Raw genomic sequence first — 72,089 nt, forward strand, 5'->3', positions numbered from 1 at the left:
CCTACGCGGCCAGCTATTAATTTGTTCATATAACAATCATGTTTGCAGCTTCTTTCTTCTTTATCGCACGATGATGATCTGAATATAAAACTATATGATGTCTCTTAACCCTTTGCATGCTGGGAAATTTGTCGTCTGCTAAAATGTCGTCTGCTAAATTTGTAAAATAAGCATTTTCTTATTTATTTTTTTCAAAGAATACTATCAGAATATCAAACAGTTTGGATCCAGATGAGACGCCACGTTCTGTGGCGTCTCATCTGGATCCACACTGTTTGCAAAGGCCTTTAAAATTCGGTTCCCGCTCTGAAAGGTTTAAGCGTTTTTATCAAAGACTACTAAATGTAGTTAATTGTTACTTTGGTTTATGTCATCGTGTCTTAGAATGTTACAATTCTGTGACTCTGGTTTGTATCCAAAAATTGAGTAGTGAAATTGTAATTACACCCAAAAAGATTCTCCTTTATTTCTTTTTGATTTGGTTTGTGATGCTACGAGGTTTTTTGACACTTACCTGTTTTGTTAATTATTCTGGACAAAGAGTTATGTGTGGACCTACTTAAACCCGGTTTCAAACCCCCAATCGTATTGACTGTCCCAATGCCGTTAACCCAGTTTTGTTCCCTTTTAGTATGTGAGTTGTCTCTTGTCTTGTACATTTGTTTTGCGTCTCATTATTTAGCAATCAGTCCCTTGCCATATATGAGCATTGTTCTGAGAAAACTGGGCATAATGTATGTGTGTAAAGTGTCGTCCTAGATTAGCATGTGCAGTCCGCACAGGCTAATCAGGGACGACACTTTTCGCCTAAACTTGATTTTCGGTAAGGAGGGACTTTCTTAAAACTAAAAATACCATAAAAGCGGATAGTGTCGTCCCTGATTAGCCTGTGCGGACTGCACATGCTAATCTAGGACGACACTTTACACACATGCATTAAGCCCAGTTTTCTCAGTCCCTTGCCATATATGTATACTAAGGTTTCCCTCCTGCTGGTGCAACCCTTATATGTTAAACTTTTACAGTTACTGTTCGGTAATGGGAATTTAATGGTTATGTATATTATTTACAGTTTGAAGTATAGTCCAGAAAAGTGTTAAAGACTGTACATAATAAAGACTGTACATAATTATACTACAAATCAACGCGTTGTTTCTCAAATCTTTGTGTTTGTATCTTCCAGTCAAACTTGCACGGAACGTTCCTGCCTATTTTGCGGAGCGCCTGCACAATTGCATGAAGGGGGCAGGGACCAAAGAAAGCACCTTGAATAGAGTTATCGTAACTAGAAGCGAGGTAGATTTTCATATGCATGTTATATAATGTACATTTGTTTTATTGTGTCACTGAACATTGTTTAGTTGTTTGCTGCATAGATTGTTCAAAGTTTGAAAATTCGGTAAAAGGGGAAATTGTTGCCACGCCTTTTAAGTACAATGCCCATTTAAACGTTTATGTCCCATACATGTATATAATAATTATATCTCTTCTCTAAAGTGGTGCTTTACAAATAACCTAGTGTACGAACAACTGGGTCCAGATGTGCCATTCGCAACGTGTTACATAGTTAACAAGTTAATAGACTGTTATAGCGAAACGACTTCGAATGCCTATCTGTCCTGAAACTCCAAAGTCCTGCGTATACTCTTGTGTTCTGAATAAAATTGCAAAGGTTTACTGAATGTAAAATATGTATGAAATGCTATCAACTGAGCATCATGAAACGCTTAAAACAATTCTTGTATTTATTTTCCATTTGTCGAGAGATACATTCTCAAAGTAACAGCCGGAATACACATTCACGCAACATGTAAGTGCATCCTGTAGTGAATATGGAGTCAATCCAGGAATGCGACTACTTGGTACAAAGTATAGATTTATTTATGGTAATAAGAAAGCCACATATTTACAAATCTAGTATTCATAAATGCTGCAATTAATTTCAGATTGATATGGTGCAGATTAAGTCGGAGTTTCAGCGAATGTATGGAAAATCTCTGGCCAGCTTCATCAAGGGAGACACGGGCGGAGACTATGAGAGGTTGCTGCTGGCTCTCATTAAGGAGAAATAGAGAAGAGGTGGCTTTAGAAGTTGCTCCTAACTCTAATTTAGGGTGCATAGCCTAAGGAATATAGCATTGGCTACTTGAGCCCAGGCTTTATTTTGGTTTGGGTTAAAGTGTTTCTATTCTTTATAATGTTTATAATATAGTGCAATTAACAATTGAACTGTAGTAGTGTTAGTCAATGTTATGCGATGCTAATCAATTGGTAGTAATGTAAATAAATATTTAATTAATACAATACAACTTTTTACATGGATAATGTGTCCATTAAAAATGACGTAACAAGAAAAATTGGAACATTATCATGATTGTGACCATAACTTAAATGAACGATTATGTTAACATGATATTATACATTATGAAACAAACAACTATAACTTCAAAGAATTATCGGAGTTTATTTGGTTCTTCAAATTATTATTGTCATTTTTTATACATGTCCTTCTGCATTTATGTTTTTTCATACTCGTTTTAGTTTATATTTTTACTGTTGTTATAATTGTTACATTTGAATATTAATGTGAGTTATGTAAAAAGAATACAAATCATTATGATGGTTTGTTAAAACAAATAATATCGGCGTTGAAATAAAAAAAAACGTAAATCAAATAATCCTTTACATAGTTGATCGCACATAAGTTAGATTCTGCCAGTTATATAGAACGCTTTAGAAAATCTGCTTTGCTATGTTATCATATTATCATGCTGACTTTTCTGTAACTGGTTTCGCATTATAAATAAACTTCTTTCCTAATGAAGGCATGTTGTTAGTAAATTTAATGGTTTTTGGTTATTTGCCAATTAAGTTCCACTAATTAACATCATCTATCACAATATTAGCTTGCAAAGACAAGCTAATACATATAGCAAGACAGCATGACCAAGGCACTTGTCATCTCAGTTACCATAATTTATACGTTTGGATTGTTTCGTGAAATTGCATTCGTTGTGTTCATACACGTTCTGAACTAGTTAAATGGGCAACACCATTATACATTGTTCTTATTGAGGAACATTTCAATCAACTTAAATCACGTCGAGAACGGACACAAATGTATTTATCGTGACGGTATTTTAAAATAATCATGCGCGAAGGTCAGTGATATTTTAATATTGGCGATCTCTAAATACACACAAATCTTGTTCATTCAATAACAAGTTTAATTTATCAATTCCTGCGTGCGCACGCTCTAGCTATTGGGTGCGCACGTCATCACTATGAAAAGCGAACTTCATAGCTATCGCGTGCGCATGGAAAAGCTATCGAAATAAAGATGCCCTCTTTATGCCACCATATATTTATGATCGATCGAATATTATTTTATAAGCTGTTGTTTTAACAACGCTATTTACAAATACGCAAACACACACGGGTTTTTGTTATCTTTCAGCCACACGGTGCTTACGATATCAGTTTCTAGTGATCGCATGCACATTCAAACCGCAGTACGTATAGACGTTATGAATAGACCCATTTACCAGAGTGCTTTTATCAGTTCAAATAGCACCGCGGCAGAATTTATGTGTAAACAGTTAAAGGCTGTTTTGACGTAACAATGAACATTTAATGGCTACATACACACAGCTACTTGGAATGCTTATACTTTGAACTTGACTTCGAAACGATATCTAGGTCCACACATAAGGCAGTGGCGAATGCGCTGAGAGAACATGAAAATAAACTCTAACTTACACACATATAAAACGATATCAGAGATCGCAACAGTAGTGGTATGTGAATGTTTTATTCGTACGTGCGCTGTTCAGTCCATTATATTCCGGGGGCAGTTATGAAACAGCTGGGGTCGTATTCCAGAAGCATCTTAATTTAAATTTTAATCTTATCTTTAAATTGGGAAATTTTCTTAAGTGCTTCATTTCCTAATGCAATAGTTTGGCATCAAGAATTAAATCAAATTAACATCATTACGTCAATGTTATTTTAAGAATACCAAAAACATGTGATTCCTTATCTAGTAGAGAAATACAAAACATTGTAATTTTGAACTTAAGTGAAATTAATTAAGAAATGACTTAAGATGTTTCTGGAATACCATCCCTGGGTCTTCTGCAGAGCCTTCGCATGCACGTACAAATCGTGTCATGGGGGCTCACAGGTTCCGGCCATACAATATCTGTCAGTGGTTGTTCCTTGCACTCCGGAAGGATGTGTTGTTAAATGACCTCAGTTTCAATCATAATTTTGTGTTGAATGTCGTATTACCCGTCGGACTGCGGACGATAATCCATTACCATGCACTTCATCTACATAAGGTGATCTCGAGGGTTGTTTAAACCATGGCCTCTGCCTAATTAACATGTGGGCCGATGGCTTGTTGATTGTAAGTCCCAGACAACTGAAGCTATTTGATTTACAACACACACGAATGTTCATTTTCCTAAACATGTAACATGTTTTGCGGTAATCAATACTTCGAGTGCTCGACTCGCTTGTTTATAATTTGAATATGACCATATGATTATCTCGCGAAAACAAGATTCGCGTCAAGGAGTCGGTTCACAATTAGCAATATGCGAATAGGCGGAAATGGTATCGCGTTAGCGTATGTTCCATAGACACATTTTGTCCGCAAAAATAAGACCAAACACATAACCACCCTATTAACGTAAGTCTCAATATTCCGAAATCACGTTTGCTGATAACACATCAGCCACATGAACAAATTGATTATAATTCGTCTAAGACTTAATGTCCATGGTTTGGTAACCGAACTACCGGTACACAAACAGTCTGTAAACAAATAACAAAAAACGCATTGGTAATCATAAAACATATATAGTTTTAGTGCACACAATAGTTATGCGATACCTATGGAATACATTAAGTGAAAATATACAGTTCATAGTTGTTGAGCTTTGATACATTGTATTCCTTTCGCACCGAGTGCTTTTGACCATTGGCCTTAACATAATTTAAATGTATTTCATATGAAAAAACGAAATAGTTTTTTTTTGTAAAATAAATAAATAACTGATGTATTTTGAAAAAACATTAAATTATTTTATCATTTCGAAACACGACGCATCATACTCTGCATAAAACGAAGTCATCGCTATGTTGCCTAAAGGAAGTAAAATATTGTGCGCTATTTTTCGTTCCACTTGTAGAAGAAAATGTTATTTATTATTCTCACCCCGGCACCAGCTTCGCGGGCTGAGCTAAGTGAATGTTTTTTGGTTAGCTAGCTTCTTCGGAACAGCTAGAGAGATTTCATACAAACGTATAACACGTTTTATACTCAATATTGATATGACCCCATAGGCAAATGTTTTGCAATTCTAGCTAGAAAAAAAATTCAATTATGAGTTTTTGTTCATAGGCATTTTACATATACGCTTAATAGTACCTATTACAGCCATCGAAAATAAGAAATTTATATCAAACTTTATTTTTATATACCGTGTATCCCAATCAACGAGAACCATACAAACCATCGGACAGCTACAGTCATTAACTATTCCATTTATTATATACCTCATTGAGATAACAAACGTTAGTAAAACGTCCGTGGATTCCAGCCGTTTTTTACGGGAACGGATTTCTTAAGTATGTGATACAAAAAAGTCGCCAGTGTTTCAGTCAGAATATAGAATTGTATCAGGCGCCTTTGTATCATTTCGATATCAACCTCATCAGGGTCTGCGCTGCTTGCTTAAAGGAATTTCTGTAAGAAATATACTAAATATAGAAATAAATACACTAGACATCCCTAATTTTGGAAATAAATTGATCCAATTTAGAAGGATGGGAGAGTCCACTACGCATGTTAAGTGAAATTAGTATTAAATTAGTATATGAATACTATTGATTGATAACACAAACCATTTCGAGCACACTCATATACTGAGCGGCGAGTTAATTGATGACCGGCATATTCGATATATTGAACTGTCAAGCAGTTGACGTGATCTATCCGTTATCGGGTTAATGGATGTTGTGTGTTTTTTTACATGATATTGCTATGGTTACCACAACGATTGACGGAGAGCTCACATCAATATGCATTTAAAGATATACCTGTGAACGCCTGGCCCCGTGTTCTCAAAACATTTTTTGCAATCGAAAATCGATTTTGCTTGTCATTGAAAATGGATGTCCATTGTAGTTGATAGTGAAAAATGAAAATCGATTTCAGTTATAATCGATTTTCGATTGCAAAATCGTTTTGTGAACACGGGGCCTGCTTTTATTTATTTCAGTCAAAGGCCCTTTTTTAGACAGTAGCGCCACTGCATCATTTTCTGGCATACGGAAAGGATACACATTATTTGCCAATTTAATATATCCGTAGGTTAAGTGACTTCCGGAAAATTGTATAAAGACCTGCAACTTCTTTTCTTTAGTCAAATTAGGAATAGTGTGTGCAATATTCGGTGACAACCATTGCCTAATGTTAAAATGTTCCTCGAATTCCAAGAAAATTGATCATAATGCATGCACTAATTCGCATTTTTATTAAAGTACGAAACAAGATAAGTATTGATGCAAAGCATCAAAGGGCGTCGGGAATTTCAGTGTAAAAGTCACTAAATGAAGTTACATGGAACGATTTTTTTTCTTCTGTAAATATGAATATATTGGCCGATTATTTTAAACAAAATAGAAAAAGATACTGGTATAACCATTATCTATAATTTTGTGTAATAACCCCCAAATAACCATTATTTATGATATTGTGTTATAACCCCCAAATAACCATTATCTATGATTTTGTGTTGTAACCCCCAAATATTTCATAGTTCATTTTATTTACATTGGTTTCCTTTTTAGCTCATCTATTTTTTGAAAAAATAAATATTATGAGCTATTGTCATCACCTTGGCGTCGGCGTCTGCGTCGGCGTCGGCGTCCGGTTAAGTTTTGCGTTTAGGTCCACTTTTCTCAGAAAGTATCAATGCTATTGCATTCAAACTTGGTACACTTACTTACTATCATGAGGGGACTGGGCAGGCAAAGTTAGATAACTCTGGCGTGCATTTTGACAGAATTATGTGCCCTTTTTATACTTAGAAAATTGAAAAGTTTGGTTAAGTTTTGTGTTTAGGTCCATTTTATTCCTTAAGTATCAAAGCTATTGCATTCATACTTGCAACACTTACTAACTATCATAAGGAGAATATGCAGGCAAAGTTATGTAACTCTGACTGGCATTTTGACAGAATTATGTGCCCTTTTTATACTTAGAAAATTGAAAATTTTGGTTAGGATTTGTGTTTAGGTTTTTTATTCCTAAAGTATCAATTTACTATTGCTTTCATACTTGCAGCACTTACTAACTATCATAAGGAGACTGTGCAGGCAAAGTTATGTAACTCTGACTGGCATTTTGACGGAATTATGGGCCCTTTATATTTAGAAAATTGAAAATTTGGTTAAGTTTTGTGTTTTGGTCCACTTTACCCCTAAAGTATCATAGATATTGCTTTCATACTTGGAACACTCACAAACTATCTTAAGGGGACAGTAAAGGACAAGTTGCATAACTCTGGTTGTCATTTTTACAGAATAATGGCCCTTTTTTGACTTAGTTACTTTGAATATATGGTTAAATTTTGTGTTTCGATCCACTTTACTTCTAAAGTATCAAGGCTATTGCTTTCAAACTTCAAATACTTTCATGCTATAATGAGAGTACTGTACCTGGCAAGTTGAATTTTACCTTGACCCTTAAATGACCTTGACTCTCAAGGTCAAATTATTAAATTTTGCTAAAATTGCCATAACTTCTTTATTTATGATTAGATTTGATTGATACTTTGACGAAACAACTCTTACCTGACATACCACAATAGACTCCACCCAAACCATCCCCCATGCCCCCCCGAATCCCCCCCCCCCAAAAAAAAGATTTTTGTTTTAAAGATCATCTAATAAATGACCACCAAACCGTCACACTATACTACCCCGCCCCCACCCCCCCCCCCCCAATTTTTATTTTTTATTTTTATTTTTTTAAAACGTTTAAAAAACACAAATATTTATTTTTGTTATTTTATTTTTGAAATACCGTCAAGAATCCCCCCCCCCCAAAAAAAAATAAAATATTTTTGTTTAGCATTTTTTTCCCATTTTTGGAAGATAATGTAATAAATGACCACACCCCCACACTATACACCCTCTCCACTCCACCCCTCCCTCATTTGTGATTGAAATTGAGATAGGTCCCTTCACCTTTAAAAAGAAAAATAGATGAGCGGTCTGCACCCGCAAGGCGGTGCTCTTGTTTTTACTGGCATCCGTGTGCAGTTTTCATAAATGGAACAGAACTGTGTAGGTTTTAAAAAATCTGCTTCATCTTGTAAGCGTAATTTCATATTTTTCTCAACATCAAGGGGAAATGATTCTGAACTTATTCTTACGTTGCTCATTTACGATAGGGGTTGAGTACTCATTGATATGAAAACACTGTAAATGTTTGAAAAAAATATGAAAACTGTAAATTGCATAAAGAAGCTGCATAGAACAATACTCTGAATATCATAATAGATTTATTGTTCCGATATTCATCATTTTCAATAGGGTTCGAGTAATACTGATATAAAAACACTTAACACGTTTGGAAAGATTCAGACGAAAGTTGTGAAATCTTTTAAACAAGTGGAAATTGTTTATTTTGTCAAATTTAATAGAAAAAAAATTCTGGACTTATTGTCCCGATGTTTCTCATTTTAAATGAGGTTAAAATGCTCATTGATATGAATACACTGTAAGTTTGGAAAGAATCTTTCACTTTTATTTTTAAATTCAAAGAGACATAATTCTGGACTTATGGTCCGATATTGCTCATATAGCGTTTGGGTTAGGTCCTCTTTGATAAAAAAAACCTGTGCAAGTTTCGGAACAATCGGATGAAAATTTTGGACTTCGAACAACGATTTCAAAATTTCTCAAATTCTAAGGAAGATAACTATGGACGTAATGGTCGGATAATGCTAAAGGGCCCATACCACCTGGATAGTAATACGTGTCGCGCTTCGCGCTCTATATGTGGTTCTAAAAAAAACTCTGAGGAGTGCTTGACTCTAGGGAAACGGGTTGCTGGGACACAGCTCCTCCTTGATAAGCGGCTGCTTCCTTTATCGCAACTCATTGATACAATCAATAATACGTGTCGCGCTTTGCGCTCTCTATGTGGTAGGGATAGTACTTAGGGCCTATGATTGACAACCATAAAAATACATGGATAATAGATGTGTTGTTTGCATTTATTTGTTAATATAAAAACACGCGTATTTTTTATAAGATATTTAAGTGATGTAAGAAATTTTAATTAACGTTGTCACCACGCGGCATCCATTTATTTAAATAAAAATGTCCAATTGTAGTAAAATGGATTTTAAACTGTCTACATTAAATAAAGCTTTATTATATTTATTGACCTGACTGAAAAAAATTGTCAGCCGCCGAACTGCTCCGTTCGTGCCGGAACCCGGGATTGAACCGGGGGCCTTTAGATGATTGTTGCGTAAACAACTTCAGTCTAACGCTCTCCCAACTGAGCTATACCGGCTGACATCATTTATGCACTGCTATTTGGTTATGTTGTGTATAGCGATCGTTATTATATGTCTATTAATAAACTAATACATTGTACGTTTTCGTACCACTACGCCTTCCAATAAACTTGCTTGCGCGATAGGTCGTCAAATATCGTACTACTTTGATTCTCCACTAAAAAAGCAAATTAGAAAAACCACAAAATAAATATATTTATATATTATTTATATATTATGTTTTGTTTTTATACAAAACCAGAAAGTTTCGCGTATTTGCCCAGTCCCTGTGATCTTTCCCCTGTGATCAGTTGTGGATCAGTTATTAATTAAAACAATTAGCTTTGCATTATTGGCAATAAATGTTGTAATAAATGTGATAGGCACAAATGCAGTACTTATTTATACTAATTTACACAAAAAATCACCACTATGCAAGATATTCTTAAAACAAAAATATATACATTGATCCGTAAAATAACTTCTCCTCCCATAAGCGTAAAAAATGCATTACATACTAGTCGCCGCTCTCCAGAGCGACGCCAATAAATGCATGTATTAATATGTTTAAAATCGGTGCATAATTTCATCTGTGTTAATAACAATTTAGGTGTTTTTCGTGTTAATATTTTTCGTGTTAAATATTCTATCAATTAATTGACTTCGCGCATGCATGCATACATATGTTTTACTATACTGTAGCCAATGCCCATGCCAACAAATCAGTGCGCATGTGCGGAAAATTGTCAACACTAACAATCATCTGGCCTAAAGTAGACTATGATGGAATCACCATCACAGCAGATTTGATATCATTCTAGTTCTTTAGAGAAGCTTAAGTAGTGAAAAGAGACGAATGATCTTTCCGTATACATCTAGCAATATTACATAACGTCCCCGTTCATTCTGCAATAAATACAACAAATAATTTTACATCATAGCAACACCAAGTCACTCAGTTTCATGTATGCATTGGGAAATATGACAAAATGATTCCGAATGCGTACATGGGCTTCTTCGATTTGGTGAGAACTTAATAAAAGGCCGCAAAGTTCCATAGCGACATCACTTAAAGTTTCGACACCAAAGCTCTTTTTTTATTTACGATGTTGCTTACCAAAATACATTATTGTTTTGAATCGTATCCCCGCCTGCTATTTTCAGTCACACTTTAAAATGTTCTACAACGAATTCTTACTGATAACATGTCATTGCAAGGCTTTTTAAAAAATATCATATTTCTGATTTTAGCATTAAATACGTTTTAACTCACCATTATTCACCGTCTTAAGCATTGTGTTTTCTTTTAAGCGCTATAGTATTTAAATTTATACAAATTTGCTTATGAAGGTAAAACGAAAATGAAAACATAATTTACTATGCTATGTAACGGAATTTGTGTTGGATGAAATATTATTGCATAAACTCTATCTATAATGCCCTCTGGCGGGGTGCAGAAACTTGGCAAAAGGAGGGCTTGAACGGGAGAAATCGTGTATTAACAATGCGATTTACGTGCCGTTCAAGCCCTGTTATGTGTTTTTCATAACCATAATCTGGTTCACGCGCAGTTACTTCCCTTCTCAAGCCTTCGACGACTTTCCAAGCATAAATGGGGAACTGAATAAGCACCAGTTTCCTCATGCATGCTGGGATAATGACTATTTCAATCCACTTTTCAAGTTATACCATCTGCACTCTCTTGACAACAGCTTTATTTTATTGGCAACGTCAATGAAATTAAGGTTATTTACTCAACACTTTCAAAAGACTATGCTGTAAATGTAAGTGTTTATGTAGCTTCAACGTCCCTGCTGTAAATTCCAAAATAATTCCTCATTTCTTACTTTGCGCGGATGCATTCTAACTTTGCATTAATCCACTGTTTAAACACATTTAAATCGAAAACTGCCTATCCGAAGGTAAAGCCTCGTCATTTCGGATGATGACCGAGTGAGGCATATGTAAAACACAACATTGAACTGTATTGAATAATCGAAATATTTTGTCGATGTCGAAGAACAAAACATATTGTTTTCAATGTTATTTAAAATTATTTTGGTATGTGTGATTTGTTTATGCAATAATAGCGAAAATACACATTTTCTCGGACATGATCATCTGCGGGCGCTCTCAAAATCCGTTCCTGCCCTCGTGCTGCGCACTCGGGCAGGAACGGATTTTTCGAGCGCCCGCAGATGATCATGCCCTCGAAACCGTGTATTATCCCTATAATGTTTATATTGTTATTTTATTTAGCGACTACGTTTAGAAAATATTCGATGGCGAAGTTTGTGCATCCAAATTTAAAATAAACGATTTCGAAAAGTATGTCAACTACATTACTAAATTACATTTAGAATAAGTAAATTATTTGTACATAGAAATATACTAATAGTGTAAGATGTTTAAAAGGAGGATTAAAGCCAGGTGTTAAAGTAAATACACTTGAATCTTTAAAAGAGCAGAAACTCTACTCTTCCACTGCTATCCCTTTCCTTCTCCACTTATTAGCTCTTATGCTATCTACATTACTCTTTTATACTTTTTGTATTATAAGTTATAGTATTTTTACATTTCTAACCAGTATGCAATTATATATCACTGTAATATATTGTTCGTAATTTTGACATGTCTTTAAATAGTTGTTATACGTTTGGTTGTTTACGCCATTACAGCAGCGCTTCTAACTGACAGAAGAGAGACATAGTATAAGCCTCGAGCTTCCTTCTCAATTCTGTCCAATTGTATTTTACAGCCTTTATGTAGAGCAATACTGCAATTCTATCTGCCTAGCATATTGCTCAAATATAATATGTATGTTTGTATTGTATTGCTTATATGTACTTTCAATGAACTAAATAAATATTGTTTAAACCAAAAGAGCAGAATCAAAATATGGATATCAAATTAGGACAATTATAAGTGTCCTAAACAGGCTATTGTTGTTTGATAGGAGTATATTGAATTGTATTGGGGTGATTAATGTCATGGCCATGAGATAATTGCTGAATAAGTACGCATAATATTTGAACAATGACAAATGATAGGGGTGTTTAAATTATATTACCCTAACCTGTCTTAATAATCAAAATGGATTTCGCATTACTTCCCCAAACGTGTCATACTTTTACCCCAAGGTTCTTCTTTGTCGAATATAACTATATAGTGTTATAGAGCATATATGATACACCTGAGCCTTGCAGTTTTATAACAAAACTTGGATTCAGTGATCAATGATTTTAATGTCGTAGGTGTTTCTTACAGCAATTGTATGGCATTTTAGTAACAGCGAATGAGTCTATGAAATTTGCACGAAACAGATTTACGACACATTTCGGGACAGAGAAATGCTACATTAGTAATACACGTACATTGACTTTTGGAATCCAGGTGAAGTTGATAAATAGCACAGTGGTGCCAAACAGCCTATTTGCAGCGGATATTCGGCCCAGAAGCTACATGTACATAAGGCTTTGAAGGGCTTATATATGATGCGATTGCTAGACCATGCTATTGAATGGATGTATTAGATACTCGCCAATTATATATAGCATTAATTCAGCTTATACACATGAGCTTAAGACATTGGTTACCATAATGACTATTTAGTTTAGGTGGGTATGAACTTGTTTGATACCCGAATGTGATACTGAAGACGAATATACTTTTAGTTCTGGAATTAATTATATCTTAATGACTAATCAGGATTTTAGGATAGCAACACTTATATTAAAAATGAAGTTAGATGAGTGTTTTATTTTATTAGAGTTATGATGCCGTGGTTGATCGTTCGATTTTTTTCCAACTTTGAGACCAGAACTAGTGTGCAATAAGATCACCCGATAACAGATCTTTATATTTGTTCAAGGCCTTTTTAACTGACAAGACAAGCCAATTACATTCTTAATACACCCCGTTGATGTTAAAATCTGCGTTTTTTAACAGGAACAAATGAGAAGGTAATCATTGACGTCATTGCGTTCCTTAGCAATAAGCAGCGTCAGGAAATTGCGTTCTCATTGAAAAAGCTGTATGACAATGTAAGCGTTTGAATACAATATATGGGAAAACTTGAAAAATAAGTTTCCCAGTAATCTCTGTTGCTTCCACTAACACATATATATGCCTCGTAATTTTTATAGTATATATACTAATACAAGTTCACCCAAATGTTTGATACATGTAATGTTTTGTTGAACACTAAATTAATCCGCTTCAGTACTAAATATGATATCACAGATATACTGAATATTTGCAACTGTAGATTTATACGAAACATTGATTCCGTCCATTTTCACAAAACAATCTGCAGCACCTGTATATTCCTGTCGAAACTATTGCAAAAATTATGTTCATTTTAAGGACTGGCATTACAAAAGTATATGGTTATGAAAATTTAGGTCGATAACTTATTTTAAGAATATTCGTCGAATTTATATTTTGAGCATTTAAGAACGACCTTGATATGGACGTAATAAATAAAAAAACGTTGCTTTTTTAATATGCCGATGTGCTTTTGATTATTTAAAACAAGCATTTGACTCGTTGTTGAACTTTTCATTCACTTCCAGTTTTTAAGAGAAGCATTTGAAAAAATATTATTAGTTACTCTAGCGTTACTTTGATCGTTTTGATGACGTGCTTGACTCGGTCCTTTTGCCGATGCAAAGGTATAAACATTTGGAACCAATTTACACAAATGAAAACAAAAACTGAAAACAATATAGAGAGACAGACAGACAGACATATAGTTTATTCAGACTTATACAAACGTACATCGTCTTCATGCTTACAATATTCTCTGTCACGTAACTATGCATAACAATATAACATTAAATAATAAATTTAAGTATACAAATTCAAATAAATACAAGCAATGATAATAACACGTAGGTTCTATCAATGCGGTACTGAAGTTTATTGAACACCATTATTAAAAATTGCATTTTATTTAACAAACGCTTTTATGATAAGTGTACGCACATTATGATTTATTGATTTATTGATTTGTCACATGAAATGAAAGACATATTTATGTGTTCTTGATATTTTGTACATTTAATCAATCCTGTATTCATCGTCTTAAGGGCTTTATCAACCAAATGTTACTGGTTTAATTTAAAATTTCCGTTTTAATTCAACACCATCATAAATAGTTACAGTTATCAACCACTTCAATAACAGTACCATTAAATGTCCATTTTTTTCTTTGAAAATACCATTATTTTAGTGTTTGTTTTGCAGTTTTAGCATTAAGCCCAAAATAATTGAAAAATAATAAATATAAGTTATCTAAATGTGATTGAACTTCAGCTGGTGATTTGCCTAAAATAGCCATGTCATTAGCAAATAATACTACAATCAACATTATATAATCTATATTTAAACAAGAGCTACTGTTATCACGATGGTTATATATAGCGACCATAACAATATATAAAACTTAATAATTGTGTAAGCTACGAGTTCATGTGCTTTCATGCGATTGAGTACATGATTTCATTGAGTAAAACGTTAGAATCAAATTTATGAACAACAATCAAACGATAAAATAAATATAGAGTACACACGCAAACATTTTCTACAAAACACCACTTGTTATGACAGACATTATGCAAACAATTAACGCAACATATACCAGCCGTTGCAACTGTTGATCAATATACATACAACTTGTTTCCTAGTTGTAACACCAATTCATCTTGATATGAGTATAAATGTACTAATTTGTGAAATCCCATAATACATAAATAAGTATTGTCCCCAACACAAACACCTCCTTTTTGTTTAAATATTTTTTTTTTCGAAATTACATGCTACGAAAGAGAGTAATCTTGTCACGTACTTTCACATTATTCATATAAGTAATACACATACAATAGAATTGTCAAATATGACATTGAGCTGTACGTAAGCGAATATGTCGCCATTCTTTTGCTTCAATGTTGTTAAAAATACTTGACCATTTATTTATGCAGACTGGCTTAGACTCATTTTTGGTAATTATTTCAAACATAGGGTGTGTATACTTTGTGTTAGCTAAGATGGCATGTAGGCTAGTGGGAATAAAAGGCTTCAAAAAGCAAGTGTCAGAGGAGTTCTGCGTTTCATGTATATATTAACTGCGTTGATTATTCTTATGAAAAAATAGGTAATTTGGAATTAAGTTAAATCATTTGCAATAATCATCATAACTGTAAAAGGTTAAAAGTTCAGCGTTTGTTTAAAAATACTTTTGTTACCGATTGTTATGTCTGGGTTATCGAGTAATTGATTTCGAAGCAAAAACTGGGTTTTAAATGGTTATTTTTTTACTGTGTTTAACAAAAGAGTTCAATGTATCTTTCCAGAATTCATTTTGCATCTTGTTAAATAAGTTTTCAGAATAGTGACTCCCATAATTTATAATTATGTTTAATTTTTTGAAGATCGATCATTGTATTCACAATATTTATCCATTTTCTATTCCCAGTAGCAACTGGTGGATTTGGCAAGGAAACAAAAAGATTTAGAATCGGTAATGCTATTGTTTTGATAATTTGGATCCTCTCCATCAAGTTAAAATCCTTCTTGACCAACTTTTTAATAAGGCGTTTTATTTTAGCTATTTTTTCAACATAATTTAGTTTTATCAGTTTGTTAATTATATCATTGTGTTAAGGTTAATGTGAAATTTAAGACCTAGCATGTCAAATGTTTGTTGATTCCAATTTAGTTTCCATCTTGTTGTAATACTTTAGGAACTAAATTTATTTTTGCCTATCCATACTACTTTTGTTTTGTCAAAATTAATTTTTAAACCTGAGTAGTGTGTGAAGTGTGACATAACATCTAAAGTTTCATTGAGAGATTCTGCAGAACCATCAAGGAGTATAAAAGTGTTGTCAGCAAATTGTGACAATATGTATTCTAAGTCATTAATTTTGATTCCCTTTATTTTCGGTTTTGACCTTAGTTTAATAGATAATATTTCAGTGCACATTATGAATATGTAGCAACTGAGCGGATCCCCTTGTTTGCAACAACGTTGTATAGGAAAAAAATCTTATAAAAACCCACATTGCGTTACCGCCGATACTCCGTTTTTGTACAATACATTAAACCATTTTATTATATCAGGACCGAGGATTATAGAGTACAATTTACAAATGCCCATGACAAAGAATCAAAAGCCTTACCAAAATCTATTAGAAGCACCAGACCAGGGATAGTATTTTCATCGGTGTAATTTAGTTAATCGTAAATGAGTCTGGTTTTCTCTCCTATGAACCTATCCTTAATGAATCATGTTTGGTCAGTGCTTATTAATTTATCCAAAAATAGCTTTAATCTGTTCGCAATGCATCCCAGACCAATTGTGTATAAAGTATTTAATAATGTTATAGGCCGCCAGTTTTGCAAATATTGTCTAGGCTTATCGCCCTTTGGAATGCAGGTAATAATACCTCGTGTTTGGGTAACAGACAAATGTCCACTCATAAAAGCATGATTTAGAGCTCTGCAGACAAAAGTGCCCAATTTCGGCCAAAATGCCTTAAAAAATCAGTTGTAAGACCGAATGAACATGTATTCCACTGTTTTTTTTAAACAGTGGAAGCCTCTATTAATGTAATTGGCATTTTAAAACTATGTTGAAACTTGAAAGTTTGGTTATTTCTATGTCATTAACGTAACTATTAAAATCTTTATTATCAACGTTTATATTTTGAAACTGGTATAGTTTTTTTTATAGAATAAGGCAATTTCTTTTAAAATATCAGATTGTTTATCTAGTACTTTACCATTTTCATCAGTTAGATTTGTCACAGTTTATGACGTTAAATTGTATTTTTCAAGTTCACAAAATAGTTTCCAGGTTTTTTTTACCATGCTGTATCCATTCAGCTCTTAACCTTATAACGCACCCCTTAAATTTTTCGTCAGATATGCTTTTTAACTCTGCTTTTAAAATATTTAGGCTTTGAACATTTTCATATGTGAGATTTTCTTCAAGTTTTTAATTTCAGGTTTTACTTGCTGTTCACGATTGTTAGTTGATTTCTTTTTAAAAGAACTGTACGATAAAGCTTTGCCCCTTATCTCCATAAGTAAAGTATCGAGGAATAGTTGATCGTAAATCGAAAACTGAATGTCTTGATCTTTAATATAAGAAACATTATCAAAAGTATAAACGGGGACCATATATTGTTGCTTTATTTCGCATTTTTTTCTATTTACAGTGTAAATATGTAGTCGATATCACCTAAGAGACTAGTGTTATGCTTCAAAAGACCTTTGCCATGGTTAAAGTTAGTAAATTGTAATGGCATTATCACAATGGAGTGATCAGATTGGAAACTTGGTAAAATATTTACATCGAAGAAGGCTGGTGATAAAGGCGGTGATATAAGGAAAAAATCGAGCATAGCCTGTTGTATGGGGCCAGTTCGCCTCCATGTGTAGCGTTTAAAAAGAGGATATTTGACTCTGAAAGGGTCTAAAAGATTACGTTCTTCGATATGCTTTAAAAGCGACTGTCTTGCATTTTTGTTTTTCACAGTTTTCACAGTTATCATTATCCAGTATTGGATCATGTACTAAATTAAAGTCCCCACAAATAAAAAAAGAATAATTACCGATCGTATTGATTTTCGTAAAAATATTGTCAAACAAATCAGGTTTATCAGTGTTCGGCCCATAGACAGTTACAATGCTTAATCTAGCTTCCCCGAGAGTTAAATCAAGCAGGATAAAATTTCATTGATCATCATGATACACGTTATGAACCTTGTGCTGAAGTTTCTCTGTAAGAAAAATTGCGACACCGCGGGAATTGGAGGAGCTATAACATATAAAACATTCCGCACCCCATTCTGAGTAGATAGTTTGATATTGATTGCAAACAAAATGTGTCATGAATACAGAAAATGTCACAATATGTATGTTTTAAATATTGAAACACTTGTACTCGTTTGTTTAACCCTGGATGCCTCTGCAGTTTAAAAATAATATTTTCAGTGAACACATTTACAAGAGGTATGAAAAAGTCGACTATATCGATATGTAAAAGCAAATGCGTCGATTCTAACGCAATACGAAATATGACTATATAGTGAACGGAAGCATCATTAGAGAATAAACAATAAACAAAAACATATAAGAAAAATTAACTACAATGTACGTAGCGGTAACTTGGCTAAACATTACAAATATAAACGAAACATATGAAAATCAGTAGCGAGTTAATTTACGAATTGTTTGTTCGAAAAGATGAGTTTACATCATACATATATATTGGTTGAGGTTTTAAATGCAGATATATGATAGTATTACTTAAGTAAGAATTAACTAAAATGTGTTTTTTAATTAAATGTATATCACTTAGAGTTTATATGAGATATCAATGATGATGTTATATAATCAAAACGCTTACATAGAAATGGCGTCAATTATTTAACATACTTATCATTGATACATGCAAAATGTTACTGCTATTTAGAAAAATCGCTATCACTGATAATGCAACTGTTGCAACGGTGGTTTACAAGAAGCCATTATAAAAGACAACTTCTATTAAAGATTGGTATATGCATTAGAAGTATTTAGACAGTTTGGGGTATGTTGCATAATCTGTCATGTAATTAGAACACAGTTATAAGTTGGATAATTCAGTCATAAAAAACAATTATGGTTATATTACATAAACTCAGATTAATTTAACACATATATTTAAGTAGGATAAGTCCGTCATAAAATATCTGATAGCCAGAGCTAATATATAGGCTAAAAAGTCATAGATTCTGATAAACAGTAATATACAGAGTTTTAAGATCAATAACTATATCGCAGAAATAACAGCTGCTATTAATGTTTGATTAATGTAATACAATTATATGCTATATACTTATTGAGGTGATTCAATGCATGTACGTTAAAAATTTGTACAGAAAGAGTTAATGCAGGAGCATAACATGTACATAATATTTTCTTTTTGCTTAAATTTGATCATAAGAGAATATGTGTTTGCCTTAATTTGGAGAATAAACCATATACATGTACTTTAAAAATACAAGATAATAAACAATAAATTGGCAATCATGAACATTTTGTGGCAATAGTAAAATTATGTTAACACTTGTATTTGGTTTGATTTGGTAATATCAATATACTTATATATACTGACAAGCATATTTTTGTAGCAAACGTACAATTATATAAACACTTTGATTTTGTTTGATTGTGTAGTATCAATATAATTATATACACAGGCAGCCGAAATATTTAATTTGACAAGCATATTACTTTTCCTAAAAAAGGCGTAACTAATCTACCTAGAACAAGAAAGACTATAGTATTGAAAATGACAGTGTAATTGTATTTAACATATTAATTTCACTAACACTTGTTAATAAAGCTTCATATGAACGCGAAAAATGAAGCAATAGTTTGTTAATATACATTCATATAAAAGGCTAGCTCAAAATTGTTAATGAAGACAGATAGTTGATCCTAAGCTCAGCACTGCTTCTAATACCTTCAAAAACATAATTTATTTGACTTTCACAGATTAGAAGGAAAAAGCTCGCAATGAAGGTATCTTAGTGCTTAAAGGGGCCTTTTCACAGATTTTGGCATTTTTTAACTTATTCATTAAATGCTTTATATCGATAAATGTAAACATTGGATCGTAAAAGCTCCAGTAAAAAATCAAGAATAAAATTAAAAAAGGAAAAGAACATTGCCCGGACCAGGTTTTGAACCAGTGACCCCTGGAGTCCTGCCAGAGTCCTGAAGTAAAAACGCTTTAGCCTACTGAGCTATTCCGCCGGGTACATATACTTGAAGTATTTTAGAATTTATTTAAGCAATCTTCGTAGTTTCACAAAATTTAACGACAAAAACAGAACTCTCCAAATTATTCAATCGTTTCGCGTTGCAACGCTTTATAATTTTTAGGTTTTAAAATCGTCAAAAGATGCATATAATGGCTATATTAGACCATGGTAAATGTTCAGTATTACTGTTTCCTCACAAATATCATAACTAAAACGAAAATTTGCGAATCTGAAACAACTTTTTTCAATTTTGTCAATTTACCAAAGCGTGAAAAGATCCCTTTAAATTATTTATGAATTGACCAGGTATTGATTTAAAATCAACACTAAACAGATGTGTTTATATTTTAAAGTATGTATTAAGAGCCATTTTTTTGCTATTAAAGATTCTTAATCCTGAATAACATAGTTGTGTGAATGTGATCTTTCATAGATGATAGGTTGCTTTATCTTAGTTAAGCAGTTTGGCTGAGTTCGTGTTACATACATACGTTGATGTATGAATATAAAATCATACCGCTACCATACATATAAAACAAGTACATATTGGATTAAATGCACTGAAAATTATAACTTAATATTCAGCATTATAACTAAATATTTAACACATGCATAAGTTGGTGTATCAATATATATTATTACCATTATCCTGCATATAAAGTAAGTACATGTTGGATTATATGCACACAAAGAAGTACACATTACTATTAAAAAAGTATTTGACACACACAAAAAGAAAAAAAATAGATGAAGAAAAACAAGTATAATGTCGGAGCGGAATTAATGTTTATATGCGTTTTTTAAGGTATCAAAAAAAACTACTAACTGCTACAATGCCAACATATCAATTAATTTAATTACCTAAGTACATCACTGGCAAACACATAGAACATTTGTAAGAAGGGACATTTTATCTGAGAAAAAATAATTAATTACTTGTTTAATTAAGCTATAAAAAGTATCTCTAAATTCTTTGCGCGCCTTATAAATAAGACTAGAACACTAGCATACACAAGAATTTACAAAAACAGAAGGTAAGCAGATAGATAATAGTAATAATTACTTTATGGAAAAAAAGAGTATAAGCACTAAAGTTGTATTTCATGCTTTGTAGAAAATACAAACTTGAGCATACTGACATGAAAATCTGACATAAGTCTTATGTGCATATTCATATTCAAACAACACACAAAATAACTAATGCATATAAAGTATAAATAAACACTTACCAAGCACAATTATATCATGTGCACAAAGGATTTTTAAGTGTATTCAGAAACGTTTAGCATATAGTTATAAACAAACATGCCATTTAAACAAGAACATATAAACTATTAATCACATGCCATACCCTGTTTCCACTGTTATATAACCATTACTAATATTTTTATCTTACACATGTGTAATATTCTTTTTAAGCGTTTTCATTGGCTCAGTTTTCGTTCGATTGACCAATCGCATTTTGTTATTTTGCTGAAATGACGTTGCAACGTCAAATGACATCACGTAATGTTAACAATATTCGGGATTTATCATTATGCTTGCGTAAATATTTATTCAATTTGCTCATTTAAAAGCATGTGATATTAAAGATCTGACACTCGTTTTCAATTCATATCAAATTTTATTTAACTCCTCCAGGAAATTCGTTATTAAGCTCGCAAAAGGATCGCTTACTAACACAATGTATGAACTCGTTTAATAAAAATATGGTATCATATGACAACTCGTCCTTTATATACAGTCTGGAAGCCATTTTGTGTTATTCCTAATAATTGACAGTTAACCAATTTGGAGCTTTGTTAAGACACTGTTTCATATTGTACTTGCATAACTCAGTATTCTAGTAATCACGGCTAATCAATTTCTTTTGGTACAGCATATCTTTTACACATATTGTATGATACATTTCACCGTTGATGAAGTAAAGTTATAGCTTTTTATAGCTGTAACATTGTTAATTGGGGAATGAAAAAAATATGGTTAATATTTCTGTTGAGCTAACTTGAAAAGTTCAAAATCAACATAACGAACATGAAAAAGATGGCCACATCATAGTTTTAAACAAACCTCTGTATGGAGAAACCATTCACATAAAACGCTATAATTAATTTTGCATACTACATGCAGTCGCGTTTACGTTCTGAATCATGCTACTTTTGATCAAAGGGACGTAACCGTGTTAAAAAAAACCCATCTCAAATCCATGCGTTTAGCCGGAAAATTAACGTTAATTGATATGAAGAGGCGGTGTTTGATTGATATCTTAAACGCACCATTCTATTTATAGATATATATATATTTATGTTTTCTCAGTATATATTAGTATTACTATAATAGATATTAATTATGGTAGCTGTAATTTAGGAATAGCTGAGCGACAGCATGTGAGCCAATCCATACAGTGACCATTAACAGAGATTACTACCGCAGTTAGTACAGAAGTGTAATGAAAATATATGTTCTTATATACACAGTTTTAAAAGTTATGTTTTACTTGTTTTATGTTACTCTGGTTCTTGCAGGAGCAGGGTTTTCTACTGTCTCGGAGTAGGACTTTTTGGGCCACGGCTTTGCCATCAATCTTTTGTATTCAGAGTGTTTTATCTGCGTAGCATGTTCGTTACCTTTAAACATCGAGAAAATTTTCACCTCGAAAGACCAAGCTCTTTCGACGGCACTAGGCTGCTTTAGACGGACGGATGCCAACACCTCTGCGTTTAGTTTGGTAAGGTCATCATTCGCGAAGATGCCAGACCCTTTAAATAATTAAGTTTTACGAAGAATGTCTATCTTGGTTTGACGTCTGACAAATCTAACAATAACTGGCCGATTTGTATCTGGTTAAAATTTTCACAGCCTATGGGCTATATCGATATCAGTGGGCTGGATGGAGATACCCAGATGAGTATTCACCAGTGAAACTTACCGGCATTCATTTTTACAGACTTGAGCGTGTTTTAAGGTGTAAATTGAGGCTAATACTTATTGCACTTTTAAGTTCACAGTTATAACCTCGTATTTCAAGCGTGACGACTTTCTGTCACGTAGAGCGTGACGGATGAGCGGTACTTGATAACCCGTCCAAAACCTGTACTAACCGGCTCAAAATAGTATGCTTTGAAACAAAACAGCAAGCCCACCCTGCGTATTTAGCCTTGAAAACATACAGTCTATTAAAATACTTATTTTGTTTCACATTATTTCATACGTAATTTTTTTTATAGAGTTTGAAGTCCTTTATAATGACACAAATTGAAAATTTTCCACACTTCAAATCGCACTGACTGCATACGTCATTTTAAAACTAAGTTCTACCTTTTGTTTGTACTATTTGCACCGGAACCGGAAACTCTTTCATACAATATTATCTCCCCTTGTTTACATTGCATGATATCCAGCTGATCGACATAAGGGCATTGTTTTCGAGGACGTCGACTTGGATGTTGACTGTTATGCACCGTCTTTAACCAGTTGGTGAACGCACGACTCACAATCCGTCCAGACAAACGAGGAGGAAAAAAAGACACTTTTCCATGTATGTAAACGTCATGTAAGTTTTCACACAAAGACAAATCAAGACCATCGCAGCTGATTTGGTTCAACTCAAGATATTCCAAGTTTGACAACCCACGGAGAGCACTAGGTACCAAAGACACATTCCCACTTATTATTACAAATCCAAACATTTTACACGAAGATAAGTCCAGACTATCACAGCTTTCGTCTTTTATATCAATAGAGTTAAGCATGAACAGCCCGTGGAAAGTACCTGGTACCAGTGACACATTCCCGCTTATTTCTACACTTTTCAACTGTTTACACAAAGACAAGTCCAGACCATAACAAATGATGTCTTTTAAAGAAATATATTTAAGCTTAAAAAAGGCAATGAAAGGCCTCCGGGTTTAATGATACATGTGCGCTTATATCTATATGCACTAATTCTTTACACAAAGACAAGTCCACAACATCGCAGCTGATGTCTTTTAAAGTAAAACTTTCAAGCTTCAACAGGTAGTTGAAAGTATCCGGTTTCAATGATATTCGTCCGCTCAAATCTATCTCCTCTAAATCTTTACACAAAGACAAGTCCAGACCATCACAGCTGATGTCTTTTACATTCATATATTTTAGCTTCAACAGCTCATGAAAAGCACCTGGTACCAAAGACATCTTTCCACTTATTTCTATAAATGATAACATTTTACATAAAGACATATCCAGGCCATCACAACTGATGTCTTTTAAAGTGATAGATTTTAGCTTCAACAGCTTGTTTCAAGTACCTGGTTTGAATGATACGTGTCCGCGACGTAAATCTATCTTCACTAATTCTTTACACGTAGACAAGTCTACATCAGCGCAGCTGATGCCATTTAATGTAAGACGTGTCAAGTTTACCAGTCCACGAAATGTATCTGATACTAAACAGACGTGGCCATGAATATCTACATCCTCTATTTGCTGACATGTAGCTAAGTTCAAACCATCACATTTAATCCACTTCAGTGTAACACGTTTCAGGTTGATCAGTGAACACAGTGCATCTGGTGCCAAACTGAACGATGATCCAAAAAATATAGACCTGATGTGAATGTCTTCTAAGACTTTACATTGAGACATATCTATCACATTTCTACCATCGCTATAATCAGGTTGATCGATTTGAATGTTGATCTTCTTAAGGCCGACATGAGCACGTTTAAACAACTCTATAACGATGTGTGAACATATAATCTTTATATTATTAAACTTGATAAAATTCATTATGCAGTGTTTGCCTGATTCAACACAATCGGAATCGTCAACATGTATATGAAATGATCTGACATATGATAGCATATTTGTCCGTTTAAGAAAATATAATGTGCCAAGGTCTTATCTATCTAACACCTCTAGGTTACTGAGGTTCAGCCGTATATCGTCATCCTTGTGGTTGTTGGCTCTGCCTTCTGTATAACCCTTTGTCATAAGATCCTGTATTCTCGAATAACGACAACTAGGCAATACATTAATATCCGTCATATCGGTGTGCTGATCGATTACTCGTGACAAGTCATTTGCTGCCTTGATATTAAGTCCGCATAAAAATATGAATACTTGAGATAGATCCAGATAGGCATCTGGGAATGTGTCAAAATACTTTTCTATCACGGCCTCAATAACAAAGTTATGTCTGGCGATATGAAAAGCGGCCAAAAGTTCCTGTACACTTTTATGAATGAACGACAAAGTCGATATTCCGGTTAAAGTTGAACTTTTTCTTTCTGATAATATGCCTGTCTTCAACGCCAATGTCTTTTGTTCTGGCTTTAAAATTGCTTCTTCTTTTTCGGTAAAAACGAGCAAATTTTCCTTTTTGAACGTAAACAGCTGGGTGAAAGCTATTTCAGACAAAGCATGCACAAGTTCGATATTATGACATACATACCTTGTTTCAGAGAAACAATATGCAGGAGGAGACACGAAACAGTCCGAACTGATGCTTGACTTTTTAAGGAGACAGTCCAACAGTGAGATGTATACTTCACATCTTGATCCCCTTATATGCATTCCATTCAACCATGAAACAACAAGCGAAGCTAACAACACTGGTGTAAAGTAGAACTCATTGAGATTATTAGTTTTCACATATTCTACAAATTCGTGATGGTTGCTCTCAAGTTCTTCTTTAATGATACAACTGAGTATCTGCTTACTAAACTGGTGTGGATCATTAACTCCTTCAAGTTCCAGCAAGCAGTCAATTTGAGAGTCTTTCATGCGTTCATCAGTCATTTTCCAATGTCTTGTGGTCGTTAAAACAGTGCATTTGCTGTAACATGGCAACAGCACTGGCAAAACAGTTTTCTTAAGTGGATCAGCCCACTCATCGAGGCCGTCCATAACTAGCAAACATTTAAATTCTTTCATTACACGTTTAAGAAGTCCATAGGCTTTCTAACGTTCATGATCCTCATAGATCGTATCAATAATTTGATCTTTAAGCATCTTTGTTACTTCACTTTGTTTGGTTGAATCTCTTAATATTATGAGAAAAACAAACTTATATGCATCCAATGTATCAAAATCGTAAAACTCCGGCGATGTCGGAAAGTCACGACACCAGTCAAGTACCAACTTTGCGGTAAATGTCGACTTCCCTTTACCAGCCTTACCTTGGATAAATATTCGTTTGTTTGAAATATTATCTGCGTAAAATATGTCCCTGTATGTATGTATTTGTGTTTCCTGTACTTGTGCATCTGAACTTTTTGTTTTTTTAGAATCTTTTGCACGGAAAAGAAATGTTTTAGATGTTTATCATGTGCCAAATTCATCGGATTTATAGGCAAATGGCAATATTGCTCGCAGTAGTAATTCCTCAAGCGCAAGACAAATTCTGAAAACATAAAAAGTTTATCAAATTACTATTTCCAAATAATCCTGCTAGTCGATAAAAAAGAATACAATTGATCAATTGTACAAATTTAGCTTTAGCAATATAAAACATGGATATAATTACTACAAGTTTTAAATTTGTAAGTGCATATGCAATCTAGTACCATATACAAACACAATTATTGTCAAGCAACATGGTCCCCTAACGGTGTAACTCCACCTTTATTTCTAGTCTATTTGTTGCCATAGCAACTAGAATTCTTGACGTAGGAAAGAAATGAAATGACGTGCATAATTTCAATAATGCCATCTATCCATGTTTCAACTTTCATGAAAAAATATTTTGAACTTTAAAAATTATCACAGGATCCACCATTTTCAGCAATATTTCTAGTCTATTTGTTGCCATAGCAAACATAATTCTTGACGTAGGAACAAAATGAAATGACATGCATTATCTTCATATTGCCATCTGTCCATGTTTCAAGTTTAATTTAAAAAAATACCAAGAACTTTTTAAGTTATCGCAGGATCCAGAAAAGTGTGACAGACAGACTCACAGACAGACACACAGAGCGCAAACCATAGGTCCCTCCGATTTCACCGGAAGGGGACAATACAGATCGCATTATATGACATACGCACCCCATCACACAAGCCTACTGTAAACTGAGCAGGGACATATTTAAATTAATGAATAAGAAACTTAACAAGAATCCTAAAATCTGAAGGTCTTTTCAGTTGCACGTCACAAATCGTCTCGTAATGGGAAGTATTAGAAATATGATTAACACATTCCGAGAAATCCTCAAACTCAACTGAGAGACATGGGACTTGTGCAAAACACATTTTGGGGAATAATAATCCACAGTAATTTTAAAGAGCGGAAACGGGCATGTATTACGTCCGGCCTTGAATCAGTATTAGCCTTTAACCGAGTCGCATGTGGGATGCGCGCGACAAATGGGGAATATTAACCTAAAGTATCAGAAATGAAACATCCTCCCAGGCACCAACATTTAACAGCGCAAAATAGAAATTCATGACAGTTACACCTTAAAAATTACTCTAAGAATAGGGGGAGTAAAGTCTAGTCATGGGGAAGATAAACCAAACGTATTACTGAAATCCTTCAAGTCATTAACATGTTACAGAGCGAAAACAAAACTATGACCGTTGACCTAAAATGGACCTTGTAACGTTTATGTTAATTGACAAATTTGAATTATTTTTTCAGATTTGCACATTTTAGTTGTTGTTATGATATATGCGAGGAAACAGTAATACTGAACATTTACTATGCTCGAAACTATCGATTATAGGCATCTTTTGCGTTACAAACGCGAAACGATTTAATAATTTGAAGACTTCTGTTGTTATCGTTATATTTTGTGACATAAAGAGGATTTCCTATATAAAGTATAAAACACACCAAGTACTTTGGGAGCATGGATGGCAGAGTGATCTAAGCGCTAGAAAATTACTCAAAGAGTTAGTGGTTCGAGCCCAGTTGGGGATAACTTGTGTTTCTTATTTTAATTTACTTTTTTTTCTGGAGTTATTTAGTTCCATTGTTTACATTTCTCAATTAAAAGCATTTAATGACAAACTTCAATACTTGCCAAAATCTTTGAAAAAGGTACCTTTAATTTCTGACTTGCCTTAAATAGAAGAGCTCGGATATAGTACAAGACACTTTACTGGGAAGACAAACGCTTAGTTATTAAAAATCTTCCCATGGATTCAAACGTTACTGTGTCGAAACAAACTCTCAATTGAGGAAGACCAGAGGAGGAAACGGACTTAATATTTCATTTTTAGGGGCATTTTAATGTATACAGTAGTAATTTAATTAACATTTGAGCCTTTTTTGTGTATTATATAGTGAGTTAGAAAGCGATGTGTCAAAAATCTTTTGATTTTGAGAAGATTCTTTATAGATAACGTATAACAATACAAGAGGGCATGCGTGTTACACTTTTTGAAAAACAAATTGATATGCAAGCTTTTTTGTGTTATTTTTCAACCAAACCTCAATTTTGCAAACTCAAATGTACCACTGTTGGTATGCTGATTACACTTGAATCAATGCATATATCAATATTTTGTCAATACGGACTAATACTAGTGGCGTAATGAAATCTCTTTTTAAAGATAACAAACAAATTTTAAATTAGTATGGAAGTATACGACTTATAAATGTATGCGCTGTTTTGGTATTATGTAATGAATTTACACTTTCATTTTTTCTAAGTAAGAAATAATGGTAAGATATATCGAATGGTAGACTAATGTACTTGTGATCGAAAAGCCTCTCTTCAACTCTTCAATACATTTTAATATTCAAAACAAATCTTACTAATGTTTATTCGCTTCAGAATAAACCATTTTATCCAACGCAAGCTATTTCTCTCTCTCTCTCTCTCTCTCTCTCTCTCTCTCTCTCTCTCTCTCTCTCTCTATATATATATATATATATATATATATATATATATATATATATATATATATATATAAATATATATATATATATATATATATCTTTCATGAAAAGTTTTCCCCCGCGTAATAGCGCTGAACCATAGTATATAGTAGGCTCCAATTCCACGTGCGTCCTTTTACCATGTTGTCTCACAGCTGAGTAAGTTGCATTTCATTGTTTATTTCGAAATATATTTAAAAAAAATTGTCGCATGATTGTAAATTTTAGTATTTAAAATGGTTGTGTAATTTTTATTTAGCTCTTTTAAAATTAGCACCTTTTAAATTGTTTTTGTCGCATTTTTAGTATATAAAATGGTTGTGTAATTTGTATTTAGCTCTTTTCAAATGAGCACCTCTTAAATTGTTGTTGTCGCATGTACATTTTAGTATATCAAAATAAGTTTACATATTTATATATATTTATGAGTTCTTATGAGTTCAAGATAGGCCGACCACGCGTTTGGTCTTCAACAATTTGTCTGAAGTATTATTTTAAATGCATTTCGATGTTTATGTAAAATTTCAAAATGTTTTCGTACTGTAATTTATTATATAAACATTTAGTACTTATAGTTTCGGGGAAATATTATTATATTTTAGATTTTAGATATAAGATTTAATATAAGATTAGATATAACATAGATCGATAACGTGTCTGTATGATTATTATTGCATAAACTCTATCTATAATGCCCTCTGGCGGGGTGCAGAAACTTGGCAAAAGGAGGGCTTGAACGGGAGAAATCGTGTATTAACAAGGCGATTCACGTGCCGTTCAAGCAATGTTATGTGTTTTTCATATCCATAATCTGGTCCACGCGCAGTTACTTCCCTTCTCCAAACGTCGACGACTTTCCAAGCATAAATGGGGAACTGAATAAGCACCAGTTTCCTCATGCATGCAGGGATAATGACTATTTCAATCCACTTTTCAAATTATACCATCCGCACTCTCTTGACAAGAGCTTTATTTTATTGGAAACGTCAATGAAGTTAAGGTTATTTACTCAACACATTCAAAAGACTATGCTGTAAATGTAAGTGTTTATGTACCTTTAACGTTCCTGCTGTAAATTCCAAAGTAATTCCCCATTTCTTACTTTGCGCGGCTGCATTTCAACTTTGCATTAATCCACTGTTTAAACACATTTTTTAAAGTGAAAACTGCCTGTCCGAAGGTAAAGCCTCGTCATTTCGGATGATGACCGAGTGAGGCATATGTAAAACACAACACTGAACTGTATTGAAATAATCGAATTATTTTGTCGATGTCGAATGAACAAAACATATTTTTTTCAATGTTTTTTTAATTTATTTTGGTATGTGTGATTTGTTTATGCAATAATAGCGAAAATACACATTTTCTCGGACATGATCATCTGCGGGCGCTCTCAAAAATCGTATTTTTCGAGTGCCCGCAAATGATCATGCCCTCGAAAACGTGTTTTATCCCTATATCGAAATTTGAATCTATAATAAACAGCTAAAGTCTACTTCAATGATTTGTGGTGTGGTGCAGTTTTGTGACATTTTGAAAGCGGCTTACATTTTGAAAGCTGTTCGCATATCACTGGTGATCTGTTTATCTTGTCAGCGGTTTGTTTATTTAACTTTCGTAATTTGTGTATCTGGTATTAATCATAAAAACATTTTCCCCTGAAAAAAGCCTGACTCTGAGATAACAGCGACAATATTGTGGCAACTTAGCGAACATGTGTTTTAGTGAATAATTTTGTCTTACATGTTGGTTAATTGTTAACATGATTTCATGAATTTCAATTCAATATTTAATTTAAAATCATTGTTTATATTATTGTTCGCTTTCTGTTTTTATTAACAAGATTATTTTTTTTATGGTTTAATACATTTTTTAAAATTCACACATAATTAAAACTTCTTTGTGCTCTTATCATTTTCGGACGTAATTAAAGCAGTGAAGTTGATGACGTCATCATGATATTTATTCATTGAGCTGTTATATTGGTTCAGTGCTTGAAATTTATCGGCTTAATAATATAAATTGCCACGCCATATATTCATTTTTATTTGGAAACACTTGTATATTTCCATTCTAATTCAATCATGTTTGTATATCTGTCTAGGCTATCGTGTTATAATAGCCGAATTTTGGCGGAAGATTCTCTTACTCAACGAGTTTCTTTTGAGAATCTTCTTGGCATGATCCTATTATAACACATTCTTCCGGGGTCGGGGGATATAAGCTATCATAATTGTATTGTATAATTTTTATGCCCCCATTCGAAGAAGAGGGGGTATATTGTTTTGCACACGTCGGTCCGTCCGTCCGTCCGTCCACCAGATGGTTTTCGGATGATAACTCAAGAACGCTTAGGCCTAGAATCATAAACTTCATAGGTACATTGATAATGACTTGTAGATGACCCCTATTGATTTTGAGATCACTAGGTCAAAGGTCAAGGTCACAGTGATCCGAAGTAGTAAAATGGTTTTCGGATGATAACTCAAGAACGCTTACGCCTAGGATTTTGAAACTTCATAGGTACATTGATCATGACTCGCAGATGACCCCTATTGATTTTCAGGTCACTAGGTCTAAGGTTAAGGTCACAGTGACTTGAAATAGAAAAATGGTTTCCGGATGATAAGTAAAAAACGCTTACGCCTAGGATCATGAAACTTAAAATGTACATTGATCATGACTGGCAGATGACCCCTATTGATTTTCAGGTCACTAGGTCAAAGGTAAAGGTCACAGTGACCCGAAATAGTAAAATGGTTTCCGGATGATAACTCAAGAATGCTTACGCCTAGGATCATGAAACTTCATAGGTACATTGATCATGACTGGCAGATGACCCCTATTAATTTTCAGGTCACTAGGTCAAAGGTCAAGATCACAGTGATTCGAAACAGTAAAATGGTTTCCTGATGATAACTCAAGAATAATTCACCTAGGATCATGAAACTTAATAGGTACATGAATCATGACTGGAAGATGACCCCTATTGACTTTCAGGTCACTAGGTCAAAGGTCAAGGTCACAGTGACAAAAAACGTTTTCACACAATGGCTGCCACTACAGCTGACAGCCCATATGGGGGGGGGGGCATGCATGTTTTACAAAGAGCCTGTTAATGTTTTATTTCTTACACAAGATAACTATGCATTTGTTGTTTAAACTCAGCCTTGACAGATAACTTGCCAAATTTAAATAATAAATTAATTCCAAACTTATTGTACTTGTCGTTGGATAATAGTAAAACATTGCACAACACTTCGAGTCATAACGCAACAGAGCGTGGTAAACTCAAATGTCATACAGGTGGAGGCTTTAGTATTTCATGTTTTAAACGCTTGTTTTATATATCCCCTTCTCAAATTACATTCTCCAATAGAAGCAATGTCTACATTTCTTTTCTGATACGTAAATATGAAGACTATTAGTTTCACACATTTTATTTATTAAGAAGTTTAAGTGACATACGATGCTACATGTTAAGTATAAAATTGAAGTAATCCCATGCCAAAAGCCGGTTAAGAATTTTTTTAAATAGCGGTATAAAGGTAGTTATGATAAACAGGAAAATGGAGATGATAACAAGTGCTTCCCATACCATTTTATGAGGTATAATATATGTTGGCTATAAGTCAAACACAGTTGTTCAGTAGACCAGAATGCGCCTTGTTTGTAATTAAATGCATAAAGCACATTAACATATGTAACATCTAATCACTATAACATGTTTTATACAGCTTTTAGGAATAATGCATTTTGGTGTGTATTTGTAAAAGTGGTATTTTGTAGAAATTATTCATGTTTACTGTTTATAAATAAAACATTATTTAATAGACAAGACAAACTTGGTAGAGCTTAAATAGCGCTAAGAGAGGGTTTGGCATTTGGGGTCTGAAGTTCTTAGTATCTTGCAAATAGGGTTGTGGAAAATCAATCCTCCTGAACACTGCACAAGACAGCTTATAGGTTTATGCGTTTGAGACCCGTTTTTACTGTGCTCTTTATATAATTCTGAGACTTACGGGCACATAAAACCATTTGCCATCTAAATTATGAAAAATTAATCCGACATATATGTGTTGCCAAAAAAAAAAGAAATAGCATAATTGCAATATGTAAATGATATGTATTCTACATTATCACGTCACTCTTTATTACATGTGCTTTGTAAATTGTTGTAATTTTCAAAATTATCAAATTGCTATGTTTTACGTTTGGTGAAAACGCTTCTTTGAATAGACGGTTGCGATTCTGAATTTATACTAGTAAATATTGTTTAAAAGTCGTTATTTCTCAAAGTGGTGAGAACAAAATCAAAAACCCACCTCAGACCGCTGCATGCCCATTATGTGTAAATCAGTGAAGCCACTCGCAATAAAGTAAACCACGATTGCAGATTTGAATGATATTAAGTTTGCCAGCTTTGATAAAATATTTAAATGTTCTATGTTCTAAGAAAGATATTGAATAATTATTTTAACAAGTTTAAAAAACGTTGATAACATAATTATTGTATAGGGGTTAAATATTTTGATGGTTGGGAGGGTCCTGGTGTTAAAAAGGATGATTCTAATAAATAACTCTAGTTTCAATTGACTTGAACCTTGATGAAACTTCGTATATGTCAAGCTCGCAATAATACCTTGATTGGATCTGCATTTTTTGCCAGTCAAATAAAGGTCAATTTTTGTTCTTCAACAAGTTGGTATGTAGGTATTGCATTAATCTTTTGTTCGTAAGTAGCTAACCATTACACTACTATTTGGGTAACTTATTATTTAGGAGCAGTCAGCAGGTGAAGGTCAAAGTCAAAGTTACTGTTATTAGTAAATGATACTACTAATGTCAGCTACAAGTGTAACTTTAAATGCATATATTGTGATGAAACTTCAGTGTAAGTAGCATATATATCCTAGTTTATGGATCGTTATGTAAAGAAAAATGGATATATGTATATATATATATATATATATATATATATATATATATATATATATATATATATATATATATATATATATATATATATATATATTGTGAATACAGGTTTTGTTAAAAGGCTGCACAAGCATTTGCTTGCAAAATTGTAAAAGCCGTGTTTCGGTTTTTGAAAGCTCTTTTCATCACTTGCTGAATGTTTGAAAGTAAAACAGTTAACTGAAAGGATTCGTATTTATTTTCTAATAGCATGGTTCTAAAGCTGTTTATTTACTTAAAGTGACATTTTCACGTTTTTGAAAATTGAGAAATTAAAAAATCAATGTTTTAGAATCGCAAATGAGGAAACAGTAATAGTGAACATTTACCATGCTCTAAAATATCCACAATGTGCATCTTTTGACCATTTAAAAAAATGAAAACTATAAAGCGAAGCAATGCGAAACGATTGAATAAATTGGAGATTCTGTTGTTGTCGCTATATTTTGTGATACTACGAGGATTGCTTATATAAAGTATAAAATACATCACTAATATGAGCACTGATGGCCGAGTGATCTAAGCGTTAGACTTTTACTCTATGGGTAAATGGTTTGAGTCCAGTTACGGGTTGCTTTGTTTTCTTTCTTTAATTATATTTTTGTTTTTTACTGGAGCTTTTTATATCCAATTTTTACATTTATAAATATAAAGCATTTAATGCCAAGCTTCAATACATGCCAAAATCTGTGAAAAGGTCCCATTTAAATGTTTATTATAATAAAGTATCAAATGCCTAGGTTTTCATCAAATTCTGTCTTCATCATGTTAACGATCCTTTAAATATGTAATACGATGCAGTACATTTTCTCCCATGACATCCTTTACACTATTTCTTAAGGTTTATATAATCAAGTTATACAGGTTTGCATTCTGTTGCAAAATTTTACGAATTTGAGAGCCATATTTTTCAATGTTCATTTGAGTTTAACATCGAGTGTATATGATTTGCATTTATGTGATATATTGATGTCAACTTTTTGTTTAATCACCCAGTTTTGTCGTCTCATGTTCACTTTTTGAAAACGGGTTAATATGCTTTAGATGAGATATATGAAAAGCAGTTGCAATTTAAACTGGCCAGCAATAAAGCATTTTTATCAATTTACTTTTTATTATTATATTTACTATTTATGTTAGAAATTTACTATCATATAGGATTTGTTGTCTATTAAAATAACGTGAATAAATGAACTGTTTGAATTGGATTACGAATCATCCCTGACCCGCAAATAACATACTGGTTTTTATATCAGCCTAAATGCCCATATCATTAACAAGATGTTTACAATATTTATATAAAACAAATGTTATGATGATGATAACTATGATGATAATGATAACGACGGTGATGATTATAGTGATGAGGATACTGATGATGATGATGATAATGATGATGATGATGATGCTGATGATGCTGATAATGGTGGTGGTGATGATGATGATGATGATGATGATTATATTATGATAATGATGATGATGGTGAAAATTTTGAGGAGAATGATGATGATGAAAATGATAATAGTGATGATGGTGGTGGTGGTGATGATGATAATGATGATGAATATAATCATGATGATCATGATCATTATGATCATGATGATGAGGAGGACGGGGAGGATGATGATGATGAGGAGGAGGATGAGGATGATGATTATAAAATAACCGCTCAAAGATAAAGCTTACAGTTGCCACTGTAAAGTATAGCATTACAAAGCATGTGCGTTTTCTTGGTGGATAAAGGGTTTTAAAGTAAATTTGCACAATCAGTCATATTATTTACCTATATTTTATTTCGTCCTCATGATTTTTAGAGAAAACCATCTAAATATTTTATCAAGGCGATTTGACCTCGATCCATTTACAAAAGGTTATCAGAACACCGCTTACCTTTGCAATCTTTTACGAAACAGTCTTCTTCTTTTTCCTTCATTTGACCCTCTATGCGTGAACAGAGAATCAGCTCGGTGACACAACGGTTTTTAGTTTCTTCGAGTTCACGTTTGGCACACATTGTTTCGTCCCAAATTGTATCTTGGGCGTTAATTGAAGCCAATTCGTGTTCACGCCTACAACCACTGGCTTCGACAGATGTTGACCTAGGGCTGTTCCTTTCAGCATTATGTCTGCCCGTGTTTTGGGTTCTTAATAAACTATAAAAATAGTTGCCCATTTGTAGGCAGTCGTATGTGTACAGAATTATAGTTCCATTAAGTCATTTACAATTATTCACATATAAAGTAACAAAAACATGCAACACAGCATAGATTTGGGTAAAACTGCAATAATAAAAAATTGAGTGTAACAAACGGTGTTTAAAAACAGTAAGCTCAATTTATCAATGGTTTCCCTCACCATGTTCTCTTTGATAAGCTATTAGCACAAACGATATACATTTTCAAAGTTTATCGGAAGCTGACATTTGAATAACATGTAATTCATATGTGTAGTTCACACAATACACAGCCGGACAAATGCTAATTCATTTCTTTTTATCGCGAAACGTTAAACTATAAACACTTCCAAGCATATCGGGTTTCCGGGGGAGAAGCTGTTTTTTATTTATGGAACAGAATAGTTTACCTTGGCGTAAGCATATATACAGCTCATCGTCATAAACATTCATATGCAAAACAGCATGCGTTTCAATTAAATGCAAAACGTTGATCTCTGACACTATTCTGGTGTCTACCCGTTTCAATTAATAATTTGTGAGACGACAAACGTAATTTAGCAACAATGTTATTATGTTTTTTATGTTCAACAATATCAAGATACGCAGATCTTTCGAATATTGGTTTCAATTCTTGGTTATGAGTCTTGGTATTCTTTGCTTCTGTTGTTTGCTACACATATTAAGGCTACAATGTCAGCGCTGCAGTTTTTGAAGTTGGTTAAGCTGTTTGGGTACTGCACACACGTTTCAGACAATTCTCTCCTCTCTTGAATGCCCCTTTTGCTGACACATCTGTATAACTTATTCATGCTTTATACGGGAACAGTTAAAAGTGTGTTTATAATACGTACAAAACCGTTTAAACTTTGATATTTTCATCCTCTTTTATACGTAGATACCGTGTAGCCCAATTAACGAGTGCCATATAATACATCGCAAAACTAAATATATGAGCTATTCCATTTATCCTAACGATTATAAACAATAGTGTACTGTCCGTGATTTTTAGACGTTTTATACGGAAACGGGTTGCACGTTGCACGGATTTCTGGTGTTGTTTTATGTGTTGGTACAATATATTCACTAGTTTTACAGTCACAACATCTATATTAAATTATATCAGGCGCCTTTGTTCACGCCCTTATGGTATGTTTAGTGAATTAGTTATCCATTAGTATTTCTGAGTAATAGATAACAGAAACCATTTCGAGCACATTCATATATTGAACGACGAGTAAATTGACAACAAGCATATTTGAGCTGTAGAACTGTCAACTCTTCTTGTTGTGTAGAAATTAATTGCTTTCTTTGTTTACTTAATTGCTTTGACCTGGAATGGTTGTACAACTTTATACACGGCCGTTAATCACGGGCGCCACCTCTTTTTTGATATGCATTAATAAATGAGCCAATACAACTTCAGAGCTGGCGCTCAGGCCCGGAAGTTTTGAAATTCCATGGATAATTTTACAGAGTGATTAGGTTTTATTTGGGTTTTTTTCAGCGTATATCGCATTATAATTAAAATCGGACAATGTAATGCGATTCAGCGAAGATTAATTCATCCAAAAATGTACAGAACCATACATTCTCAACCCATTTAAAAACGTGAGAACCTTTATAAATTGTGGCATGTCGGAGTTTTAAAAAGCATTTCGATGCCTGTTTTGTGTGACGAGCAACTTTCCACCCAATTAGATCGCGAACGACATCTAACGATTGCGTACAACATATATAAGATGCTGCATGCACAAAAATACTGGCAACTTTCCGACGTAAAGATAATGATACTCGGTGGCGCCAATGCAGGATGTATATCAATTAACGGTCGTATCGCAATGACAACATCACATGACGTACAATTGATATGTAATGGTATTTGTTATATTTATTTTATTTTTCAACGTATATATACGAAGGCCCAAATCTTTACAGAACATAAACACATTCTATCATAAATACGATGTAGTTTTTTTTTAATATACAAGTTATCAACACAATTAAGAAGTCACCAAAATGAATAAAACATAATGAACGATATATACCAAATATTTCTAATTCTCAATAAAACCAAAAACTAAAGTCTTAACATTCAAACGCTTAATTTAATACTTAATTAGACTCATATATGTTGTTTTTCCCACTATTAATTCCAAAACATGAAGATAGCTCGGTTTTCCGGTAACTTTTGTATTATACATGTTAAATGTTCTTATCTTACAAGGACAAACGTTTAAATACATCAAGACATTATTAGGAAACGACTTTTTATGCCCCCGAAGGAGGGCATAAAGTGATCGCACTGTTCGTCCGTCCGTACATCTGTCCGTCACACTTTACGTTTAGGGTTCGAAAAATGCTCATAACTTCTATGTCGCTTCAGATGTAACCTTCATATTTGGTATGCATTGGTATATGGACAAGGCCTTTCCATACGCACGCAAATTTTGACCCCTTTGACATTGACCTTGAACTTAGGGTCCGCGTTTAGGTTTCGAAATCTGCGCTCAGGTTTCGAAAAATATTCATTACTTCTATCAAAGAGTTTTTCGGGGGCATATGTCACCCTATTGAGACAGCTCTTGTTTTCTAATTTAAAACGTACGCGACTTAAATGTGCAGAAGCAGTCAACTTTCAAAAATAACTGTAAATCTTGAAACCATAATAAAAACCATTTAATAAAATATGTTACTTTAAAATGGCTATAAATGTGCTTTGGCGCCATATCTTATTTAGTCCCCTACCGGTTTCACCGGAGGGGACTTATGCTTTTGTATCCGTCCGTCCGTCAGTCCGTCAGTCCGTCACACTTTTCGTGATCCTGCGATAACTCTAAAAGTTCTTAATATTTTTTCATGAAACTTGGAATATGGCTAGATGGCAATATGAACATTATGCACGTTATTTCATTTTGTTCCTACGTCAAAAATTGTGGTTGCTATGGCAACAAATAGACTAGAAAAACTGCTGAAAATGGTGTTTTTTTTTCTGGATCCTGCGATAACTCTTAAAGTTCTTAATATTTTTTCATGAAACTTGGAATATGGATAGATGGCAATATGGACATTATGCACGTCATTTCATTTTGTTCCTACGTCAAAAATTGTGGTCGCTATGGCAACAAATAGACTAGAAATACTGCTGAAAATGGTGTTTTTTTCTGGATCCTGCGATAACTTTAAAAGTTCTTAATATTTTTTCACGAAACTTGAAATATAGATAGATGGCAATATGGACATTATACACGTCATTTCAGTTTGTTCTAACATCAAAAATTCTGGTTTCTATGGCAACAAATAGACTAGAAATACTGCTGAAAATGGTGTTTTTCTGGATCCTGCGATAACTTTAAAAGTTCTTAATATATTTTCTTGAAACTTGGAACATGGATAGATGGCAATATGGACATTATGCACGTCATTTCATTTTGTTCCTACGTATAAAATTCTGGTTGGTATGGCAACAAATAAAAAAAAATTCTGACAATGGTGGAATTTCAGACAATGGTGGAGCCGGTAGGGGACTTTTATTGCTTGGCAATAGTCTTGTTCTTAGCGCCACCTACTTGACATTGGCTCCATCTCTTTTTGAAACATGCAAATCTATCTATTAGATTGGCTAGAAGCCGATGCTTTTCCGCATGTAATAACTGTACATGTTCAACGCAAACGTTTTATGTAAAGAGCGATTTAATTGGCTGGGAATGTGCTCGTCACACTGGCAAAATACATCAATTTGCTTTGACGAATTCTACTATGCCACAATTTATAAAGGTCCTCACGTTTCCAAATGGGTTGTTATTGTATGTTTCTGTACATTTTTGAATGACTGTATCTTCGCTTTCTCACACTACATCGTCCGATTTTTAAAAATAATGCGAAATATGTTGAAAAAAAAAACAACACATATAACAACTAATCACCCTTAAAAATTATCCGTTTAATTTCAAAACATCCGGGCCTGAGGGTCATCTCGGAAGTAGCATTGGCTCATTTATTAATGCATCTCAAAACAGAAGCGGCGCGGATGATTAACTGCCGTGAATGTACCATGTGTGTCATCTCGACGGGTTATTTATACTCTCGAGTCACGGTTGATGTGGAATGGAATGAGGAAGTATGGGTGCGTCGACTACGTTCTATGTATCGTTTAACAACCTGTCCAATTCACGGATTCTTGTTATTTAATCATGATTCAGTAGCAAAACATCCTTAACAACACACTTGAACATTAAAATAAATAAATAAATAAATAAATAATACCAATAATCACATAATAATAAATATTAGGATTATTACTATTAGCGTAAGCATTATTTTTAGCATTATTATTGTTTCGAAATAATTTCAGTATGTACACGTTTTCATTCAAAATACGGTAGTCATCATCTTAATAGTATGAGAAACGCATAAATATTGATTACATGTTAAATATAGGTATGAGAAATGTTACAATTTATTAAAAGTAGGTGTAAATAGGGCTGATCAATATTCGCATTTAAAGTTCTTACGCATTAAATGTAACGTGATCGCATTCTTTATTTCAATAACACAAACAGCGATCACGATTTATTAACATTTTTACGAAGGCTATGAGCTTAAATGATCTGAAACCTTAAGAATTTGTGTGTACAGCCTGTGCTATTGTTCTAATAGTATAAATCATACTGCCAAAGTTTGCTAGTTTACTAACTTCTAATTTAGGCAAATATTACGCACATGGTAATTGATAAACAATCATTTTAATATTTGAATGTGGGTACTCTTCGGTCAAATACTGTCTTAATAAACTTCAATCATTTGTTCTGTATTATATTGAGAAAACTCTTTCATGCATGGATGCTGCAATGTCACTTGTTTGTCTTTATAGGTTTATCCACCATTACAAATCAGTTTCTTGAGACGTGCATAATCTCATAACATGTAGACGTAGAATCACATGTAAGCAAGTGGTTATTAAAATTCTTAATATGAACGTTCCATTATCTCTTACTTTAAACAACTCAATAAATAGTAGCGTAAATAAATTATATAAAAAAAACATTGAACATTTATACATATGTCTGGCCGGATAACATTTTTGTCTGAACTAATGTTTATGAATAGTTTATCCAGCTTGATCTACTGCACTACTGAAATGCTTAATTGCATTTTTCTACAGAAACTAAACGTGTTATCCATGTGTTATATACATCCATCGGCCTCATTGGTCTTTAATACGTTTTCGAATGACATACCATCGGTATTTTAATGTTATAGTTTGTGTCTAATTTGACTGCTTAACAATCAGTTCGTACATCATTCTCTATAACAGTTCGTTAATGTGAAATGCATGACTGTTATACATTACAATCGTAGTTACTAAAACATAGATACATGCATTTATCATAAGCTTCCATTCTTACTTATGTGACTGACGAATCGACGACAGTTCAATTTGAAGCGAGCTAACCTGACCCTGACGTTTATGGATGAATGTATGAAAGTACCGGTTTATATGATATGCCTATTATTTCAGAGGCATGAACAGTTAAGATCCACGATAATAGTAAGCACAACTTCACAATCGATTATTATTTTGATCGTAAATAACTCTAAGAAATAATTTTTGCAAAGTTTAATTTTAGCATAGTTATAGTTAATCGTATGGTTAAATGCAAATGTAAAAAAAAAACGTTAAGAGTAGTCTATGTCTCTATTAAAAATCAAGCTGAAATCAAATATTAATTGCATATTATTTATAATGTTGCTAGCAACCATAACGACGCGCGCCTTATTACATAACGATTCATACCTTCCCGATTATTACATAACGATTCATACCTTCACGATTATTAGTGGGAAAATATGTAAATTACATAAAAGTAAACCATTATCATCCTTTAATTTTTATATATGTTATATATACATATATAAACACACACTTTACACAATATAGTTTACACATGTTACCAATAAATGCGTATCAATACTCGCTAATGTTTCTACAACGAGTCGCCCTTTACTTATATCGGCTCACCCCTTTCAATTAAGTGAATGTAAACCAACATCATATTTGTTTTCCATTTATCGAACACTCTCATTTAAAAACGCAGACACACACACAATTCACTCAAAATTGTATATAAAGTTTACAAATATGCACGAAAAAAATCCCAACATTTGCGAACAAACTCAAATAATAAAATGATTGAAGTATTTACAAATCGCCACTGGTATAGAAACATTGATTGACTTATAATTATGTACGCATTTTGAATGTGTCACAGGGTATACATTCTTATTTAGTTATGTGTTATCAATGTCTAGTAGTTTTAGGTAGCTCTGATATAAAACCTACACTGTAGTCTTAGTTGCTTTATAGTTAACATATAGTTGAATTTAACCTATTTTAGCACGTGCACGTAACATCCAATCATTCACTTTCATAATCGTTGCTATGGTAATCATCAGTCTTTAATCCTACCGCCCCATCAACATCATCATCATAGTCAAGTTCAGTCCTCATTTCATGTTCCATCTGTTTTCAGTTGTGCTGTAATATTTCTCCAACTGTTTATCTTCTTAATTGTTTATTTTTAACATCATTAACATCGTTCACATCACTATGTTGGACTGTTTTGTTTTCTAATCTCATCTTTATTAATTCATCTCTTTGTCGTTGAATTTCACGAATCTTTGAGTCTCGTTCCTTTGTTTAAGTCAGTATTTCAATGTCCTTCCGACTTTTCAATTTTTGTTCCTTTAATGTTTGTTGGTCTTTCTGTTTTTCCCTTCTTTGTCTCCTTACTTCCCTATCCGTATCCATGCTCAAATAGTTATATTCACAACCACACTAAATTTCACAATAAGCACTCAGTAATGAAACCGATCCGAACCATATGCAGATATCAAAGTCTTCTCTTAAATTCACTTCTCTTCACAAAATTCTTTGCACTTAACAACACAAAACAATGCATTCAACACTAGTATGTATGTAGTATTTGTTCACATTCAATAACTCTAGATACAAGTGCACAATGTCAATCAGTAATATTATTCACTTGACGTTAATATTACTTTCAATTCAATGATTCACAATTAAAAGTCACTACTGTTCACTAAGTGTTCATTTCACTTCAGTAGTATACACTTTGAGTTCCTTTTTTTGTTCTATAACACTTTGTAAAACACACACTACTAATTCATCAACCTTCAAATCCACAATTCATAACCTCCGTTTTACAACAGTTCCCTTTCTTATCAACTCAAACTGAATAAATATAATAAAACACTAAATCACTAACTTCAATAGTGACGAATAAATCTAATTCGATTTAAACACCTATGCATAATAGTAACCATGTCATATAATGCAACATAACAACAAATTGTGCACATTCATTCAATTATTGAATACCAAAAAAAGGTATTATTATTAAATTTTCAACCTCTTTAGTTAATTATCACTTATTTAATAAACAATTACTGTAGCGTTTAGATTAAACTAAAGTCAAAATATAAATGTTCCAAGTTTTATCAAACTCAACAAAAATCTACATAAACGTGTACAAACAATTAAAATAAATGCAATGTAATTAATTAAAAAATTATGATTTAATTGAGGAATTAATCTTATTTAATAATATGTGTTTATTCAATTAATATAAATAAATGTCGGGACGACATTTATAAAGCAGGGGGAATATGTCACAGGGTATAAATTCTTATTTAGTTAGGTGTTATTAATGTCGAGTAGTTTTAGGTAGCTCTGATATAAAACCTTGACTGTAGTCTTAGTTGCTTTGCAATTAACATATAGTTGAATTTAACCTATTTTAGCACGTTCACGTAACATCCAATCATTCACTTACCCTCCTTTATTCAGCTGCTTGTTGAAAGTTGTTTCAGACAGTCATTTTATTTTGATTGAAACATTAGGTTCTCTGTCAATTGTTTGTATTATTATTTAAGACATCTGACGGTTACGGTTGTGTTTATTAGTTATTGATAAAAATAACTGATTGCGAGCAATATTCACATCGCCATGCAACGCTGGTCATTATTAATGTGTATTTCATTTGAATGCATACATATATTATCTCGATTATATACCTAATTGCATGTATAAATTGTTTCTATTTCAGATACCTTTATCGATCTATTAAAACTTGAAACCTAGATTGATTCGATAGTTTGTCGTCGAACCCCAAGTACGCAAATTGCGCGTAGCCAGGCCGGCAACAAATATACGTCTATAACCCAGGTATATAACAATCTTACAAACTGAAACAAACTCGGATATGGAATTTCACACTGCAAAAAAACTAATTAAAAAATTGTTGAATAATGCACGAAAATGGTAACAGCATTTAGAGGAAAAATGCCCATACCGATGACACAGCTGAAAACAATGCTCTCTTTGACATCGTGATCTTTCCACCTATAGAAGTTTGTTGTGGCACAGCGGTCGTAGTCCCTTGGGATGCATTATGTTGAGCGGAGAAATAATCCTTTTGAGATCGGTGGGGATGCATATTGACTTTCTCTGAATTGTTTTGTGACGAGTTTAAAGATACCGAGTCATTTTTATTTTGATCTAAAGGTTTGGAGTCGCATCCGTCCACGATGAAAGCAGCGTGTATTTCATACGATGTGCAAGTTTGTTTAACCACAATAATTCTGTCCTCACACGATGCACGGAAAATGTTTAATTGACAATGTCCATTTGTAATATTTACTGAGACACGAGATAGAATTCAATACATAACTGTGTCCTCTGTACACATCGCAGGTTCCCACCTCAACGTCGTTTAAAAACAAGGTCACGTCCATATACCAGGGATTTAGCCACGATATCGCTTTCGGCGCTCCAGATGTCAAATAAAAACTTTGTGCATTGTTCTCAAATTGTAAAGGTGTACATATTCTTGCGTTAACCAGTAATGATGTTCCCAGCATAAACACAGCGAAAACATTTTGCAGAGAACATCTCATACAATTATCGGACATATTGCTTTAATTGCAATAATATTGAGTACTTAGCATTTCATTAACCGGATAATTAGCCTGAAAGTTTTGAACGACCTTTTTCACGTATACATACACCATTCCGAATTGGGGAAAAAATCTAAATATATTCTTCTAGAAAACATAAGAAGAAAACCATAAATTAGCAACTGCAAAATTGGAATACCATGAATTATGATGTAACATCCCATGAAACATGATGAAACACAATGAAACATTCTGAAACATTGGAATCCCATGAAACATGATAACTTAGGTTTCAAATCTGTAGTGACTGAGCGGACAACTACGAAAATTCAATCAATATCGCAATGAAATACTTACTGAAAATTAAGTTAAAACTAAATTAACATTGCTGACACCGTTACGCGTCACAATTCAAGTCAGAAAAAAAAAATGAAAATTACAATCGCTTATAGGGAAGTATTGTAGAAATCTTTTTTGTGAGACATAATTAAGTGACTGGATTTATCGATTGCAGTCAACAATTGAACTGCAGTATTGAGTATTAGGAGAATATGTCGTGGAAACAACCTCTTCGGGTAATCCACTTAAACTTTTTGAAAATGAAGCTCACAAGAATGTCGATAAGGACCGGTGTCGCTTAAGAAATTCAATATGTTGAGTGAACACATTAAATGTTTAAGAGGATCTTTATTCGTGCGATGTCAGAATGTTTACTCTTTCTAAAACGAGTCGCCCCTTACTAATATAGGCCCACCCCTTTAAATTAAGTGTATGTTAATCATATTTGTTTTCCATTTATCGAACATTATCATTAAAAAACACAGACACACACATACAATTCACACATAATTGTATGTTTTGTTTACAAATATGCACGAACAATACATTTGCGAACAACTATAAATGATATAATGCTGTAAGTATTTTGTTACAATTTTCTGGGGAAAAGTTGATAACTTCTCAACACAGTAAATACACTCTACATTTTATTTGCACACTATGATACTAAATATATAAACCAATGAATAAGTATCTCATACTACTTGCATCTTTACATCTCTGCGTTCAATTCTACCCTCTCCCAGCTTCTCACTGCACCTGCCTTTTTATACAAATCTGTCCACCCTCCCATATTTAGATGTGTGGAAAGACACTGATAGGACCTAACATTTAATTGATATTTATTATTGCAACTGTTGAAATATCTGACAAGCAGACTTTGCCGAGCAACACACCAGACTAGTCTTTATTATGAAATGATGACCACATGGTATCCTGTTCTGATAACAAATGTTCACCATTCCCCGATGGCATCAAACAAAGCAGTCTAAATTGAGTTTATATACTAAACATTTCAACAATTTACAAATCGCCATTTGTAAAGAGAAATAAATTTCACTAATAATTATGTACGCATTTTGAATGGATCAACATACATACGTCTTTAAACCAGTTATATAACAGTCTTAAAAACTGAAACGACCTCGGATATAGATATGTTAAAAAAAACATATTCAAAAAGTGTTGAAAAATGCACGAACATGGAAACAGCGTTTAGCTACAATTGTAATTACCGATGACACAACTGAAAACAATGCTCTCTTTGAGACGGCGATCTTTCCACCTATAGAAGTGTGTTTTGGCATAGTGGTCGTTGTCAGTATAGATGTATTATGTTGAGCGGTGAAATAAGTCACTTCAGATGACTTTACAGTGACTTCATCAGCATTGTTTTGTGACAAGTTGAAAGTAGCCACGTCATATTCATGCTGTTCCACATTTACTGTATGGTCCAATGGTTTGGAGTCGCATCCGTCAACGATAAGAGAAGCGTTAATTACATGCGATGTCCCTGTAAGTTTCACCGCAATGTATCTGTCCTCACAAGATGCACGGAAAATGTTTAATTGGCAATGCCCATTTATAATATTTACCGAAACACGAGATAGAATTTCATCACTCAAGACAAAGCTTTGTCCTCTGTACAAATCGCAGGTCCCGACTTCAACGTTGTTGAAAAACACGGTCGCGTCCATGTAATAGGGATTTATCCATGAAATGGCTGCCGGAGTATCAACTGTCAAATGAAAACTGTGTGCGTTGTTCTCGAATTGTAAAGGTGTGGATAGCATTGCATTTACCAGACTGAGTAATAACGTTTCCCCAACTAACACGAGAACAATCCGAAAAGAAAGTCTTAAACTATTATCAATCATTTTAATTAAATTGCAATCAAAGTATGTGCTCTGTTTTTGATAAAGCACAAGGCGTCCTCTTCTGAGTATAGCAATCGGTCTGAAATATACGGATAACATAATTATTTCATTATTGTACATGAAAATAAGAATTTCTTTCACGAAACATTTGACCTAACACATTGAAAATCCTTTTCAAAATCACATACGGTATCGACCGCTTGTGTTAGACTGAAGTACTTTCCTTATGATCGCCTTAACTGAATATCATTAAGACACATTTTCCAGTGAAGAGCAGTTGACTACACACACTTTTGGAGATTATGAATTCCATAGTTAAAAAAAAAGAAAAAAAAGTTCATAAATGTTTCACCAAATCTGATCACACTGCAAAATCTTTCCTTCATTTTCATTTTTACAATACGAATATTCCGATTTGAAAGCTGGATCGAAAATCATAAAAGAAAATAAGAAGTTGTGCAGACAAACTTCGGAACGACTCAACGGACGAATGTACATGTATAAAAACACAACCGTATCCTATGGATCAGTATAAGGAAATCAGCAAGTTGGTCGAAATTATATACTAGCGTTGAATATCTCATATCATATGGTACTTTTTGCTTTCTTTATTGTTATGGTTTTTACAAAAATCTTTGATCAAAAGCTAGTCTGGTTATATTGCTATGAACGTTAAATAAACTATTTTGACAGTTCAAGTTTGTTTTTAGACGATTCTAGTCATAAAGTGCACCTGCTGTCACGTGATTCGCTATTGGAGAATATTAACCGGAAATGGAGAAAGGTTTCGGTTTATGAATAACATAAACACTCATTTATATTTAGAACCAAATTCAAAATCAAGGTAAGCAAAGCATAGCGGTTAAAATTATATGTTATACGCCCTATATCCGAAATTAAAATCGATCTCCGTTTTAAAATATGCATGGGTAATTTCGATAGTGATTCGGAACTGACGACCTGACTGTATCACCTCCTAGTTAACAAATACATTTGAAAACATTTATAAATTATATATTAATGTACATTACCTTTTCCCGACGTAAGCAATCAGTAAACGTAATATCGAATTGAAACAAATAATTAAAATTACGACAGTTGTTTACAAAACTAAAATTACACGCCAATTAATATTGCAACAGTGTGTGTGTGTATCAGAGTTTATTTACAGGTCCTACCGGCCTCTTCACGAGGTCTTTGAGGTCCGACCTGAGCTAATATTGCAACAATCATATATACTGAAAAAGAAGAGGAAAAACCAGAATGTTATTAATAGATTTAATTCGGAACTCGCGCTCGGGTTTTTCCGATTTCTAAGCGCGCGCGGGAGGTACAAACATTGTCATTAATACAGGTATGACCAATAACGTAGATATCCGATTTGCTACCCATTCAGTAGTGGATAATAAGTTTTTAAACGACAGTAGTGTTTCTTTTAGGAAATGTCAAAATTCAAGTCTTTTGTTGTTACTACTAGTATTATTAATAATTACACATAACAAACTAACACTGATATACATGTATGTCAGACGTTTAATACAGGACTAAAGTTTAAATACACTGTTAAGATGTACAGCCGCCTATACGAATGGGTCCAGTAACTAACACCCTTAAAAGACATGAAAAACAGATTTTGTCAGCTGTATGGTAATGAAGGAACCTATACAAACGGCTTGACATATGCAATATTTCTTCTGAAAAACAGTATTCACGTTCTTGTTTTTTCGGCATGATTTATAGATATAGCAAATACAACTAATGTATAGTAAAGCTCGTTAGTGATGTGCCTTCTAATCTTAAGGTCTTAGTCTTTAGCGAATAATATTCTTTACTTTTCAGATAAGATTAAAGAAAAGCATCACAATAGAACTATATCAATAGACATACATAAATATCTAACTGATATGGAACGATATATTAGTTCTAGTACTACGAATCTATTAAAGTTTTCCAGGCCTTCGCAGTGTATATGCAATGACATAGTTACTTGACCGAAGCTGTTTACATGTACATGCAGCATTATATCGTGTTACATAGTATTCTTACCAATTTAACACGATCAAGATTAGTTCATCTAAAGAAAAATGTTTACATCATGGTATTTTTATCATCTATAACGAACGTTCGAGCAGAAAAAGTGGTGTTTACTATTCAGCGATAAGAGAAATTATTGATTCACTCTCTTCTAAAATATGCTAGTAAGCTTTTGTTTGTAACTACCGCGCGTGCTCAAATATCGAAAAACCCCAGACTAAAGTGTTCCGAATAACAACTTTAGCCTACATTTTCCAATAAACAACTAGGCCTATATTTAACTTTGTTTTGAATCATTATAGGGTAAGTCGCCCGTGAGTCAATTTCGCACTTGAGTCGGAACTTTATTTTCTTGCAATTTGTCAACATGCGTGTTGTTTGACATATGTTGAGACTTTGTAATAAACACATAACCATTGATACTCAAAATTAATAAAATATATAAATCAAATGATATCAAATATTTTATCACGATTAAAGTTTATATGTATCAGTATTAATATCTTCCGATGACGGTAAATTCAGAATGTTAAATTTTTCGATCAGCTTAAACCATCGGCTTTCTGGCCTGATACAGTACATAGCATCACCAATGACTCGATGCTAAAAACATGATCTTTTTAATAATGAAAAGCTATGTTCAGTGGTTCGTTTTATTTTATAGGTTTTTACAGTTTAACTACTGGAAGAGAATTCACCACATATTCTTTCAAATTATCTCTGTATTTTCGTACTTTTCTGTGTCGCCACAGTGCTTCAAATGGCCCCGTTGTTGTTGAGTTCGATTAGACACCTAAAGTGAGCTTGTTATTTGTTCTCTTTTTAAAAGCGTATTTGCGTCAGCATATTGACAAATTAATAAATTTATGAATTCAATACAGGGCTGTAGCTGTGCACATTTGATTTGATATATCTTGGGAATGGATAACCCAGTTAGTGCTTAAAACAAATATGTGTCCGTGATAAGGGTGAACATGTTCGACTTATGGGCGAATGCAATGGGTATTGATTTTTAACCATTTTTTAATGAAAATAAGCTGGGAACCTCATATTGAAAAATAGATTAATAAAATATTGTACTAAATACAAGCAGCAGCTGAGTCCCGGCTTGTAAATCTAGAATCGCTAACCCGTCCGAGTTACCCAAGATTATTTTGCATGTCTGGTTAACGCAATATTCAGTACACGCGCGTCTCACCTAGGCACCTTCATCTCAGTTCTCGACAACCCGTGGGCTTGGTTGGTGTTTGAAAATGATTGTATGCATTTTAAAATTAACACGACACATATATTCCAGTAATTTACAAAACAATAAACCATTTATTTAAAAATATTTTTTTAGTTTAATATTTGGTACATCAAAAAGAGTAAAACTAAATATTAAAATTATAAAATATCTGACCTCTTACTTTTCCTGGCGTCTTTCTCTGTCGTTTTGAGCCAATGATATACCCAAAAACATTTGAGACCGTCATCTTAGTGCAAACGTGATGTTAAAATCCATGGTTATTAATCCTTTTCAGAAAACTCGCCATTCTTACATCGTACACAGGTCGTGAAAATATTAACTGCTTTTTTGAGAAAATATTTATAGAAATTACCCCGAAAAGCATTCTGCCAAATACCATTGTTTTAACGTGTGATTTGTCGCGAACGAATAGCATATGATAACAAAAACGGCTGTATTGTCAACTCTGCATCGACGTTGATACATAATTAAAGTTTACTTATTAATGATTCGAACATCATTAATCCTATTAGGCACATACAGCTTTAACCCATTATGTGTGCGAGTATGCACGTGCGTGTCTGTGTGTGCGTGCGTGTTCTATAAAAGTAGTTAATACGAATTTCTGTCCAATTAGAGTTTCTGAAGTTCCATTTTTCGCCATATTTCATCATTCAACATATAATTTTATTGCGTGGAACAGAATAACGTTTTTCCGTACACTTTTTGATATTGTCCTATTTCTTTTTGTGGATGCTGTAAGCTGTAGAGCATATTTTTGTTATATGGGTGAGACATATTACCATCTTTCTTATGTAATATTTGATTGACAAGTTCGGTAGATACATCGTTTACTTGATAGTCTTATATATCATATAGATGGGCCATCTTTCTTTGTATGGTGATAACTACAAAACCTACCACGTAATCGTTTAAAAAGTTTTCCGAAACTGAAACATTACTACACTAAATCAATGAGCGCATTACTCGATTTACGCGTCAGCTTTTGAAATGATTTCAAAATTGATAATAAGTGAGAGGTGGCAATGTGAGGTGTCCAATACTAAATACGCCAGGTACAAGTAATCATGTATGAATGTTTTACATTGATCACGATGAGCTGTCAAATGCTTAAGTGAATACAATATTTTTTTTGTCTGTTCTGTTCTGAAATTCAATATCCTAGGACTCCCGGTAATATAATATGAGCGATATTAATACATAGTGTCGCTAAATTTGGGTTTCCAATACACTGTTTTGACAATATCGGACGTCGGTAAGGTTTTAATAATGGATTCTTGTTCTTATGAATTATGAGCATAGAACCATTAATTTTGCAAAGCGGTCTCTTTGATGTACTTATTCCGTGAAAGTTAACCCTTCTAAGGCTAATGTATACAATAAATAAATGAACAAATATATATGTGTGTGTGCGTGTTGGTGTGTGTCGATTCTGAAATCGAAAAAAAGTCAATAAACGAACAAATCAGGAAAAACAAGCTCCACGCTCAATGAAACATAACAGACACATTTTAGTCAAACCTTCAGAAAAGTGATCCACAGTTTGTGTTATTGATTCAGAACAACAGATATCCGAGGCCGAACAAAAACTCAGCGACACGAGGTTTTTTACGGACTCCTGGAAACAGATCCTACCCAACATTTCCAAACAAAAGTAAGCAAGAAACTTAAACAATCTTAGAAAACATTGATTAATATTTACCTATTAACCCTAAAGTTGGTTGATTTTATCTTTTACCAAACATTCACAAACCTGGTAACTCTGGACTCCCCATAGCGTCAGCGAAAGGCCACCAAACTGATCATATGTCAGAATCAGTTGACTTCAACCGAAGACTTCTAGTTGAAAAACAATCCTTTATTCTGGACACTACGGACTGCCTCTAAAAGGAATCACCAAGCGAACTACCAAACCACTCTTTACTAGTTTCCATAGATGTTGTTTCCCTGCACCCAAACGTAAAAAATGAAGACTGAATCGAGGCGTGTCGGCTAAATGGGTAACACGAGGCACAAAAGATCTCCAAAACGGAAACTTTAGTGGAAATGATTACATCAATGTTTTAATGTTTTAACTTCGAGTTCAAAGGCAAATATTGCCCTTAAACCAAAGGACCCGCCATGAGGCCACAAATGACCCGATCATAATTCAAAATATTCATGGGAAATCTTGTAGGACATCTCCTCAAGTCGGTAGATTTAAAACCACATATTTGGCTGCGTTTCATGGACGATAACGACATGCACTGGTGCCCTGGTCAAGAAACACTTAATGATTTACTTAAACAGGCTAACACTTTCAACAAAATATTAAAAACTGGTCTTGTTGAGTCGGTCCTATGCAACACTTCTGGTTACCAAACATGCCATCAAGACACACCGTTAAGCGCATATCAGGCACCATTATTTCCATCAAGGATACCCATAACTGCCAAACAGCAAATGCAGAATATATCATGGCTGGTACTGTCTTCTACACATAATAAGTTTGCGAGACAAACAGGCATTGAACGAACGCATTAACTTGAACAGAACTGATTTGAAAACACGTTACTTTAACAGATCCCCGTTGCTGCATACTTAAACGAATTTGAGCACACGTTTGATAACATTGACCTGTGCGATTAATGTCCATATTTTGTGTTAACAGCACACCAATCCACAATTCCTTTTATATAAAGAGAATGACAAATTTTCTTTCCCGTGTAATCATTTGATTAGATAACTTATGGTTACCCTCGGTAGCTTATTTTAAAGACACACAGTTTTACGAGTGGACATTTGTTTATGACGAATTCTATCTTTTTATATCCGATATTAGTGCGTGCAACACGGAATATGAATTTCATAAAACCAAGAACAGATCATTTAACATACGGTCTTGAAGTTAAAGGTATATTAAAGACTAATATAACTTTATGTCGATTTCATTCATACGCAAACTTAACATTTACATTTTATTTAGCGACGTTGTGGCACGGAAAGCCTATCGATCGGCTCACTTTTCTAGCACGGGAAGCCTAGTCGTCGATTGACATTATTTAAAGATTTGATCAAAAAGATGATATCAATGACACTATATATTTGACATATTACGGAAAAGCTATGTTAAAAAGTCATCAAATTGCATGTATGCACGATTGTTCCATCACCCTCGTCATCATTCCATCTTCGATAAAGTTTGTGATAAGTGTTTGGACCTGCGGTATACTGTGAACCTGTAGTTTGATATATGCTTCAACTCATGGACCACCTCTTTTTATGCACAAATGTGTTTACGGGTTTTTAATTTTTGAGTTTCTTACCTGTTTTGTGAATTCCGAGCATCCATTTTTCTTGTTTATGACAGAGAGGCAGCGAAGAATGACAAGATAGGCAGCATTTTGACAGAAAGGCGACCGATATGCTTCTACACCGTGTAACGGATGTGCAATTTAAGTAATATTGGAGTGAACACAATATAACTCAATGAGTATTTCTATATGCGGTGAAACATTTTCAAATGAGTTGTTTACTTGACATACTTTGGGATTCCGTAAGTATAGATACAACGTTCTAAATATATGATTAACGTAATTGAGTTAAATATAGATTTATTAGTATTATTGATGAGGCTCTGGATGGGATTTGGGAAGGAAAAAACACAATGGTATTTTTTCTATCCAGAAGCTAGGCTTAGTACTGCATGTTACTTATCATAGATAAATAAGGGTTTTTCCCAGAGTTAAATTCAGACCGTCTACTTTTGAACTTAACAAGGTAGTATTTCATTCCTAATTAAAATACTGATTCTTACCAATGAAGAAGGTCGTTAAAATCATAAATGTACGCCTAGAGATCTTGTCACAATTCAGCAAAACAAACTTGAGCAAACGGGTCTTATAGTACTCACTAGACCAGTGCTTTTCTAAGTAAGAACATATAGAACGTCATTTTCAGTTATGAGAGCCAAACGTCACCATAATTGATCTCATTAGCATAATCACCAAATTTGTATCCTTACATTAATACAAAGCAGCCAACAAGCAACTTGGTGGATGGACAACCATATCCTTTTTCTCAAATTGTCTCAAAGTGAACTTCAGTTCTAGCCAAAATAACAAATTTGAGAACCAATAACGCAGACAGCAACTCAAAAACTAAGATCTAACAAGGGCAATATTCAAACAAATGTTTTCACCCAACAATACTTATCATCAGCATAATTGTCATTATCAGCAGTAGCACCACTGCCTTCAGAACCACAATTATTCCAACATGTCTATTGTCCTTTTCTCTATTTACGGTATTGTATTGAATACAAAACATTAGGCTATACTGATCCATGTTATATGTTCTTGATAGAAGGACAGTAAACAACAAAGGCATTTGAAATACACGTACACAGTTTTAATTAATTCTAATTTATCCATACATATTTTTAGAGCAGCATAATAATTCAATATCATTATATAAGTTGTATTTATAATTCTAAAGCAATGTTTACAATGTAAAAGTTGAATATCAATAACGTATATGACATGCAATTCTTTAATTACAGTACCGTCTTTTAGTATTATTCCTCTATATGTCTTGCAACTTCACTGATAAGGCCATATATTATAATGTGATAAAAAAGTAGTACCCAGTAAATTGATTTCATCTATGTGTTTTAGTCAAGCCGGTGTATTTTATATAACGTACGGCGTATGTGGATACATGTTTATTCATGTATAGTAAAGCTACAAGTGTGCAACAAACTATGAAGCATAATAACGTAAATTAAATATTAACAGTAGAGATAACTCATGCGGGATCTAGTATTCAGTAATACACAGTCATGTCCCATTAATTATTAACTAAAGTATCTTCCTTCTTTACAAATAAATGTTTTTATGGGAAATTGTTAAGCTCTATATTTATCTCAATGGTGATAATATAACAAAATTTTGTGTCCAGCTATATCAAATTATTCACATACACGCTAAATAGTGCAGAACTGATCATTCATCTCATACATGACCGGATAACATCCTGATAACATTGCTCAAGGTCCCAAAAATGACACAGTTTGCGGCGTTGTAAAGTATCATCTAAACAATATTGACATATCCAATTAACTGTGTAAAAATGTAATCCAGAATATAACAGAATATAACTTCCGGAAATTAAATATCTTAAAACTTAACAAATACACCTGTTTATTTACCAGATATCTTAACAATTTGATTACTTCACAAAATAACGGCAGCATAATAATATTATGACTTGCGCATATGAAATACACATACTGGTATATTATGATAAAACATGCACATACAATATGAAACATGCAAATGATAAAATCAAATTTTAGTTTTTTTCACAGGTCTATTCTCTGAGGTGGCTCGACTATTCTGCCCGATTTATTAACATACATTTTCCCTGCCTGTATTCGGTTGCTACCATCTTTTAGAACCAAAACATGCTGTTGTTGTTGCTGCTGCTGTTGTTGCTGTTGTATGTCACTAGTTGCGATATTGTTGGGATTGTCACTGATATGTGGTGATTGTGGTTCAAAAATATTTATTATTTTCATTTGTTTTTAAGAAAAATGGCCACGATTTATTTACCCAACCTTCTTCAGTTTCAACAATATACGACCAGTAATGTATTTGTTTTCTTACAGCAGAATATTTCAAACGTTTAGCTTGTTGGATTCTGACAGTTGCATCATGTGATAAGTGTTTTAGTGGTGATGCGTAATCGTCGTATCTTGCCTTTGAAATATATTCTGATTTTGACATCTTGTCTTTGTCTGTTTGTGGATTTTGAAAATTTTAATTTTTCCAATTTACTTACCCATGTTAGTTTATGCTAAAATAATGAGAACTGCTCCAATGGTATTACACTGCTCACAAGGTATCGGGTTTCCTGGGGTGGATTAGGTACTTTGAGCTCCAAATGGTGTTTGTTTTACTGGTAATATGGATCTTGTTTCCCTACTCTTGAGTAATTGAACAAGTCACCAAGCAAGGTGAGAATTTCTGTACTCGAGAATTGCAAGGTAAGGATCTCATTGGCTGAAAAAGATTTTGTGCAAATATGTTGATTATCCGAATACATCCCTTAGCAACAGCGTGGCCCTAGGAGTGTAGTGGAGATGATGTGACATGTTCAAAATCCCAATTGTTTTTTTTTTCCGAATCCCTGGCTAGTATATTAAACTGAATTGTCACTTCGCTATTTAAGTGATGTTATGCATGGCGAAATGACCCTTACATGTGTATATCACTTTCTCCCTTCTCATATTGTTCAGTAAACTAAATTCAAAATATCTTCTGTAGAGTTATACTATTACAACATAGTCATTCGAGTGAAATATGTCAGTGGCTACAACCCGCCAATGGCCTTCAGGAATATTGTTTGGAATCATAGGTTCCTATGTGATACTGTTTCGGTGCTCTATTCGAATAAGACAAATAAGAAATTCATCTTTAACATCTTTTGTCATATTTGGCCAAAAAATAACAAGTTGTGCTCGTTGTATACATTTCTAACCTATATGTGTGACATGTATTTTGTTCAACATCAATTTTCTGTGTTCCGTAAAGGCGTAAGAATGATAACATCGCTTTCATTGAGCAAACAACCATCAATGAATAACAATTCATCTCTAAAATTCAAATATGGTAGCAAACATTTTGTAGGATTCCTTTTTTCAGGCCAACCATTTTGAATGGTCTTATTAAGTGACTGCTTTTCAGTCAGATTTAAAGATGCTTTTAATCAGTTGAATCATCTGATCGCACATAGCGATTCTCATAATTATATGTACATATGATTCCCTGTCTTGAAAACGTCAGTCTGTTTGTCGGGCAAGAAATTGCGACATTTTCTACTGGAATCTGTTTTCTGGGTATATTCACTTTTCATAGTCATATTTGGTCAATTGCAATAACCTGTTCTGCAACCTTTGCTCGCAAACTTTTCCGTGTTATGCTAACATGTGGTATGTGGTCAATTGCACAACTTAGTGTCCTCCACATGTCATTTGATGAAACTTTGTCATTCCAAATACCACAGCGTAGAGCTCTTGTTTGATTTTCGCATAGTTTTGTTCTGTCTCAGTGCTTTTGAGGAAAGCAAACAGGCTTTTCGTTTTGAAGTAAAGCGTAACCAATGCCATTTTATGATGCGTCAACTTTTTGATCAAAATACGAGGGTATTTGTCCTGAAATTTGAGTTATAACCCATTTTACTTTGTTGAAGGCAGATTCATTCTTGGTGTTCCACCAGAAATACTGTCCATGTTCAACAATTTTCTCAGTGTGCTATTTATTTCAGGAAGATTTGGTGCTTATCCCTGCATATAGATTACAATTGCAAGTATTGTCTCAGGGTCTGACTTTGAATGTTGAGATGGCATTTCCTGAATGGCCCTTACTTCTGAAGGAGAAAATTGAAGTCCATTTTCTGTCAGTACATAACCATAGAATTTAATTTTTGTCGGTCCGACTTAAATTTTTCCGGCATTGAGCTTTAGACCAATCCGTCGACACCTGTCCATTAATATGTCGAGATTGATGTCATGTTGTAGTCTGTTACTTTCAAAACAATCAATATAATCAAAATTGATGCCCTTAAGACCTTCAAAACATTCGTCCGTTTCCCGGACAAAAATGTCCTGTGCGCTGTTCATCACATATGGTTGTCTGAATTACCTATATCTCCCAAATGCGGTTTTTGAACACTGTCAAGAAATATTACTTTTTTCAACTTTTCAGGCCAGTAACCTGACATGTATCAAATTAAAAACACACACAACATTTCAGCGTCAGTCAGGTCAGGCAAAATGTCGTAAGTTGATCTTGATGGATAGTGCAGTCTCATTATAGCGTCATTGAGGTATTTTGTGTTAATACACACCCGCAAAGAACCACCTAGCTTTTCAACAGTGATCATACTCTGGACCCATTCGAACTGATTATTAAACCATCCGTAACCATTCTGTTTACCCCTTTTACTAGCCACTCTTTGATTGCTACCGGAACACGTCTAGGTTGTTGAATAACTGGAACAGCATTGGGTTTTATGTAAGATTGCCCTGAGGTAGATCCTAGACAAGTAAACACACCAGAGACTTTCGATACAACCATGTTTTTGTGAAGAAATGTTAAGTTCAATTCCTGACACAAATTTGCTAAGATTCATAGACATGCATGTGATTAATCTATAATGGAATGGAGGGGCTGTCTACCATATAAAAGTCCTGATATGACTGTTTACTATTGTAGCGACAATGAAGACGCATCATGCCATGAACCCTTAGTGATGTGTCATTCTACGCTGAAAGCTTGATGTAAGTGTTTTGTGTGGACCTTTAATCCTTACGATGTTTTGTTTTTTATGGACCAACATTGAGTTTAACATGAGCTTGATTCTTTTGCTAATCATTAATTATTGAATTGATAACATATTTATCATGTGTGTCACGAAGATCTGAGTCAGAAAAGTCATCAGTTATGGCTACACTATGAGCACCGTGAACAGCGCATGCGCAGATAAATGAATGTTCGCGTTTACCACCTCTAGACGTGTATTGACACAGTTAAAATAAGGATAGAAAGACTGCATTATAACACCTGATTTCAAAATCGCATCTTTTTGTCACTTTATTTAAGTTTAATTATTGAAAGAACCTTGAATAAAGGCTAGATTCCACAATTCCATGATGTGCATTTATGTCTTATACTGTTAACTAGATTCCACAATTCCATGATGTGCATTTATGTCTTATACTGTTAAGTATATTTTTAATAATACTTTCTGAGGCAAAAACTAAGAACTGCTTAAAAATGCAAAAAAAAGTATGAACTTAAATACGAGGAATGTTTGAAGGCCTGCAGGTTCGAACATAGGCAACATATGTCAATTATTGAAGCACCGTAAAAATGCGTTATTGCAATTTGCTCATTCAATCGATCAATTACTGTTACAATCAATGTTATGGTATGAGCCACATTCGTATGCCTGGTCTTGAACCTGGATTGGTTAAAGCGAGGTGCTAAATGCGGTAGACAGATGCACTTGTTTCGCACATTCAAACATTTCTGAATGCATTTTAATATGTATTTTACATATTTTATATCTGGTGTCAAATGATTATGCGTTTGCAATTATATGACTTTAATGCAATAAATATTTTAATATACAAAGTGAGGCTCTCCATTTAATCATCTGAACTGTCCAATATTTTACATTGCTCTGATCACAATGTGTTTTTTTTGTTTTGTAAGGTACATTTTTATAGAAGAAATTCGTCATCTGCAATAGCAAGACATTCGTGAAGTGCAAATGAGAATGTAAGCCTCTTGATGTAGCTGTAGTTTGTTTATATATATGGCTCTACAAACGATACACAGTGCAGACTCTTGTGCAAGGTATTTAATACACGCACACGTAAAGTTATTAATAAATGTCCCTGTGGAACAAATCCGATCAATATTTCATATGAAAAGAAGGGTTTCTAAGCAATCATCGTTGTGTATTCAGGACTCAACATTAACGGTTGTCCTATTGTCACTGGCAAGTAAAAGTTGGGTCCGGGCAAGTTATTTTATAATCTAGTTGTCCGCCCGGGCAAGTGCAAAAAAGAACAAAGTGCATTTAATTTAGACTTTAATTAGACTTTAATTGCTGTAATCATTTTGTTAAATGTGCAAAAGTAAAAAAGGTTTCGTGGTGTATCATTTTGATCTTTATTAAAAAATATTAGGTTTACAGTTAATGTGATATTTCATGTCTGGGAAAGAGGTTTAACGTTCAGCGCAAGTAGATTTTCTAAGTACTTGCCCGGCAGGAAAGTTTGGTTTTTAGGTAAATGTTGAGCCCTGGTATTAAATTAGTTTTAGTTGATCCGCTTGTATATTTCTATAATCATAAAATTATTATTCCACAATCACATTATATGATCCCGTACCAAAATAACCAACGCTGGTCCACCATTATGACCAGCTCGACGACGTTCATTGTACCGAATTCGAAAACCGTCGGAATTAACGTGCTACGTTTCTGACGTCCTGCGGAATCTCGCGTGGTGGCGTTGATGGCTATATGTTCACATGCAAATAATACAAATCATAGTCAATCAGTGTCATTCATTTCATTAATTACTACCAACTATTCAATATTATCAAAAGCGGCGGTATTTTTCCAATATTAAGATTTTAACGTAAGTCTTTTGGCATATCTTTGGTTTCTGTTTGGAAAAAAAGGCTCAGCACAATGTTGTTTCATACATTACTGAATTAGTAAAACAAAAATATCCTTTCCACTTTCGTTAACAAATTTATGAATGGTCATGTGCTTACACAAAATTTGGCGTTTTCATTTTAATTTTTATAGTAGGTGTACCCATTTTGTGGATTATATCACTATAGTCGTGTGGTGTTTTTTATCAGTATTTGTGAGTTTAACTATTTTTATGACGCTTACTTATAACTTCTTTCCAAGTAAGTGTCAGTTGTACAAAAACTTCCCTATTCGATCAAATCTCACTTATTATTTTCTCTATATTTTGTAATACATTTCGTCTATTGAACATAATATATGTTGCTATCCGCATATTTGCAAAACTGTGATGATGTAATGATATTTGAAACCAGCTAACAAATTGAATGCAATGTACACAATATAAAGAAGAATAATGCGATCTGGAAAAAATCAAATAACATCACATATTTACCTCTTTGGGCTTTAATGATCAGCGTTTTCCCTCACTGTCATGATGAAGTCGCTGGCATTGCCAACATAGAACGCAACTTTCTTAAACATATAGAAAATATACATAAACATATGCTAAAATCGCCGACCCTCCCAATGTCGACAATTGCGTACAAATGACGTCAAAGTGAAAACGTATGACGTCATCGGCACGTATTTATGACGTCATATAACGGCCGGACTGACGTAATTCGTAATGAAATATAAATCATTTGTGTTCATTGCCCTTAAATAAAGTACCAACTAATTGTTTATAATGAGAATGCAATACTTCTCCAGCAGCTGGAGTTTCACTTCTTTATTTTGATTTGTATCAACCTCCACAGATGAATCTATATTAAATTGCTTATATTTCTTTGAAAATACTTTAATAAAAATCACTGGTTATTGATCCATAAAGGCAAACGGCAGTGTAATATTAGTGCACACTATTTAATACCTGAAACCGTATTTCCCTTTTACTTTTATCTATGCCTTGCAAAGCAATAGAAGTTTGTGTCGCAGGCACATGTTCGGCTTTAATCTTCGGATTGTGATGGTTTGCAAGATCAGCAATTTCAAGGTCAATAGTGTCGTGGAATGTTATTCGTTTGTTATCTTTCTTTTGTTGTTCACACATGTCTTTCGAGCGCACGTTACCCTTTATGTCACTGCGACGTTTTTAGTCTAGCATGAGATTAAGAATATTTTTGCATGGACATTTTAGCATATCTTTGACATCATCTTTATTGAAAATATTTTAAGAAAAAAGAACTTTCTCAGAAGTCGATGCCAACACGTGTTATTACTATGCGATATTTGACCGTAAACAGTTTTCTAATTTAAATATATTAAAGTGAAAATACACTGCAATACACTGGTCATTGCATATACTCGTTACACTATCTTTATCTAATAAAATCGTACATATGTTGGTTAATTTGTATCTTATTCAAATTATTCATTCTTATTGTTTATTACTAGTTTATTATCAATACGGCATAGACATTTATATATAATTAAAAAAGAAAGCAATTCAAGGAAATTAGTATGCTCAGTTACCTCATTAACAAACAAACATATTATTTATGCCGGAATTGAACGGTTTCTCTTTGTCATTTCAAATGTTTATATTTCTGATACATTTTTAATACTATTATCAATATGGTGACCATCTGACACCTAATCTGTATATTGGGTACGAGATAACTTGGGATAGGTACCAGTTGACCAAAAAAAGTATGAGTTGACCAAAAGGGGCTTGAGTTGACAACGGTACGAGTTGAACAGTTTCCTAGTATTCAAACCAGTATAAATAGCGTCGTCAAACAGACACATTTTGGTTAAGCTTTTTTTCTATTACAGACCTTAATGGTAGATCGATCTTCTTTGTCTTTGCATCTATCACGTGTAGCTCAGTGGCCTAGTTAATGTTTACGGTTTGTAACTCGGATGTCCTGGGTTCGATCCTCACATAGTGCGCTGATTTTTTGAATGGGAGTTTCATCTGGCAAAACTGCAGAGCCCTAGCCTAGTACTGGTATTGGAATATGGGGGTTGAAGATTTTCATGAAGATGGTACTTAGATGATCAAAACAGATAAAATCATATTTCAGGCAGCTTTGCCTTAATATTAAGTAAAATACAGTGCCATAAACACCTTACAAACAAACAAATCAAGATGATATTACATGTAGGGTTATTAATATATTTGTAGATATGAACCAATCTCTCTCTCTCTCTCTCTCTCTCTCTCTCTCTCTCTCTCTCTCTCTCTCTCTCTCTCTCTCTCTCTCTCTCTCTCTCTCTCTCTCGCTCTCTCCCTCTCTCTCTCTCTCTCTCTCTCTCTCTCTCTCTCTCACTCTCTCTCTCTCTCTCTCTCTCTTTACATTCTTTCGCTTTGATCTTTGTGTTCCGTTTTGACCCTAGGAGCTTAAGACACGGGTGTTATGTGCGACATTTATGTAAGCTTTTAAATAAACATAGTAAATTTGTTTATTGTCTTATATGTTCAGCATTTAAAGATGCTATCGTAATTATATTGACATGCACATCGCCTAAAAGTTAAAAAATAGCTGAAATCCAAAAATATCAACTTAAAATGCATATTATTAAACATTCCCTCGTAACAAACCCACCTATCACGAACCAATTAACATGCCATAAAGTGAAGGTCTTTGCGCAAAACAGATATAATTACTGACTAGTGAGGTAACAGAAAATATTGTTTACATTTATTAAACTCAAGGCCGACCTGAACCGAATATATATTGGTATCCCATATCTAGAACACTTTCAAGATGCCTGGTAAAACTGATATTATCATATTGATTATAATAATGTCCTTGGTAGATTAACATTACTTGCAAAATAATGAAATATGATATTTGTTATGGTGTTTAATTAAATAACTTATTTTACCTGGGTATTTTTACCACGTTAAACTTTAAATCATGTGTATTCATTTTTTATCTTCCTCACGCAATTGTCTCTCGCGAAACGTTTATTTTTCGAATAGGTAACTCGCCCTTGAGTCGGACGGGTTAAAGGTATAAGTCTATAATAACAAGCTGTGTGGTCAAAGCCGGGGCTAAGCTTGAGCAGGCTATAAATATCATATCATATGAGTATTTTATACACATAATTATTTGATTCCCAGCTTATGTTCGTTAGATAACAGTTGATTAACAAACCCCACTGAGTCGGACACATTCGCTCTTAACACGTACACACATATTTGTATAAGCATTTATTTTGTTATACATTCCCTATATTTAAAAAAATGCAAACTGCACAGTAACAGTCCTGCTTTGACGTTAAAAGTTTATAAGTTTGTCAACATGTTTACGCAAATTATTTTGTCAACATGTTGACGACAATAAGTTATACAAAGAGGACAAATAACATGGTCACTTTTAGTGTTAATCTGAACAATAACGGAACCATGTGTAGCACTGAGGGGTGACAAAAAAGTACAAAAATACAAAAATACAAAAATAAAACATTATGTGATTCTTGTTGTTTGTGAGCTATTAATGTGAATATGTGGTTAATTATCAACCGTATGCCTCTGCCAATAGATAAACTTATGTTCGACATAATGGTGAATTGCGTTCGCCTCAAGGCCTAATTGAGTTGTTATACATGATTTACTGTTAAATCTATACAAGAGAGCGAACCACTGAAAATTACCTTTCATTATTACAGAATAAGGTCATGATTATAATATCAAGTCATTTGTTAATGATGTGAAACGTATCTAACAAAAATGCCGATGGTATAAAGATGATCGAAAATTGAAAATTCTGAATTGACCGTCATCAGAAGTCATTAATAATGTCACGAATCTAAATTCATCGTGAAATAATATTTGATAACATTTTATTTCGAAATTTAATTTATTTTGAGTATGAAGGCTAAAGTGTTTGATATATAACGTCACAAATAATGCTTAACAAAAAATTATCTTTGCAAACTTCAAAGATAAAAATATCCGACTCAAGGTCAAAATCGACTAAAGGGCGAGTTACCCTATATCAAAGCTAATTTTATCGAAAGTAAGAACTGCAAAGAAGGTGGGTTTTTTTGTAACTTTAACTTAAACACTATTTTCAAAATATAAAAGTAAATAATACTACTTTTCATAATAAATACTTTAACAAAAAATCCTTCCAGATCTAGAAGGATTTTCTTGTAATGGCAGTGGTTATCGCTACTAGCCGTGAGGAGTTTGCCTCGCATCAGTTAACACCCGCTGGTAAAGAACTTGAGTTTGGTTGGGTTAACTTAATGTATGCAAGTAAAACATGTATATTATCTCGCAACCCTTGGCATAAGACTTTACTCGAGTTTTCTTTTGGTCTGCAAATCAAACCAAATCTCTGTAATTCAAATGTTGAATGGTCTATCTTATTTCCTTCTTATTGTAAATATAAACTTAAATGTTTTTTTGTACTAGGGTATGCTAATAATATAGCTAGTATGTCAGATACGACTTATTTCAATAGTTTTAGTTTTTATCTTTAATGATCAAACGTATTATATCAATTTGCTTTTAAATCGAATCATACCGGCTTCGAGTGCAGATTTATCCGTGCGACATTCAATGATTCAATCATCATTTCTTTAAACATATGTTACTTAAGGTTGACCTTGCGACCTTTAATAACGTGAAGTTATAATCCGGGCAAAATGAATTTTTTACTTAATTTTACATATTATCTAGAATTATGACCTTGTTTGACAACCGGTTTACATCAAACATATCATATTTGCAAAGTTATATAAACTAGTGACTTAATTGTTTACGCAAAGGGGCAACATTTTAAACCTGGGTGAGATTTCATTTGGATAAATGTTTTCTTACTAGGTTTCATGAAGATTGTGCAGTACACATCGTTTATATAGAGATTTATCCCGCGTGGCCCAAAATCAAAATCGGCCGAGATAGTAAGAGGAATAATGAGTTTCATGAGTATTGTGTCATAAATGTGACCTTGTTATTAACCCCATGTGAGCAGGTTTCAGACTCAGTAAAGTGTATTGACAACTTTTCATGAAAATGCGAAGATAAATGTGGCCTCTACGATGTTCACACGCTATTTTGTAATTTTACCAAGTGTTTGACCCTACATAAACTTGATCGAGATACCATTTGAGCGATGTTCTGACCAAGTTTAAAAAAAGATTGCGAAATATATGTTAACTGTGTACTTTTCTGAAGCTTGCTCTTTAATTTTACTTACTGGCATTATACATAGAGAGTTATTATCGTCCAACTACCTTATATTAAGGCCACTCATTCCAGCTACGATGATAAAATCAGCGGTACTACACTTATCATATAAGTAGAATTTGAATTAAAATAAATGTAAGCTGGAGAGGCATAAACAGTAGAAAAACAGCAAGAACATTAACTTATAACAATATTATATATAGTAATAAATAGTCTTTCTTCCGATTTACAATAGGTTTTTTAACGTAATGTAGTCTCATTCTTAGAAAGTATGAGAGGAACATAGTTGTTTAATAAGTTATAATCACTGTCTGAAACTAGTACAAACGTATTTACAAATGAAGCATATATGATACATTTTAATCAAACGATTGTTTGTTCGTTGGATTTCTTTTTCCCAACATAAGTAAACGTATTGAAACAAATTTACCAAAAAAGATATGATTTCAAGACACTTAATAATTTTGTGGATATCCACTGTGATCGTGTATTAATAAAAATGAGTAAAATCGTCCTTGACACACATCAAAGCAGCCTAATAATGTTAAAGCCTTATATTAATGTGCTTATTTAAAAAAAAACGCTGTCCTTGTTTGATTACCAGTAAAACCCTCTCCAGCCGACATCATATTTTGCATAAAGGTAATGCGATAAGGTAAACTTGTTTACTTGCCAATTGCATTTAAACGCACAAACGGTTAACAAAGCGCTCAGATTGAAGATTTAGGAGGTGGAGAGGAGTATAATTTGATCATAAGGCATATAAAAGGTTATTACTTTACGTTTTTCTAGTCTGCCTTTTTTCAGTCTGTCTGTCTTTCTGTCTGCCAGTCTTTCTTTCTTTCCGTCTGTCCGTCTGTCTGCGTGTCTGACTGTCTGTATTTTTGTCTTTTCGTCCGTCCATTAATCCGTCACGTTATGTATTGTTCTGTTCATCTGTCTCTCTGTCCGTCTTTCTTTCTTTATGCCTGTCCGTCTAAACACCTCTTTCTTTATTTGTATGTGTGCAAATATAGCCAAAATAATAAGAATTCATAATAAAATTTGCTTTTTTGATATGTTAACACTCATTACGAAACAAAAATACTATGCTATGGCAATACAGGATTTACTTAATGATATATTGAAGAATCGTAGTAAGTGATTCAAAATTAACCATATTTAACACATACTCGAAGTAAAATAATTAAACTCGCAGCATTATTTTCTCACATGCAACAATTGTTGCATTTGTATGAAACACTAAGTAACAAATGGGTATGGTTACATATTAAAAAGATACAGTGAACTATTGATGCCATGTGGTTTTCTTGTTGACATCTTAAGAGTGTAGAATTTTCAAATCACCGTTATAGAACGTTACTTTATTTCATGAAATAACCAACTGATCTGTTGTTATGCACGTTGAATTTGTATTGTTTATATTTGTCCTATAGGCAATTTTCATTATTAATTATACCAACTTCATATTTAATAACATCGTTCAATTCCGTACCAGCTCGGCATTGGAAAGCGCGTTTAACCTCCCAAAGACGTTGTCATGTGTCAGATACATGTGAAAAAAATATCCTGTAAATAACTTCGTAAATAACACCGGTAAATATTTATTGGTAGTAATACCACCATTACACGTAGTGACATGGGAGAGTTCGGTACCAGCGCATGCGTTTGAGTGCGCTGTTAACTTACCCAAAAGCCCTTTTGTTATTTGAAATATTGTTTGCATTTGCATATTACATAAATAATACGGAATACAGCATGATTTATAAGCGTAGACGCCACAATGCGGTGTGTGTGTTAGAAGATTCACAGTTAATGATGTTCTTCTATGTCTAAGGCTAATGTTTGTGAGGACCCGTATTATGTCCAGCACTTCTACCTAAATAATTTACTGGACTTGCGAAGGTTTCAAGTATAGCTGCAATTGAAATTTTTGTTGTTTGTTTCGTAATGTGTATTTTTCTATCAACACTGGCATTGGCCATATTATTTAACTGATTTTACGATACAGATTGGTTTTGTATTTATTTGATAAATAATATTGATCTATATCTGGAAAACATTTATTTATATTTGAATTAATAATTGTAGCTTGTTTGTGATAAACGTTCAATGTATAATTACATGTATTCACTACTTGAAGTGGCGTTTGATGAACGCTACAACAAAGTATTAACTGTACAACAACGTAAAATATATACTTTATGATAAGTTGCACATTTATTGTTGAAATTAGAATTGTATTTAAAAAAAAACGCGCACTTTGGAGTGATTCATGTTGTAATTGATTGACAGTGACAGAAATGAAACGATAATTTACTTCTCATCGGAATCACATTTACTGCTCATACCTTTCATATGCCGAAACTCACACGTAAACTTGGCTTAACTTTCCAGAATGGAAAAGTCTCGTTTTTCCGCCATCGCTTTGTTGGTTTTGCTGGAGTACGTTGGTGGCTCCTTGGTGCCTCACGAAGATCGAAGCGTTGTCGATTTGCTTCATGTCTGCGATGGTGGTCGTTGGGGTGAATGGCATAGTCCGAAATTCTGTCCACAATCAACGTATGCCATAGGATATTACATTCAGGTATTCAAATGTCATTTAGTCCATTCAAATATCATACAAAGTACATGTTATTGTAAAATCTGTACGTGTCGATATGTCCTTAATTAATCCGAATGTGAATGCTTATTAGATGTACATATCACATATGTTATAACTGTACATAATTTATTATATAATTCAAGATTAAGACGCTTAACTATGCCTTCATTAAAATTAATAGATGATTTGTGCGATGTATGCAGGTTGAGACGCCAGATGGCGATGATACAGCACTCAACAACATTATGCTAATGTGCGGCTGTCGCGATGGTTCTGTTGGTGTCACAGTTTCTTCTGGGTTTGGACCATTTGGCTCTTCAAACAAACACATGTTGTGTCCCCGTGTTTCCGGTGAAGCACAATTCATGGTTGAATTTCTCCTTAAAGTTCAGCCGGATCAGGTGAGTTCTTTGGAAAGCAAGGATTCAACTGACTTAAATATAAATTATCTTACTATAAATACATGTGACAATGTAATTTATTTAAATGTTTAAAAAAATAAATAACGTGCCTTCAACATATGGATAATGAATCTCTAGAAACATTATCAGAAAAGAAAATTCTTGCTAAAATCATCTTTTCTTTTACGTGAGCCAAGTTATAAAGTACCTATAAAAAATAAGAAACTGCGTTCAGTTTTCTTCAGGTAATCTGTATACGAGTCAGATAAATGTATGCGATAATTAAATAATGCGTAATTTTCCATGAAATTATGTTGCTCTGCTGTAAAATATTATGACGTGTTACGAATATACCCTTCACATGAACGATGCTATTTTACGTTTATTAAAACATAGTGTTTGCGACTGAACACAATTTCGTAAAGCGACCCTTTACGAAGTTCGTTTAAATCATGCTCTTTAGGTTACATTTAGTGCCTCCATGGGGGTAACTTGTTTTAATTTAGGTCATATAGTGAACACTTCAAATTCAAAATAGTCTGCTCTGTAACCGCAAAGTCCAGAATTTGTAAAATACCTAAATGGTCTCAAACCAAGTTTGTTTATTTCGTAGATGTTCAAGGCTTATAAGTTTTATTTTTATAAAGTGACCTCGTCTGATGGTACTTAGTTAACTCTTTTAGTGCTGGAACCGAATTTGGAAGGCCTTTGCAAACAGTTTGGATCCAGATGAGACGCCACAGAACGTGGTGTCTCATCATGATCCAAACTGTTTGCTATTCTGATAGTAATATTTAAAAAAAATCGAAGAAAATGCTAATTTTAGAAATTCAGCAGACGACATTTTAGCAGACGACAAATTTCCCAGCATGCAGAGGTTTAAATAAAATCATGCGCATCTGGTCTGATTGACTATGCTTGATGATGGTGAGTTGTTTTCTTGAGTGAAAAATTAAAACATTTCGCATGAAGCAGCACGGTTCGGAGAGTAGATTAATTATGTTGCAATAACAGTAAATTCGAATGGTGTCAATTCACTTAGAAGTACAATCACTATACATGTCATATTTGCAAACATTTGAGCGAACTTGAACCATCTTGTCTAAGTTGTATCCATTTGGGTGTGTTTATTGTGTATTTATGATTGAATTAAAGTACATATTTTGACGTAACAACGTTTTGTAAATGATTCCTTGCCCTACATAATTTACATAACCTTTCATTTTATGTCTTTCCTGCTAATACAGACTTATTGTCCACGTGTTTATATTTGTTAATGAAAATAATGTTTTCTTAGGGTCTGAACGGCGATAACACAGCGGCTAACGACATCAAGTTCAAATGCGGTTCTTTAAAGACCGGATCAGGCGCTGCAAGTGTCATTCACGCTCCAGGTGGCACAGAGTGGGGCAATTGGTCTCAAACTTGGAGCAACCGATGCCCGGAGCATTCGGCCATCTGTGGAATTAAAACCAAAATCGAATCTTGGCAGGGAAGCCGTACAGACGATACCTCGCTTAAAGACGTCAAGTTTTATTGCTGCGACGACTAATGTTGTTTGTGTTCACTTACTTTATTTCTGTGCCGACCTTAACTTAATTGGCATTTAAGGCTGATTTTCCTATCGTATTTGTTACTCTCGATCTTGTCCAGGTGATATACTGTAAATACGATACAAGATGTCAATGCCATAGTTAACGTAACTCGTTATCGGAACCCATAATATAGTATATACACTACGTGTCATTAGTTTTGTAAATAGTGTATTCATGCAAATAAAGAAAAGAATTATGAATAAAACTTCGAAGCATTACGAAACATATTTGACTTCATATTGCTTTCAAATGTTTTTTAAAAATATTATCAAAATTTAATGACATCAACTGCAGAGATTAAAAAAAGGTGCAATTAAAACTACATCAATAAAACACATTCATAATTCCAATATATAAATATAAAAGTGAGGTTATAAAATCAAAATTCCGATTCATGAAAATCTTGAGATTATAATGTGCATGTTTTAATCAAATTACAAAGCTTTGGTTTAAGAATGATTGTCTTACTATATATTCCTGATTTAGGCACTAGGGCGACCGTACTTTTTTTATGAATTAGGGGGAAAATAAGTATATTGTTTATATTAATTATAACATTACATCTAAACATTGTTTTTACAATAAAAGTGACGTTTTATAATCATATTAAAAGCATTTTGCAATCAAACCTAAAATAAAAATATGCTAAAAAATGGTCCACTTGATATTGTTTAATTATAACATATTCTTTATGAGGACCATGTCCTAATTTCTGCATCGAGGGGACTATTTCAAATATACTGTATTAAAGGGACCATTTAAATATATTCTGCATTAGGGGGACCATTTTATATTTTCTTCATTAAGGGGACCATTTAAAGTATTCTATACTAAGGGGACAAATGATTTATTGCGAACTATGTATTTATACTATGTAATTCCTAAAGATATGTATATACACTTCTTGGAAAACAAGTATCAAACATGAACAGGATAAGAAATTTAACATGACATTTGCAAATATCACCGATGTCTAGGCTACGCACGTTTCTGAAAAAAACAACACTTTAAATTAACATACTGTTCAGGCTATGGCAAAGTATTCACCCTCACCTTAAAAAACTGTTACTCCAGACGCTTGACATTGGGGTTCTTTTGACTTCAGGTGAAAAAAATGAAAAAACTCAGTAAATAACCAC

The 72,089-nt window shown here is 33.5% G+C and overlaps 3 protein-coding genes and 1 non-coding gene across 4 annotated transcripts in view; 2 read left to right on the top strand and 2 right to left on the bottom strand.

Annotated features, from left to right (window-relative positions):
- LOC127853116 (annexin-B12-like) overlaps positions 1 to 2,824 on the top strand; it is a 22,612-nt gene extending 19,788 nt beyond the window's left edge. The window contains exons 8-9 of the mRNA XM_052387346.1: positions 1,184 to 1,296; positions 1,947 to 2,824. Of these exons, the coding sequence (XP_052243306.1) occupies positions 1,184 to 1,296; positions 1,947 to 2,072 (239 nt within the window). The 3' untranslated portion in view covers positions 2,073 to 2,824. The remainder of the gene's footprint in view (positions 1 to 1,183; positions 1,297 to 1,946) is intronic.
- A 6,684-nt stretch (positions 2,825 to 9,508) lies between these two features.
- Trnaf-gaa (transfer RNA phenylalanine (anticodon GAA)) lies at positions 9,509 to 9,598 on the bottom strand. The gene is given in 2 exon segments: positions 9,509 to 9,544; positions 9,562 to 9,598. It is a non-coding gene; the product is annotated as a tRNA-Phe (tRNA).
- Positions 9,599 to 23,659: 14,061 nt separating this feature from the next.
- Positions 23,660 to 36,466, bottom strand: LOC127853115 (uncharacterized). Its single transcript, XM_052387345.1, has 2 exons — positions 36,132 to 36,466; positions 23,660 to 26,783 (listed from the first exon to the last, which is right to left on the bottom strand). Exon 2 carries the CDS (start codon positions 26,312 to 26,314, stop codon positions 25,280 to 25,282), a length of 1,035 nt encoding a protein of 344 aa, XP_052243305.1. The 5' UTR covers positions 26,315 to 26,783; positions 36,132 to 36,466; the 3' UTR covers positions 23,660 to 25,279.
- Positions 36,467 to 67,033: 30,567 nt separating this feature from the next.
- Positions 67,034 to 70,907, top strand: LOC127853120 (vitelline membrane outer layer protein 1 homolog). The gene is made up of 4 exons (XM_052387352.1): positions 67,034 to 67,118; positions 68,747 to 68,936; positions 69,158 to 69,355; positions 70,653 to 70,907. Exons 2-4 carry the CDS (start codon positions 68,748 to 68,750, stop codon positions 70,905 to 70,907), a joined length of 642 nt encoding a protein of 213 aa, XP_052243312.1. The 5' UTR covers positions 67,034 to 67,118; position 68,747.
- Positions 70,908 to 72,089: the final 1,182 nt, after the last annotated feature.

The sequence above is a fragment of the Dreissena polymorpha genome, chromosome 12 (genome assembly GCF_020536995.1).
Source record: "Dreissena polymorpha isolate Duluth1 chromosome 12, UMN_Dpol_1.0, whole genome shotgun sequence".
Lineage (NCBI taxonomy): Eukaryota > Metazoa > Mollusca > Bivalvia > Myida > Dreissenidae > Dreissena > Dreissena polymorpha.

What these genes read in the sequence shown, in the direction of transcription:
- LOC127853115 (XM_052387345.1), bottom strand. Translation starts at nt 26,314, where the DNA reads ATGAAAGAATTTAAATGTTTGCTAGTTATGGACGGCCTCGATGAGTGG.
- LOC127853120 (XM_052387352.1), top strand. Translation starts at nt 68,748, where the DNA reads ATGGAAAAGTCTCGTTTTTCCGCCATCGCTTTGTTGGTTTTGCTGGAG. An exon ending in CCATAGGATATTACATTCAG is followed by an intron (nt 68,937 to 69,157) that starts GTATTCAAATGT and finishes CGATGTATGCAG; the next exon opens with GTTGAGACGCCAGATGGCGA. An exon ending in TTAAAGTTCAGCCGGATCAG is followed by an intron (nt 69,356 to 70,652) that starts GTGAGTTCTTTG and finishes ATGTTTTCTTAG; the next exon opens with GGTCTGAACGGCGATAACAC.